Here is a 72,089-nt window from a genome sequence, read left to right on the forward strand (position 1 = left end):
ACACACACCAGTCCAGCTCACAGGGACTCGCTTGGCCAGTGCGCAGGAATTGCACATTGCATAAAGTGAATTTTAATCCCACTTCGGGACTGCCGGAAAATAATGGAACCGCCGAAATGTTGGACCCCTCTCCGTGCGTCACAATATTGTCTCCTGGTTGCTTTTATTACGACATAAGGGATGAAATTTAATACCTATCCGGGCTATTCTTCAGTTGCTGGGCACAGTAAACCGAACAGGTTATCCACGGATGGCATAAAACAGCACAACAATCCGCAATGATGACGGTAAGTTCTGATTAAAGTACCACAGCACAGTTGCCAGCCGAGACACACCAAATGAAGAGTCCGGAATGCAATGAATAATATATTTTATGATCCGAGATTTTCTCCCCTAATGCGTATGTTGTAGGTTTCTTCACACTGGTACCGTGCACTAGATTCGGAATATGTACATCTACAGCTGTAGCTAGTGGTGCTGTTAATTTGAAAAACCTCAAAATTTTATTTATATGACTGGGACTTGACATGCACTCCCCGACGATTGTGCTCCGACAGGATTCGGCAGGATTTTCTCAGACAATAAAAATCACATGCGATGCAAGCGAAATTCCGAAGGCGCAAGAAATGGACCGATGATAAATTGTGTTTCCACCCCTAATGATCGCGGTGAACCCAGCCGACAGGTTCCTTATTCACGTACGGGCGAGATGCAAGCGGAACCAGAGGGAACTCTGATTATTCGTTCCCTCCGGTCACTCTTTGGCGTATGATAAATTAACAAAATAAACATAGGTTTTTGACCAAAATCATTAAATCTTTATTTATTAGACGTGGTTCGGTTTTTCGAGGCCAAAGGGTGGAGTGGATATATTTTCTTCTAATTTTGACTTAACAAATAAAATAAATCGCTTAACCGGAGAAGTATTCAGCTGTGTGTGTGTGCGTATTTAAGAATAACGCCAGACGCAGCCAGGAACCACATGGCGTCGAAGTTTCGCTAGAACAAGTGGAATCGAATAGAAGGATGAGCGGGGTGGGAAAACTGAGACACAAAGGATGAACGAATGTTTAGGATTAATCTTCCCAGTAGATAGTTGGAGAGTCATTCTTTTTACGTGAACTTAACTGAGACCAGCCGAGCAGACTGCAATTGGTTGAGCGTTTCAAACAACAACCTGAGGAACACGCTTCTAGGTGCTACGCCGATCGGGATCAACTGAACGCTAGACTAAACATCTGGAATTGCAAAGCCATTCGTCAATAAACTTCTTGTAATACGAGATCAATACCAGCCCTAGCCCAAATATAACTTTTAGTCCCATACATAATATAAAGAGAGTGTTACACGTCAAATCGTAATCGAAGTTAGTAGCTTTCTCTCAGAATTCAATCAAACTTTCTAAACATACAGACATGATCACAAGAAACCACTTTGTATACTTAGTTTTCCCAAAGTTGATCTGATATGTCTTTTGAAAATAGATAAACTTGTTTACCGATTCCTGTCAAAGGGATATAACAGAGAAAAATAGATCCCACCAAAATCCCAAAATCCCAAATGCAAAGCCTTGGTATTACATTCCTTCTATGAAATTAAACCATCCTGTTTCGACGGACCAAGCAGTTGATTCTCAGTGAATAGAACCATTGTGTGGCTAGCGCTACGATCCCTACTGACACTAGGAATCCTTCCAAATCAGGGCTCAAACATACGACAACTGACTTGTAAAGCCAGCGCCCTGAACACTAAACTGCCTGTTAGATATTCAAATTTTATTCGATATACTGATAATATTAGACTACAACAACAGAATATTATTCTCAACATTTGCTACTTAGCCATTGTAGACTAGCTGGTGCACCTTCTTGCGAACGTTCCTCATTAAATTCCGTACAGACTGCTTGGCGACAAGTTTTGACACTTTTTTCCAATCTTTTTCCCACTGTTGAATGGTTTGGTTGTCTGCCGAGACATGTTTCCTAAGATATGCCTTCGTTAATGCCCAAAATTCCTCAATTGGTCGAAGTTGTGGGCAATTTGGTCGATTCACGTCTTTTGGGACGAATACGTTTATCCAACTAACCATTTTTTCGACCCGTTTTCGGTTTATCCTCAAAGGTGTTATCTTCACCGAACTTCCTGATTGCACTTCTCACGGCTTTTTCACTTACTCCTTCAATTTTTGCTCTCTTTTTCAGTGACAGTGCACCAGTGCGTTCTGTGCACCATTTGTACACAATTTTTCGACGTTGTTCTGCTGAAAGTCCACGCATTTTGAAACAAACTAATGAAAACAAATAAACAACTGCACAAATGGTTAGAGAACTGTGTAAACAACAGGACGCAGCCATAAAAATTGGCAGATTCTGAACCATCGCGAAATGGCAGCGGTTTTTGGTTCCGTCCATACTTTCTGGGACAGTCTTTATACGTCTGCTCAGAAGTTTTTATTGAATCGATAGGTGACGTTCACCATTCAACATAAACAACTTATGTACTGATGAGTCAAAGACAAAACGTAAAAATTAAGCTTTGAATTCGATTCACAAACGTACCATTTATGATTTGGATGGAATAGGTACTTATGTTTCCTATCACCCGTTCATAAATTGTAAGATGAACACTATTAAGGGAGTCGGCTGAAAAATCTGCCCATTTTTTTGTTTTATCGCACAAAAACAGAACAAAACGTAAAAATTATTTCAATAGTAACTGTAGATTGTAAATTTACATCTATTTCCATGCACATGTTCGGAGCAGGCAATTAAATATAGTTACCCTACCACGCTGTATGTTTCAGAATACCGATACCGATTGCAAAACTAAGCGTTAATTGAGAGATGAGTACAAATTTATGGAGTGGCCCATCTCCCTTATTTTTTACGAGGTTGCCGATTTTTCAATAATTGTTATTGTTGTACTACAAAACACACACGGGTTAAGATTTATTGTCAGTACCATAATCATGAGCCATACCTTCTCATGAAATTTCATGAGCAATATGATTGATATCATAAAAATTTTCATGAAAGATGTGTTATTGTTTATGATATCAATCGTTTTGATCATGAAATCGTGAAAAACACGATTCATGATTTCATGATTTTTAATCATGGTTCTGGCTATAGTTTTTTATCCGTGTAGTATCTACGCACATGCTCGTGAAATATTTTGTCGAAATTCGAAATTTTTATACTATTTTTAGTTACATGAATGTTTAAACGCGGTATACTTTGCATGTAGCAGAAGAAGGTACTTTAATTTCGATTTCTTTGGAAAATTTAAAAAAAATGCTCAGTAAAATTAATCATTTTAAAAAAAAAATTTCTAGATTCTATGACAGAAATAGATGTTTATCTATTTCCAAAGTTTCGTGTAATTCGAAAAAAAACTTATGTTCAGGAAGCATTACAATAAAAAGGTGTATAAATATTCAGGCAACTAAAAACAGTATAAAAATTTCGAATTTTGATGAAATATTTTACGAACATGTTCGTAGATACCAGTACTACAAAACAACAACACTTATTGAAAAATTGAGGCAACCTCTTGAAAAATGGGAGGGACACTTCAGAAGTTTTTACTCAGATGGAGTTCTAAGAATTCCATGCTGGCGGCTCCTTCTCCGATACTTTCTGGACATGAAGACATTGTCATAGAAACACGCTTGGCATACTTTGTTTTTTTTTTGCGTAGGATTACATCATTGAATTCTCAGTTCGTGCTCGCATCGCAAACGACACAGTCGAAAATTTCTTACGGTCGCGACGACAGAAACAAAGACAATACAGTGCAGTGAACAATAGAGTGTACGAAATGGGCAAATACGATTTAACAAAGCCTGAAACTTGGCCTACAAGGCCAAATTCAATTTGTATTGATTTCAAGCACTGCAAAGTTAGACCTGCAGCAACCGAAATTGAAATTTTACTCAAGGAACGAATGCATCTAAACGTTAATGATGTAAGTGAGATTCAATTCAACAAGGCGTCTAACTGTGTGTACATTATGTTCAAACGTGAAAATGATGCAATTGCATTTGCTTCGGTTAATAACGGGGTGCACAGTATTGATCATGACAATGTTAAATATAAAATCCCTGTGTACATGGTGGACAATGCCATAGAAGTACGCGTGCATGACCTTCCCCCGCAGACCAGCGAGGGGTATGTTCGGGAATGTATGTCGCAGTACGGTGAAGTTCTTTCCATCGAAAAGGAAGTATGGCGGAATTTTTTTCCGGGTATCCGGAATGGCGTGCGAGTGGTACGTATGCAACTACGTAAAGCAATTCCATCTTACATCATCTGTGATCAAGACGGGATACATCCGTGTAAAACGTTGATTACGAATGAAAATCAATTGGTTACATGTCAGTTTTGTGAACAACCTGCACACTACGGCAAACCATGCACTGAAACTGCGAAAACAAACAAAACAAAAAAAAACAAAGACAACCACCCGACAACGGAAACTAGTGAATGCAGTGCTCCTGTTTCAAAAGCACCTTCACCATCTAACCAACTATCAACGGCAATCAATGTACAAAGCGCATCTACAGCAACTGCAAATGAACCCAAGACTGCGATCAACAATGAAAACAAGGAAACGGAAACCACTCACAATTCCAACGATGTAGCAATGGATGATATGAGCAACGGACAAAATGACGGACAATCTTCGCTAGAAGGAAATGGAAGCTTCTCTCCCCCTAGAAGAAGGGTGACAACGAGATCCAACAATAAAAAAATAATTTTATGTAACAAAAACATGGGTAAATCGGCCACGTAAAGCTATACGCAAATTGGCCTGAATAAAAATTGTTATAAATAAAAAAAAATCATTGAATTCTGAATATGGAAAATAAAACCATAAGAAAAGTGGTCAGGTTTTGAATGTATAGATCAACCAATTCTATACAGATTTTCGAAATCATGGACTGTTTCGAAAAATTTCAATGCATCGGTTCCAGTATTTAGAACCAGTGTTGATGATTGCCGAAAATTTGACAGAAGCTGCTATATTGCTATCTATATTGTATACAACATTTTCAATCCGGTTGAAGATGCTACAAGAACTCGAGTCTCTCAATGCATGAACCGTGAGAGAATTTTGCTACATTTCTTCGCTCCACTTCATACTCTGAGTATTTCACCCATAAAAAAAGTTTACAGTGAGATAATGATCGTTGCTGTGTGGAATTTTTCAAAAGAGAATCGCAAGTTGACAATTATCGCAGAAAATCGAATCGATGATTCAACTTGATGATTCTCATACTAGGTTGCAATATTTCAAAACCCTTGTGTGGAGCATTCACAGACATTTCATAGACACAACTTATAAAAAGGTTATATGCACATAGTTAGAATAAGCGGCAATAGTAAAATGATTCTATCGCAATTATCAACTGTCTGTATAGAATCGGATCGCGAAACGAGAATAAGCGACCGTTTGTTGCTTCAGAGAGGCAGCGTGCTAACCTTTGATTCTCAGAAATGACATCGAGAGAAATTCGCTCTCACACTAGTGTCGATTCTATGTTAAATGAACCATGCCGGGTTTTTGTTGTTGCGATGATATCCGTCTCTCATTGATGGCACTGATTCAATCGTGTGAAGAGTTGCCAGTGAGCGTTCTTTGATACGATAAAAGCCATCCTTGGTTAGAACTATATATCTTAAATAATTTCTTGTCGAACTATCAAATAATCACGACCAACATTTAATTTCCCTGTTTTCAGTTCAGTGTGGACATCAGCAAGTGGGCCTGCTGTGGATGTATTTGATACGCCGTTCATCTCCCCCGAGAGATACTTTAATCGAAATTCTGTTACCATAATTCCGTGATCAGCAGCAATCATCACCAACAAAGGAAACGGTCACATAAGCACAAAAAATGTGTGTGGAATACAAAATACTACTATTGCCTAAATATTCATAGCAGATCTTGGCAGTGATTTTTTAAATAGTTGTGTAGATCCACGTTAGCAGTCAAACAACTCCGTAGGGCTTGTAGTTTTTTTTTTAATTCCAGTGATTCCTCAACTGGTCCCTAAAGTCCACCGCGGCAATATCTTCTAAGGACTAGCACGTTTCGCTTTTTCATCCGGGTTCGCGGTGCAATGCATACGGCGCTGGTCTTACAAGCCAGTTGTCGTATGTTCGAGCCCCGACCTGAACAGATTCATAATGTCAGTAGGATCGTAGAACTAGTCGTGCAATGATTCTGTACGCTAAAAATTTGGAAACAAAAAAGCTAACTGTTGTAATGCCAACACTTGGCTACGTTTCGCTCTCGCAGTGGCAGGATTGTCTCTCGAGCAAACGGTTTTGCCGAATTTTTGTTAGATAGATATACTATAATAATATGGGCGACTCGCGATATTAGTATAGTTTTTGAATAAAAAATATTAAAAAAACCTATTCTTAATCCACCTAGTGGTATTATACTGCCTTTCTCTTTCATCGACACAGTCTCATTGAATATGTTTTGCCCTTTTATTCAGTTAATTTCTGACACTAATTCGGTTCTTTTTGGACACATTTTTTTGATTGATTTGGTTTGTTACGCGTTTTTGGTTTGCTTCAGCGTTTATGTTGCAAACATTTGAACAAGATCATAAGATCTGAAATAATTATAAAGATTGAAAAAATAATATTTTGTCGATTACGTCACTTGTACGATTATATCTCCGAAACTTGAAATGTCAGCTAAATAATCTTTGAAATCGACTCTCGGCCTAATTTTAGTCTTAAGCCCTTAATTTTAATCTCAAACGAGCCTTACTTTGCTGTAATCGATTCAGTCACCATAAGTAAATTGAGGGGAAAGAAAAGTGCATTTAGTTGGTTACGTCATTTATACCTATATATCTCCCGAACCAGAAATCACAGCCATTTGAAGTTCGAGCTTGACCAATGACCGAATATTAGCTTTCAAACCAGCCAAAGTTAGTTAATATCCAAAAAAATTGAGTGGTAAAAAATAAGGTACGTTTTGTTGGTTACGTCACTTTTATTATTGTATATCCAGAATCATAAGTGACAGCCGTTTGGGCTTCGAACTTGATCAATGATATAAAAGTAGCTTCAAAACGAGCTTAAGTTTAGTAAATGCTCGAGAGAATTGAACGTATAGAATGAATCTTCGAAAGTTGTACACACATAGACATTTACCGATCACGTCGAATGGTATATAACCCTATGGGTATCCGAGGAAGTCGGTTTTCCAGAAATTCTATTCACTTATTCTTCTATAGAGAAAATCAAATATCTGAAGTTCTCTATTGATGATTGTAAAACTTTCGATTTAAAAAAAACTGTATAATCGAAGTCGGTTCGTACGGCAACCAAATAACATGATGTACAAACTCTACTAGTTTTTATTCAAATTTGCAGGTTTTATACGATTTTGACATACTCTAAAAAACGGTTTAAATTTTTGTTGAATCCGAATCTATTCAGTAATTTTTGGTCGGATCATAAGATCTTTCATTTGACCCTTAGATTAGGAATATCGGCTCTGCAATCTCTGAGAAAAGTGAGTAAGATCCATTTTTGAGCATACGAATATTATCTCCCGTCGTTAATCGAAAACTGGGAACCAGGATTTCTCACAATCGGTTTGTTTAGCTGCTTACTGCTAATAGTTATCGATTTGTGTAGTTTTGAGTCCAATTTAGAAAATTTTTACGTGTTTTGTTTCGTCGGTGTAAGTGACGGTGTACAATATTCAACACACCATATAACTCCGGAACCAGAAGTCAGATCCGGACGAAAATTGGGAGTTTTATTTGAGACTCCAAGACTATTTCATTTCATTAAGTTTATAAAAATCGGTTACGCCATCGCTGCGAAAATTCAGGAACTTTATATGGGATAATTATACCTTTAATTTGAATCTAAGTTTGTGAGAATCGTTTTAGTCGTTTCTGAGAAAAGTTAGTGTACTTATATTCATTTTTTTGCACATATAACCCTGTAATTCTGGAACCGGAAGTCGGATTCGAATAAAATTCTCGTTTGATTCTCGAAAAAAAAAAAATTCTCGTTAATTCTCGATTGAAACATGTAGAACGAGATAGTCGAACAGTAATAATTCGACAAGAACAAAGGGTCTTCAATCAATCACTATAATGAAAGTAACTCTCATGGTCGGTCATAATTCGCATCGTTATCCTGCCACAACCTCAATAAAAGAGACCGAAGAATACCATGAAATGGAAAGTCATAAAACGATCCGCCAACGGATCCTCAATTCAAACGCTTCGTTAGAGTCCCGCTTCCTTCACCGCTTGGCATCCTCCTAGTGAGACTGATGCTGCTTCGCCGTGCCGATCGGAAAGGACTAACCGGTCGGCAGGTTGCACATTGTTTGTTTTTGGGTGAAAAGGGTCAGCCATTTCCAGTCCAGTAAGGTTAATCGGTAGAGGCTTAACCTGGTTTGTCTGAATGCGGCGTCTGAGCGCCAACTGACGAATTGAAACAAAAAATAAAACTTTAATGAATTGGGCAAAACCTTGTACCGGGGAGGCGTCTTGGATGTCAGATGTCAGACAGACACACAACAGTAAGGCAATCAGCCGACTTTTCGGGTCGGCATGTGATTCTCTCATGTTTCAATTTATCGAAAGGAGGTGTTGTGATGAAAAGCAGGCGGTTCGGCTCGACTCAGTTCGGTCAGGGATCCACTCTCCAGCAGAGACTGATCTAGTTTACGATTAGAAAAAGGTAGGATATGTTAAACAAACAGCAGGGTTGAATTAAATGTTTTCCGAAAACAGCTGGCTGGATGGGATTCATTTGGCGGATATCTGTAATGATTATTAATTTTTCGAGTTCGTTATATTTTTCTACGGACTAGAACGAGTGTGAAAGCCATAAAACGAAGGGCTGCAGTCTTATTCAAATAAACCCCTTTGCGTGGGATTGTTTTTCCGCACCGTCGGGAGGAATATTCGTTTCTCGCAGGCAACTGACTCAGTAGGGTTGAATGTTAATGGATTGTTTTGTTTTGAATATGTGAAGCAATTAGGAAAAGTCAAACATTGTGATTTGTTTCTGAAGTTTAGTGGGAAACTTCCAGCAGTTATTTTTTTTATTCAACTCATAGCAATATCGAGTTTCTTTTTTTTTCTCTTCTATTGGAAAAAGAAAGCAAAAGATGAACGGTTCTAAGCAATAGGGTTGACACCTAAATCTCATCTGGCAGTGTTGAACCTAGAGGACTTTAATGATTCATATCGTTTCATTCGTTGCTACACTTTCTCTGGTGCAGTTTTTTTTTCAAACTTGCTCATGATGGATTCACAAGTTTAATCGTTTCCCTCAAAATTTTACTTTGCAATTGGCTTTATCCTTATTAGATTCACTTATCTTCTTCAGGAATGGTGCAGTATGGTACACAGAAAAAATATAAATTCTACTGGTAACTAAATTCAACGTACGATGCAATTGATAAAAATTCAACTTGTACTATGACTGAAAAATAACCTTCGAAATGACTTTATGTCACATTCGAATTAATTTTACAAACTCCGACTGACATGTGCGGCTGTATGAATTTCTATGTACCATTATATCTGTCTATGTACTCCTTTGGCTCAGTCAATTACCGGACAAGCCATGTGATCTAATGATGTTCGATTCAAACCGCGGTTGGAACCGATAATTTGGTTTTCATCCCATTGAATTCATGCCGAATAATTTTCAAACCACATTATTTCATGTATTCTTGAATGTCAATTTATGTACAGCTAAAAAGATGTGAAATCCCAGCTTTCTACTTGTTTTACATGTGTAGTTATTCCATCGAGTAACATTTATTTTCCCGTATTAAAATAGCTTGCCAATTAAGCCGGTTACTGTGAGATTGAGTCAAATTTAGAAGAGTTTTTACGTTTTTTGCTTTCTCATATAGAAAGGTTATACAATGACTGACCTTTGAAAAAAAGACCCGAAGGGCTGAGTGTTATATACCATTCGAATCAATTCGTTGAGTATGTATATGTGTGTATGTACCGTGTTTGTACACTAGTTTTTCTCGATGAACCTCACAAACTTATATTCAAATGAAATATATTGGAATTCCATATAAAATTCCTGAATTTCATTAGTATCCGATTTCCGGTTGCGGAATCACAGTATTAAGAGTGTTAAAAATTTCAAACAGTCATATAAAGCGATGAAACGCGAAAACATTTGTCAAAATTGGGCCTAAATCCATTGCTATCAATAAGTCTTACTATTTAACGGCTAAAGAATCGAGTTCGGAGCTTCGGAAATATTAGTCACAAACTCTGAATGGAACGCATTCAATTTTCTCAGCGATGGCTTCACTTATTTTCATAAGCTTAGGTTCAAATGAAACATCTTTTGAACTCAAACGAAGTTCCTAAATTTCAACCGGACCCAACTTCCGGTTCCAGAATTACAAAGTGACGAGTGTTAGAAATTTTAGACCGTTACTTAAAGCGGCGAAGCAAAACACATGAAACATTCTCAAAACTGGATTCAAAACTATTCCATTCGGTACTCATTATCAGTGGACGGCCAAACAAACCGATTCTATACCTAACTATACCGGTTTCCAGTTTTTCAATTCCGAAAGCACGGGAAATGGTAGTCATATACTCAAAACTTAAACTCACTTACTTTTCTCAGATATGAATTGCCCGATTTCCATTCATTCATATGAAAGATTCAAAGGCAAGATCTTAAAGTTTCATACTAAATTCCAACATTCTGTTCAAATCCGACTTTCGGATCCAGAACTACAGGGTGATAAGTGCTAACAATTTCAAGACGTCGTTAAAAGCGACGATTTTAGTTGAGCTTAGAACTATTCCAATTTCTATGAGAATTTTGATGCTGATCATGCCAATCGACTTTGGCTTCAGAGGATTCCGAAATCCGGCTACCTAAGTACCGGAAATAGTAGTCAAAATTTGTTAAAATTATCTCACTAACTTTTCCCTGCGGTGAATTATTCGATCTTCAAAAACTTATCCTTAAATTCAGTATTAGCCTAAAATTGCGTTTATTGCGTATTCGGTGCTAATGACGGGTTAAAATTTCAAACACTCTTTATCCTGTAATTCCGGTACTGAATTCTACGTGGATTTTTCTAAGAAATTATTATTTTTACCTGGAGCTGTTAGCGGAATATATTCAATAGTTGCACTATTTATGTACCATTTAATTCCACTATTTCATTGTCACGTTATTACACTTTCACAAAGTCACTACACTTTAATGAAGCATAACAAACGTTACAATACAGATACGCGCATTTCGGAATGTTATTTACATCCTTCTTCAGTGTTTTATAAAACCGATACACTGAAGGAGGATGTAAATAACATTCCGAAATACGCGTATCTGTATGGTAACGGTTGTTATGCTTCATTAAAGTGTAGTGACTTTGTGAAAGTCTAATAACGTGACAGTGAAATAGTGGAATTAAATGGTACATAAATAGTGCAACTACTAAGAAATTAGTTTCTGAGAAATTAGAGTAAGTTCAGTTAAAGTACTCGACCACTATTTCTGTATTTCCGGAACCAGGAACTTAGATCCGGTTCATCCGAAATCAATGTTTTTAATCATCAACTTACCAGGCCTGCTCAACGGAAGAACTATACCTAAATGTATCAATATTGGTCGAATGATCTAAGAAAACATCGCGTGCATTTTTTTTTATTTTTGCTTGATCTATCCCGTTACTCCGGAACTGGAAGATCGATCCTAATAAAATTCAATAGACAGCTATGGGATTGTAAGTCTGCAGCCAGCAACCTTTTTGCCTTTCTCGTATAGAAAGGCTATGTAATCGCTGTGAAAACTGACTTTAAAACCGAGGTTTCATGTACCATTCGGCTCAGTTCATCGAGATCACAAAAAGTCTGTCTGTGTGTATGTGTGTGTATGTATGTATGTATGTGTGTATGTGAAAAATTATGTCACTCAATTTTATCAGAGATCGCTGAGCCGATTTTCAAAAACTTAGATTCAAATGAAAGGTCTTAAGGTCCCATATAAAGTTCTTGAGTTTCGTTTGGATCCGACTTTTAGTTCCAGAATTACAGGGTATTATACACAAAAAAGGAAAAAAAATAGTCACACACATTTCTCAGAAATGGCTCAACCAATTTTCACAATCTTAGATTCAAATGAAAGGCCTTCTGGCCTCATACAATTTCCTTGAATTACATTTGGATCCAACTTCCGGTTCCGGAATTACAAGGAAATATGTGCAAACTTATTAAAAATGCGCATTCAATTTTCTCGGAAATTTCTTAACCGATTTTCACAAACTAAGAAGCAAATAAAAAGTCTTCAAATTCTTTAAAAAATCCCCGAAAAAATGATCCAGATCGGTCTTCCGGTTCCGGTATTACAGTGTGATTAGTGAGAATTTCTATAGTGAGTATTTTTTCAGAAGCGATAACGAAACGCAGATCTTGTTAGTTAATAAATATACATAAAACTACTTTGGGACTACGTTCGTCAAATGATGAGAGAACTAAGTCCTCCAAGTTCCTATCTCGTGCCGCCCCGAGCGTCTATGATGACATTTGGTCAATAGAACGGCGTCGACTGGGTGCTATCCTTTCTGCGTCAGTAGCAGAATGAGAGGGTGCGAAATGGCTTGTAGTTTGAAGCACATCCTGAAGTGCAATAGTTATCATATCATACAATATTATTATTATTAATATAGAAATATTATATTTCCTGCAGTACTGCGACGAAAGAAGAGTTATGCTCTGCATAACTCAACTATTATTTATTTCGTCTTATAATATATATTTGTTATGTTATATTATGTTGTATGGTACTATACTGCATTGCATTATGTCATATTATATTATATAATACCAATATATTATATTATATTATATAATATTTTAAGTATATGTATTGTGTTATATTGTATTATATTATGTTGTGTTATATCATATTATATTATTTTATATTATGTTATATCACAGAGAACAGATATCCAATAGACATTCATGCGTACAAAGTCGTCAGCAATGGTGATTTTTAACGGATTTTCACTTGTATGCTTTTCATAGCTTTTTAAAAAAGTTTGTACTAGCTTGGATGTCTGTTCTCTGCAGTTATATTATATTATATTATATTATGTTATATTATATCATATTATATTATATTATATTATATTATATTATATTATATTATATTATATTATATTATATTATATTATATTATATTATATTATATTATATTATATTATATTATATTATATTATATTATATTATATTATATTATATTATATTATATTATATTATATTATATTATATTATATTATATTATATTATATTATATTATATTATATTATATTATATTATATTATATTATATTATATTATATTATATTATATTATATTATATTATACTATATTATATTATATTATATTATATTATATTATATTATATTACATTCTATTGTATTATGCCTAATTATATCGACAACGAGGAGGGGCAGGGAGTCTATCAGGGTATCTTTGGATGAGGGAGTGGATTGCCAACCTGAGTCACGTGGAGGAAGCTTTGTGTTTCTCCCTGAAGGTCTGAAATGAGTTAGACGTACCTTTCTAACAAACAAACCATCAGGTGGGTTTAAGCTGGTACAGCGAAATTTTTTATTATATGGCTGGATGTTCTTGCTGGAAGGCGCCGGGTCCTCAAAACCCATTTTGGCCTCCTTAACAGCAGTTATATGCAAGCTATCTGATAATCAAATTCGGATCTACTCTAAGTCTACCCGCATACACTGGTAATGCCTTGAATAGATGGTGGCTTCTGACATACATACATACCTTATGATCAAAAAAGAACCAGAATTTTATTAAAAACGCAAAATTTCTATTTTTAATAAATTTCTTTATTATCGCCTTCAAAGTACTCTCCTCCTGCGGTAATACATGCATGCCAACGCTTTATTCATATCCATATGTATGGCCTTTAGTTCACGCAGCGAATTCTGTTTTATGGTCTCTATGGTCTAAAAACGCGTTTCCCACAATGGCAATTTGAGTCTGGGGAAGAGAAAAAAGTCGCACGGGGCCATATCTGGAGAGTACGGTGCTTGGTTGACGATATTGGTAGAGTTTTTGGCCAAAAACTGCGACAAAACCAACGCTGTTTTTGAATGAAATTCAGCTTTTTTGGCACCAGCCGAGAAGTGACGCGTTTCAAACCCAAAACATCAGTTAAAATGTGTTCGGCTGATCCATAAGAGATGCCCAACAACACAGCAATCTCTCTAATCGGTACAGAACGATTTTGCAACACGATTTGCTTCGCCGATTCAATGTTTTCTTCAGTAACAGATGTTGGGATCTCATCTCATCCAGATCATGATCCAAGCTTGTACGACCACCTGTGTGCGTTTATACCACTCGCATGCCTGTGTTTTTCCAAGACACGATTCACCAAAGGCCATTTCTAACATTTTCAACGATTCGGAACACATAAATCCATTTGCAACACAAAATTTGATGCACGCACGTTGTTCTAAATTTTCATCCATTATAAAAATCGCCACACGAACATTTTTCAACTTCTTTGTATAGACGCCAAAAAAAACTAATCGTACGATATGCGTCAAAATTAGACAGAATGTGTATAAACGTGTTGCCAACGTTGAGAGAATAAAAGTTTGCCGATTGGACAAGCGCGGGAATTTTAAAATGAAAATTCCGGTTCTTTTTTGATCATAGGGTATAAAACTACTTTGGGACTACTAGTCCTCGGTTTCCGCCTCCGAAAGCACCGATAATAGTGAAGAAAATCTCCAAAAACGGAACTCACTTCGATTTCTCAAAAAAGGTTAAACCGACTCTCACGAATCATGATTAAAGTTCTTATTGTCTTTAAATATACTGTGCAACTTCATCCGACGTCCGGTTTCGAAATTATAGGGCGATGAGTGTCAAAACATTCGATTCGTCATTCCAAATGACGATGCAAAGTTGGTACGTGCAGCTTTGCTCCGTTCGCAGCGTGCTAAAATGAATGGTAATTATTTTATTCAATTTGTACCTACTTGTTAGTGTTATTACAAGATCATGATAACGATGCTTATCTATAAAAGTACACTTATTGCCTTTCCCATATAGAAAGTTTATGTAATCTCTTGAAAATTTGAATAGTGAAACTTGGCCCAGAAGGCTAAGTGTTCTATATCATTCGGCACAGTTCATCAAGCTGATCAATGTACGTGTCTGTGCGTGTATGTGTGTGAGTATGTGTCAAATAATGTCAATTATAAAATAAAAAATCTCATAGTCCCATAGGTTGCTATTGAATTTCACACCGTCATTTAGAGCGACGATGCGAAAAAGGGTAAATTTCTTTTAGATTTGGCCTTAAATTGATTCGGTTTGTAGGCTGTATTAGTTACTTACTAAACGAACTGACTTCGGCTATACTGGTTCCAAGTTTCCGGTTCCAGAAGTACCGGAAATAGTAGTCAAAAAGTTTAAAACGTGACTACCTCAATTTTCTCAGAGATGATTTGATCGATTTCCATAAACAGGCTTAAATAAAAGTTCCTATAGTCTCATAGGTTGCTGTTTAATTTCATCCGGGTCCGACTTCCGGTTCCAGTACTATAGGGTAAAGTGTGTTTAATCATTTAGTGCGACGATGCGAAATAAAGAAAAATTCTTATTGACTTTACAAAACTGTTTACAAATTAAAAAAGTTATGTTAGTATATGCCCACAGAAAGTTTCTTGTATTTTTCAAGATTAAAAAAAAATTCTTCACAGAATCTTCTAGTGATATTTTTGAAAATATTAGTAATATGAAAAAGACATCATTATACAACTAGGTGGATTAAAAAGGTTTTTTCATTTGTGTTGCACAATTTTTCTTGTTTAACCGAATCGGAAATTCGATCCTTATGAAATTCAGTAGCAGACTATGAGACCAAGAGACTTTTCATTTGAATTTAGGTTTGTGAAAATCGGTCCATCCATCTCAGAGAAAATCGAGAGCATGTTTCAATTTCATAAACGCTTACAGGCACACATAGACATTTTCCGATATCAATGAACTGAGTTGAGTGGTGACAATCTGCCTTTTTCTATCTTGCTATCTTGAAGAAACCCTGTGCATTTGTCATGATTTTATGGCATGTCAATATTGTTTATTACGACAGAGCCCTTTCCACACTCTTACATGCCGGTAAGTAATTATGCCCAGGGTCTTTCTGGTTGGATCTTTTTTATCCCTAACCAATTTTTTGAATTTCAACCAGTGAAAAAGTTATAAAACCTGTTTCATTTTTGCCTTTCTCATATAGAAAGGTTATGCAATCACTGTGAAAACCGACTTATTTTGAAGAATACCACAGTATTATATATGATAGTATAATTGATATGAGAAAGGCATCATTTCACCACTAGGTGGATTAAAACAGGTTTTTTAGTACTGTTTTAGTAAAATCTCGAGGAGTTTGAAATTATCACAACCACAGCGGAAGTCAATAATTAAATTTCATCAGACAGAGAAAAGATATAAACTTGTGAATACACTACGAGAGTAGCAAATTCACATTTTATTACAATGTCGCACATGACTGCTTTTGTTTTTACGTTTTGTATCAAGTCTCAAGTAGAGATGAGTTTATATTTACTTATCGGTTTATGTTGAACCGCTCTGTGGCGTGGCACTGAGTCGAAAACGAAACGTGAAAACAAAAATAAATCAGTGAAGATTTGAAAATCATTCATACTGTGATACTTGAAAGCCAAATTTATTCTGTATATTGTTAGTATGGTTCAAGCAAATTTTAATTTTTATAAGGATATGATTTTCGAACACATATAAAAATAATGCTTATCGTTCTTGAGGTGTTCTATTGAAAATAAGTTTCGCAAATTGATTGAAATATTTTGTCAATATTTGGAAAAGTAGGATCACAAATTATGTAAAGCTTCCTTTTAAAAGGGATAACAGATTCCAGAATTCGAAAACTATACTGATAAGCTGATTACTTACCATCAAAGATCAAATAATGAGGAGCAATTAGTATTTAGCTAGGTCGCTAACCTATGGCAGGGGGTTGGCAACCAACGGCTCGCGATTCACATGCGGTTCTTTTGATGTGAAACTGGGGCTTTTTAGTTCTATACTCAAATATTGTTAGTTTTATATAAAGTACTAAGAATGGATCTAAATCGATGAGTGAGGATAAGACACCATTTCTATCTATTCAAAGACTAACCAGCCTCCGGCTGAAAGTCTCATAAAATCAGAAAACTAACTAACCACTTCTTTCTCTCAACCATGTGTGTTCACTTTTCACCGAACCGCGTTGTTGATGTCGTCATTTCCGGTCGAAAAAATGAAGGTCAACGCGCCCTTTTGTAGAATTTCTAATAGAAATGGAGACTCAATTTTACAAACCCCTTCTTCATAATAAAGTGCAATGGCTTTCCGTATGTAATGGGGGTCAAAAATGCATTTATTTCAAAATAAGAAGAATTTAAAAATTAATCAAAAGTATCGTCCATCGCTGGTTACTACTTTTTCCATCCATCTCGAAAAAATGTCTCGACTTTTGAGGTGATCCAAGTATGAAGCCAATTTTCTAGTTCAGTGAAACAAATAAATATATGACCTACCAAATCGGGCTGCATCCACCGAAACAACCAGTAATCGGAAGGAGCAATGTCAGGAGAATAGGATGGGTGCGGCAAAATGTCCCCCTTGAGCGTTTCCAAATATTTTTGCTCGACTTTTGCGACATGAGGCGTTGTCATGCAGAGAAATAACTCTATCATGTTTTTGCTTTTATTCCGGCCGAGACACTGAAAGGAGATTTTTCACTTGCAATCAGCTGACCCTGGTCTATTCCAGTGTGTCAAGATACCACTAGGTCACATGTTACATGTTCGATTTCTGTGTGACTCATTCATTGCCACTCTCAATTTAACCCATTTAACTTTATCAAGGTTTCTACAATGTTGCTTATGTCAGTAATGGTACAGTGTTGCACTGTTTCAGGATTACGTTATGTAATCCTTTCCGCTCTACAACGGATAATCTCTTGTGCTATGAAAATTTACAGCTGAGTTGATACTTAGAAGGCCTAGTCGCTTTTCCGACACTGTTGTCGACTTAACTACCGCCGACATTTTTCCATCTCCTGCATCGTAGTAGGAAGGGTGTTGTTTATGCTGGCTAATCCTATTTCCAGTGCTCCGTTGCTTCCGTTTTTCTTACTTGCCGCCAAGGTTCGTGTCAACAATGGCCGACTTTTCTTCCCGTTCTAGTGCTACGTGCAATAGTTAGATGGTCCCTCGATTTTCACAACTTAACTCACAAGAGTAGGAGAAACAATGTGGACCCAAAACAATGGAACCTTCAAACAGTGCCGTTCGGAGAAAAATCCCTCTGTTCTGTTGACGTTGCGATTCCGGTGCTTGCTTCCTTTTTGTGATACACAAAAGACAAAAATCTCTAGATTTTATTTATCCTTCTATTATTCAGCTTGAGAAGTGCGTGCATTTGGCACAATGAGGATCACAGACTTAATACCATGGGAGATTTCGCGAGGGTGCGTCCATTAGGAATTGTGTGTCCAGTCCGCGCTTAATAAGGCATCCAAGCGTTTGGAATGAATTTAAATCTCATTGTATTTGTATTAATTAGAGCGACTATTCTTGTAACCTCATAAACACACCATTAATCACACATGACTAACGAGCGCAGGAGTGCATCTCGTTACATCGAGTTGTGGCACCTGTTCCGATTGCATAATTAAACGCTTAATTAAGATCCTACTTAAGGCACTGTTAATGTACTCGGAAAAGAAAGTCAAAGAGATCGATTATCTCGTCGTCAATCTTCTTCATGCGCCTACACCGACCGCTTGGTGTGGGGAATCAACCAAGGAGACAAAACATCAACTCATCGTTACAGTCCCATCGCCTTGTTCCGCAGGAGTGCTCGAAGATGGCATCTTTCCTGCACCTACGTACGGACTGATATATCTGCCGGTATTTTTGGACCAGCGATGCCAGGTTAAAAAAAATATCAAATTACTCTTGCCTCCAACTACTTTCGACAGCCATCAGCGAGAGCGTATTCGGGAGGTTTCGAAAAAAAATGCTTCCAAATTAGAAACTTGACTTCACTCATCTGTCAGTCTGCCATGACAACGTTGGATGTCGCGATGCTGCTACTGCTGCTGTTGGCGATAGAGATTGCGATGATGATTACGATGGTGCTCAACGTTCTTTTTTTTTTTTGGTTGTGGGCTTTCTCGGAAAATGTGACATATGAAAACGAACCAACCACATCAGTACTACATATTGTTTCGCTTTTCAGAATTTTTGATATTCGCTCCAGTTTTAACATATGAAAGCTTTTGTTTTTAGTAACATCTGTCAAAGCCGCGGGAATTATGTTCTTGTTTGAGTTGATAGCATGCTTGTATTCTGACTACTGGCATAGTTAACACAGCGTTGAAATTGAAATATGCCATTATTACTACGACTTCAAAGAAATCATGAAGCAGTTTTTTTCATTTGCACTTCAAAATTACAAAAGCCTCATATTCCAATTTGCTTTGGTTCCTTATCTGAAGCTGTCGACATAAATTGCTATTGTATGAAGTAATGGACGCAATAGGAGTCAGAACTAAGTCTCAAAAGGGTCAATTATTAAATTGAAACTTCAATTGTCTTTATGAAATGATAAAGAAGTTTCATGTAAGAAAAATTATGACAAGCAAGAATGTCTCGAACTGGGACATTGTATGGTCTACCTTGGGTGCGCAAAAAAAATTATTAGTTAAGATCTGACATAACAATACTCCACGCATGTCCGAACGACATGATCAATATCGCGATAGCCTTCACCACAAGCACAATGATTAGTCTCGGAAAGTCCAATTCGAAAGAGATGTGAATCTAACGTGTAGTGATTGGACATGAGTCTGGACATCACACGAATGAAGCTGGCAAGTGTTCTTTGGCGAGACGCGCTATAGAATTCGTTGAAAACAATCGGTCTCTCATAAATTTCACCCTCAATAGCACCACGTTTGGCAAAACCATCGGCTCTTTCATGGCCTGGAATGGAGCAATGAGCCTGCTGCTAACTTTGCTATATAAACAGATGCAGGTTCTTGAAGCCTGAATGAAGCTTACTTGTAAATAGTTTTGGAATTTCCATCGAGCGTTGGTGTTCCGGGATTCCACGCACTTCGCGCTGCATGGATGTGTCGAAAAATAAAGTTGAGTCAGGGACATTTAGGAGGCTGACATGGATAGAAATATCTCTTGAAGGGTTGATTTCCTGTGACATATGAATAAAATATACTGTCATAAATCTTGTTTGAGATTGAAGCTCTACTAGTTATTCGAAGTTACTAATAACCAGGGGATTCAGTACCTCACATCTTATTAGCAGTCGCGGTGAAAGCTTCCAAAAACGGTGCATTTGAAATCAAGCCACCACCCGAGGTATTTGAATGTCAAAACCTGTTGGATCATTCTTCCCATCATATGAAGCTGAAGCTGCGCGGGATCATGCTGTCATGAAAAGACGACCAGCTCTGTTTTCTCCACAGAGAATTCGATACCCACATGAACAGCCCAAACGGACAAGTTATCCAAGGTATCTTGCAATGGTTTTTGCAGATCAATAGCTTGGGGTCCAGTAACTGAAACCACGCCATCATCTGCCAATTGTCTTAGTGTAAATGTAATTACTAGACAGCTGTCAATGTCGTTTACATAGAAATTATACAGGAGCGGATTGAAGCATGAACCTTTGCGGGAGACCCTTGTAGCGAATTCTGATTGTTGCCAAATCGCCATGTGAAAAATACATGTACTTTTCTGACAATAGCTTGTGCAAAAAATTATTTATAACCGCTGGAAATCCATGTTGGTGAAGCTTGTCTGAAAGAACATCAATGGAAACTGAATCAAACGCCCCCTCTAATGTCTACAAATACAGATTCCATTTGTTGTTTTTGAGCGAAGGCAATTTGGATGTCAGACGAAAGTAATGCAAGGCTCATTCGTACCTTTATTTCTACGGAAGCCAAACTGAGTGTCTGCCAACAAACCGTTCGTTTCGACCCAAGTGTCGAGACGTCGAAGAATAATGTTTTCGAAAAATTTTCTGATGAAGGACAACATTGCAATTGGTCTATATGAGTTGTGATTGGAAGCTGGTTTCCCCGGCTTTTGAATGGTGATAACTATCACTTGCCTCCAATCAGGTGGAACAATATTTTGCTCAAGAAACTTGTTGAACATTTCCATCAAACGTCTTTTGCGAGATCGGGCAGATTCTTCACCAAGTTGAATTTAATTCTGTCCAACCCAGGAGCGTTATTGTTACAATATATGAGTGCTATGGAAAATTTCGTCATTGAAAAGGGGCTATCAATGAAACTATTATTTGGAGAAGACTCCCAAATAATGCTCTGCCTAGGAACAGAATCTGGGCAAACTTTCTTCACAAAATCAAATATCCATCGGTTCGAGTATTCCTCACTCTCATTTCCTTCGTTACGATTCCTCATTCGTCTGGCCGTATTCCAAAGAGCGTTCATTGAGGTTTCTCTTGACAAACCTTCGACAAAATGTATGTTAAACTAGCTGACTCGTCAAACTTCGTCTCGCCCAAAAATTATTTGTTCGTATTTATGTATTCGAACAGCAGAATTGTCGACTAAGTGGTTAACGTTTCTCTCCATTATTTTTCTGATTAACCTACAATCACAGAAATATCACCAAAAATGAATGTGAAAATGTGAAATACTTCTGTTAAGCAAAAATTGAGCAAAGGTACAGATTATCATCTCATCATTTGTATCAAAGAACGGAACAGAGATCTCTCTCTAATGGCTTCGACATAAAGGATATAAGGTGCCACGTTTTCTCTTCTTTCTTGCTTTCGCTAATCGATGAAAAAGCTTACTAACAAGAGTTTTGTATTGACCAACTTAACAATATGTTGAAGAGTTTCTTTTCTAGAGTTCTTCATTTAGTGTAGTAGGATATATTTACAATTTGTATTTAGCCAAAGTAACCAAAATTTCGTAAAAAAAGATTTGGCTTAAGAAGATTAACATACAAAGTATTCTGAACAGTCCGTTTTTAGGGAATCACTCATACTTGAATGTTCACCCAACACAACAGAACTAACTTTGAACAGTTCCTTGTAAAGCTTTCAAGTAGCGACAAAGTTTTCTCAGAAATGCGTTCAAGTTGCCAAAAAGTGCCACGCGTACTCTACAACTCTATTAAAGTGGATATTTTTCTGGTACTGTGTAACTTTTTGTTGCTTGGTGAGACGACAGTTAAATTTTAATTTGATATTGATCTTACAAATTTGAACATTCTTCACCGAATAATGCATAGAAAATGTCTGTCTCAATCCATTATGGTAATCATCTTGAACATTGATCTAATCAGAAAATCAAGGAAAATCTCTTAGTTTGATCTAGCGCTTCTACAGCACAATCTTTTCATTGATTAATTCAAAAATTTTTAGATTTGTTAAACTTACACTCACAATGACCAATATTATTCATCTGACTCCATTACACACAATCCATCAACTGGTGATCGATATCAGAACTTAATAATATATCTCCAGAACTTAATAATATATAGAATAGTATACATTCCGCCAGTCATTTAAGTCGTTTTCGTTTAATTTTAAATTTAACCCAGTTTCCTCTCTAACTGCTGTCGAACCGTTTGTTTGAAGCTAGTTTTGAACCTATTTTCAACATTGTTGAACTGATTCGATTTCAAACCTAGTTTTTACATCAGGTTTGTTCAGATCCTCGTTGCTAGGTAAGAAACCAACACAGTTTCGTTAAAAAGTGTTTCAGTTTTCTTAAGCGAAAACGACATTAGTAAGCAATAATGTTGACACTCAATTAGGCACGTGGCTCGGAATGACGAATACCATGCATCTAGTATGCATGCGAAAACTTCACACAAAACAACTCGTTACGCGACAAAAGATTCTTATATTCTTTCTTTCGACAGCCAAGCTCTTATGCAACTAGTTGCGCGCAAACATCAATCGTAGATCTAGCAATCATTGGCGACCTTTTCAACGAAAAATACTATTCTCCATAAAAAACAACTTTATGGATTTTTCCAATGTTTCCGGGAAATTTACCAAAATTTTTTGATGTGCGAACCCGGCGGGGGTAGAAACTAATCAAGCAAAAAAAGAATAATGTAAATCTATCCATCCGTTCTTACGTGATGCGATTACAAAGAGTGACTTCTGCATTTTTTTAAATATACTAGCTGACGTCGTGAGCAGAGTTGCCAAATGTTAATGTTTCTTTCCATTATTTTACTGATTACTTGGCTTACAATAAACGAATTACGACAAATTCATATCCAACACAATAACTTCGTCCCGAAGAAGAAATATCATCAAGAATTATGGTGGATATGTTCAATGCTTTTGCTACGCAAAAACTAAACAAATGCACCGTTTGCCATCTCATCCTTCGAGTCAGTGTATTGAACAGAGATTGTAGATCTCTCTCAAACTAAAGATGTGACATGTGGGATGATGGATTGGGTTGAATCATATCTGACTGGTCGCAGTATGACCGTGAGAATTGGCGACTGCGTTACTCCATCATTCATCGTGAGCTCTGGTGTTCCTCAGGGAAGCCATCTAGGAACATTCATATTTCTGTTATATCTAAATGATCTGAATTTCGCATTGCAATGCATGAAGCTATCATTCGCCGACGATTTCAAACTGTTTCATCTTATCAAATATCTGAAAGACTCAAACTTCTTGCAGTCACAGTTGGATGTATTTTCTAACTGGTGCAACGTCAACAGAATGGTTATTAACGCCTTCAAATGCTTCGTTATCTCCTTCTCTCGTAAACGAACCACGATCATGTATGATTACACTATTTCGCTAGCTGTACTAAAGCGGGAGACATCAATTAGGAATCTAGGAGTGCTATTGGATTCAAAACTTTGTTTCAAAGATCACATAGAATATACCCTCTCTAAAGCATTAAAGATGCTAGGATTCATCTTTCGCATCTCAAAAAATTTCAATAACATATACTGCCTGAAATCGTTATATTGCGCTCTAGTTCGCGAGTATGCTGTTGTTGTTTGGGCACCATATTATCAAACAGATAAGCTACGCATTGAAACTGTTCAGTACAAGTTCATTCGTTTTGCTTTGCGTCGCCTGCCCTGGAGAGATCCATTTAATCTTCCAAGCTACGAAAATCGTTGTAGACATACACTTCGATTTGCTATCTGTCCGCCGTGATACATAAAAAGCTTTTTTCGTCGCGGACCTCATCCAATCTCGAATTGATAGTGCAGATCTCCTACAACAGCTAAGTTTTGACATTCTTCGGCGTAATTTGCGGTTTAATCCCTTTCTCAGAATTCCTCGTGCTAGAACTAACTATGGGTTCATTGAACCGTTTTCGAGTATATGTCGCGTATTCAATACTTGCTCTGATGGATTTAATTTCAATTTATCTCGTAACGCCATTAAAACCCGTTTTCTCCAAATATTTTCCCGGTAGTTTTATTAGGATAATTAGTCAATATGAATAGTTGTTAGTTAGCTTTGTAGTTTAAATAAGGGTAATTTAAGATTTCGTTATGTATCATTTGGTCAAATGTTATTTGTTGATACAAAAGATTAGAAGGTTTTATGCCTGCTGGAGAAGGAGAACCAAAATCTCAGCTCCAGCAGGCTTTTCCCTTGCTCCCAAATAAACAAATAAATTAATTAACAGATGGATGAAAAAGAGATGACCAAGATAATTACTTTAAATTGACCCCCCAAATTTCCAAAAGCAGCCCTCGGGGATTGTTGTTTATCATTGAATATTAAGACTTATTTGTACTGAAGACGTTTAAAATTTAATAGCAAATCCTTAGGGATTATCGAAAGTAATAAACTAATTTTGGACGGTTGTCCATAACCTACTTCACCGCTAGTGATATTACTTAGTCGTGTTTGATGAATGTTCGTAGCAGGATAATGACAGGATCAATTTTCGATTAACGAATTAGCGATAAAAGGAAAAATACTTGGACATTCGAAAGTCCAAATTACCCTTTTATTAAATATTGTGTCCATTAACTTTGACATGAACGCTATATTCGTTCAAGAATTGTATCAAAAGGCCTCTCATTCGTCGAGCCACCACATCGGTTTGCTTAGTATTCAGTCTTGAGAATTAATATTCTGTTCTAGCGGAGTGAACATGAGGAGTGATTATACCAGTATTCTTCTTATCGTTAAAGCCAATGTATAAAACAGCAGATCTCACAACTAATGGTTCTTACATGCCACGATTTCTCCTTCAGATATGATATTCACGATTCGCATATGGTAATTCGTCAAGTAATCCAAAGTTCGGAAAATGAAATGATTTGGCTTAATCAGCTTACAAATGTCATGAATACCATCCGTTTTGAAGTAAACCACTCTTGAAAACTCACTCGAATCAGCTCAACAAACGTCAGCATGCTAAATGCAAGGAAAATATTTTCATCTGAACTCATTATTTCAACAGCAGAATCCTATCATTGATACGTAAAAAAATCGTTACATAATTTGATTTGTTCAACTCACGCCCACGATGGCCAACATAATTCATCTAACTACATCTACTGGTAAATGACATTAGAACTTGTGTTTCTGTTTACGGTATAGCTAAAACAGTCATTTGGCAAGTAATGATTTTGATACCCTATTAAGCACGTGTTTCCAAATGACGAATCAATCATGCATGTAAAATCTCCACCCAAATCTACTCGTTGCGCGCCAAACGATTTTCCAAAGATCTAGTATTCTTTTCTTCAACGGCGAAATACTGAGCATCTCCTTGCGCGCCAAACATCAATTGTAGATCTAGCAATCATTGGCGACTTTTGCAGTGGAAAATTCCATTGTCCATACAAAATAACTTTATTGGTTTTTCCCACTTTTCCGGTAAGTTTTCCTAATTTTTTTGATGTACGAACCCGGTGTGGGTAAAAACTGATCAAACAAAAAAAAAGCATCTCAATCCGTCCATCCGTTCTTACGTGATGCGATTACAAAGAATGATCTCTGCATTTTTATATATATAGATTGCTAAGTAAGAAACCAACAGATTATATATATAGATAATATGTAGTTAACAAATTATCTGATGTACGTACAAATCGATTGGAAGAAAATATCCTATAGCTACTTGACCAAAGCTGTAGCAGCTCACTTCTGTCGCACCGATGATATCGCACCTTACTAAACCCTGCCACACCATGCCGATTCGATTATGCGGTGAATGCAGCGCACGTATACAAAAAATCAAAAAAAATTTGTTATGAATTCGACCTACTTTGGGGCGCCTTTTCAGAATTTACCCTGTACCAGAATGAGCAGAACTTTATCGCGAATATCTCTTGATGCACTTAACCCATCAACATAATTTTTTCTTCAAGCCACGAAAATATGATCAGGAATTTGTGATTGAATTTTCAACAGCGTCAGATAACCATGAATGACAGAAAAACAAAGTTTTCGGAAACTTTTAGAAAAAATGAGAACAATTCTTCGCACTTGGACGACGGTTTTGAGATAGTCAGGCACATATCAGTTCCGATTATCTACTGGACGAGTATAAAAGGTAAACTTTGATTGAAAATCGTTCATTTCTTCTAGTGCTTCAGACGGAACTGGCTGTCGAGGTGTGTTTCTTCCACCAACATCAATAAGAACAAACCAAAGATAAAGCGTGAAACGCTCAGGCCGTGCTCTCATTTGGATTTCGATCATCGGAAGGAGAATTTAGTTTCAGGAACTTAGATCCAGAATACAGGTTCAGAATTCAGAACGTGCATGTTGGAACTAGTTTAATTCTGAGCCTAATTTCATAATTCATAATAATTAACATAGTTTATTGACGCTCATGGAATTCGGAACAATTGTTAAACGTGCGTTGAAATATTTCAGGAGCGTTGACAAACGCGTGCTTCGCAATACCCAACGTGTATGGAAACACCTTGCTGGAAGTTATACTTTTCATCATAGGATTTTAATTATTTGCTGATCCACGAATTTGTCAACGGATTCAGACTCTACGATGTTTTATTGTATTATTATATATTTTCTCGATTCTTTCAACGTCCACAACATTTAAAAAATTGTTTTCAAAAAAAGTGTTTTATTAGTATTATTCAATAAGTTTAGGTTTATTGTATTATCAATGCCACATGATCGATTCGATTTGCTCGTTGGGCTCCTCTTCTTCTTGTTCGAGTTGGATTAGATTCAAGAACAATTTTCACTGGGCTGTAGTCCGACAGCCTTTCTGACATGCCCAGAACGGATTTAGAATCTACGATAATTTATTGTATTTCGATATATTTTCCCCGATTTTTTAAACATCCGGAACATTGATAAAATCAAGAGTTTTGAATTATTGTGTACGAAAAATATGAAAACAATCTCGTTTTGGTAGTTTTATAAATTAAGTTTAAATTTAGTGTATTACCTACGATCTATGAAAGTTTTATTCAATTATGTTTATTTGTTAAAGAATGGTATGATTTTTGTTTTCAACTTTGTTTTTTTTTCTAGATAGTCATTTTAATTATTAAATAGAACCAAATTATCAGCACTTGAACAAAAAGGGAGATTCAACGAATTCTGACCCAATAGCTAAGGACTTATACTGAAAGATAGTTCATAGTGTTCAGTCACATTGAATGAAAATGAAGTATCTATAATTATCTTCATAACATAACTTTGAACTGAATCCATTTGTGAGTTACCGTTTCGCTCATTAATGGAAATACTAGTATGCACACGACTCCGTCGACAAATAAATCTATTTTTATGCGTACAATATTGAAGTAATGCTTTCGAATCAAGTTATATGTGACAAATCTATCAACAAATCACCGAGGTACAAGTCCTTCAAGTTAAGTACAAATGTATCGCCGAACTTTCTAAATTGTCTGTTAGTTACCGGAGAATCAAAATCAACAGGTAATTAATACTCAATATACCCAAGCAAACACGGTGTGCAGCAGATAGAAAATGGTATCGACACACCGCATATGATGCATTATCCTTCAGGCTAATAGATTGTCATTTGTCATCCACTCAGCAATCAAACAACTTGCCTCGCTGACGGTTCGATGCAGACTGCAGAAAAAAATAGTCGGGCCATATATTTATAGATTCCCTTTGGTACGATAGTACGGTTGAGAGGATGACATCATTATGGCATCTCTGATTAGCTCGTGGAAACATTTGTCAATTCCAATCGATATATCAATACCATACTATTGAAAAACATAAAAACAACGTCGCCTTATGTTTCAAATGTTTAAGTTTCCGAATCTATTGGTAGTTAAATTTCCTAAATCCATCAACAAATGACTGAGTTACGCATAATTTGATTTTCTTCTTTTTCTCAAAGGTTTACGGCGAAAACCTAGGAATTTTATAGTTTGAAATAGATTTTTAAAACCACGTACTCATTTTGCAGGTACTTTCTTCAGTTCGTTCTTCGAATAAAAGTAATTAAAATAGTCAAGTTTAGCTTGTAAAACTATGGCGAGTGATATGACAGCGTACTGCGCTGATGTAAAAGACTGTCACAACGAGTCGCTTTAATCGCTCTTTTGAGATGCGCAGTTAGAGTGCAATTCTTCTTATTATTACTCTGTTTGATTGGAAAGGTTATAATGACCATACATCCAGCGATTTCGTTCATGGTCACATGGACTTTACTGTTTTTGACTAGCGATTGTATCTCGTGGTGTCGCACCGTCGAGCAATTTCAGCTCGAAAAAACTTCCTTCACTTCCCGCGAATTACACGAATTTCTAACTATCCGTGAATCAACGTGCTGACACGTTGAGAGCTTCACCGGAAGTCCAAAGAGTGCGGTTAAAAATGTATTCAAGAAAAATTAAATATCTAACACTTAAGTATTATTTCCACTGAAAACTACTTACGTCTATACTTTCTGGAACGAAAGTAACTTTTAATAATAGTTAGAAAAAATTTTGAAAGTGACATAAAAAACTTTTATTTCGTCGGCACAACATGGGGACATACGAAGTGAAGGGTAAGACGATTGTCTTAAACGCTGCTTACGATTTGATTGCCATGGCATACGGGTAGACTTACAGTACATCCGAATTTGATTGTCAGATAGCTTTCAAATAACCGCTGTTAAGAAGGCCAACATGGGTTTTGATGACCCGACGCCTTCCAGCAGGAACAATTTCGCTATACCAGCTTAACACCGTCTGACGGTTTGTTTGATAGAAGGGCGCGTCTTACTCATTTCAGACCTTCAGGGAGAAACATAAAGCTTCTCAATCGTAATAATATTAACAACAACAATAATAATAATAATAATAATAATAATAATAATAATAATAATAATAATAATAAAAATAAAAATAATAATAATAATAATAATAATAATAATAATAATAATAATAATAATAATAATAATAATAATAATAATAATAATAATAATAATAATAATAATAATAATAATAATAATAATAATAATAATAATAATAATAATAATAATAATAATAATAATAATAATAATAATAATAATAATAATAATAATAATAATAATAATAGTAATAATAATAATAATAATAATAATAATATATAATAAATAATGTTATAAACAACAGAATTATATGCTGTAATATACTATGATAAACATTGCCCTATAGGATGGGCTTTAACTTATAAGTCATTTCGCACCCTCTCATTCTGGTACTAACGCAGGAGGCGATAGCACCCAGTCGCTCTATTGACCAAATGTCGTCATGGACACACGAGGAGGCACGAGAAATGAACTTGTGAGGACTTAGTTATCTCACTATTTAACGATCTCGATTGCCAACTCCACACATAGAGTCAGAAAGTGAGATTAAAATATATTAGACATGAACCAAAACAATCTGAATAAAGTAAAGATTTCGTGCGTTCGATTAAGAATTGATTTTAAAGAGTGCATAAATTTTTGATGGGTTGAGTCGGACTTCGAAAGTCATTTCGCAATTTATATATAAACAAACTAAGCAGTCTTAGAGCTGAGTTTTGACTTCGAATTTGACATTCTGTTTAATCAGCATTCCGGTGTATTTTAGTTTTTGTGTTTGACAGATAAGTACTCAGACTCACGATAACCAGATTATGAGCTCAGCACCTCATTTTCATAGCCACCGGTTCAGACCACTTTACACGCAACGTATTCAGACTTTAAATTACATGACTATTTAACCAAACAACCAAGCATCAAAACAAAACTAAATATTATCTCTCTCACTCCCCATCCACCTCTAATCATATTACCAGCTTACAATATAGAATAACTAACGCAATGACCACATTGTACGAACATCCTCGATTGCACACATCCTGTAGAGCTCATTTTTGCCACATAAAAACCGAACTATACAACCCCGACAGTTTCCACATCTGTACGAGCATGATGATGATTGTGATTCTGTGAGCCAATGGTAATTTGATCTCAATGTTTATTTTGCGCCGATATGTTTCTTGAGTTCCCGCCTGCCGAACGCCGAACGCCGACCGTCGCTCCCAGGAGCAAATGTAGCACAGCTCGTTGCGGAGTCCTTCAGCGTTCGTGTAGTGAGTGCACTTTGCAAACTGCTGAATTGTGAATGTGAATTGTGGGTTGAGATGAAACGAACCTCGAGCTCAACATTCTGCCAACCAGCTTCAATCGGTTAGAGATGGGAACAAGTTGGTACCTCGATATGGGCACACAATACAATCGGGAGATGTGTTCAGTTTTTGCACTCGAAGGGATAAAATTCCGGATCGTTTCGTTATCACAACATTATAATGAGAAAAAGCAAATAGAGCAGCGTGATATAGTTTACAATTGGAACGTGGTTCAATTTTTGCAATCTGCTGGCAGCAGAGTCCACTCGTGGAAGGAAAGGGTGGCAAACGGCCCATGTTTAACCATTATTTTTTGCAAAATGCAACACAGCAACAACCCGCCATCAGTGCTGATTGTGAATCTCCGCCTTGGCTCGTTCTTCCGTCCTTCCGTCCGTCGGTGCCATCCCACCCTTTTATGGTGTACCTTACCTTCAGATGTCGAAGCCTCCCTCCCCGGGTGCGAACTCGGGGACAATTGTCCTCGCACCATTTAGCTGTAGTACTACGTACGTTCGCTCAGTCAGCTCTCTTCGCGCATATCCAATTACAAATAACATCGCTCGGAACAATAAGTTTTAATTTAGAGACGTGTTCTTGTCTGACGCCTGCAGAAGAAAAAAAGTGGTCGGAGAACAGGTTTGCCTATGCGATTTGTATGCTGTCGATACACCATGCTGGCCCTACTGTGATATGACAGGTTATGTGGGATGATTTAAAATGGGGTGAATTTTGAATCGACCCACAGAACACGGTAGGAGGCACTTTTCCAACGATTGTAATGATTGGACTTAATCAAATTTTCCGAGTTTCGGTACTGATGAATGCTCTTTCGTAATACTTTACCGTTCATTTACATCGATAATTTTGAGTTGGGAAATAATTGAAAAACACTCATTGAATAATACAGCGAGGCGCTCAATAGTACGTATAGAATTATTTTAATTAGGTTCATTAGAATAAGTGGTACATACAAGATGGTAGCTCTATTACGAGCAGGCAGAACTATGCAGCTATAATAGGTAAACATTCTTCTTAAAAAAAACGAATATGTTATTTAGTTTGTTTGTATATGTTTAAACTTATTAACATTAAAAATAAAACAAATTTATGTACAATATTTACGTATGCTCTAATTCGTTCAGAGCATTTTAAATTGAGCTATTGCGAGGGTTACTCGATAAGCTTGAAGAAATCGCAACGCTTACTTCAATATTTTACCTATGACTTTAAGTGACATCTGTCGCCCTTCGACCAGCTTTTCTTTTCACAAATACTTTTTGGTGGGAAGGCTCGCTTCAACCACAAAGATTTCATTATTGAAGAGGCTATCTCAACTCTACGGGGTTTGAAGGTCATCTACGAAGAATAAAACTTTCAGCAGGTCAATACTGCTTATATCAGCATATATGAAAATTTTGCATGTTGAGTTTAAAAATAATGAAGTTTTGGTTTTTTTTTTCATTTCTTGTATTATACAGCAATAAATGACATTGAATATTTGTAATAACGCTGAGTTTGGTCTGAATCGCGCAGAAGTTTCTATTAGGTGAGTTTCTGGCACGTTTGGTGAATTTAAAATTTCTGCACACAACCAACATCGATGGCTCCATACCACTTCATTGCCGGCGTCGAGTTAGGGCATGATACCAGATTCCACCAAACTGCACTTTCACTTTCATGAAACCAGAGAAAAGAAGCAATAGATGCTCACTTGATTTTCTCAAATGACCAAAAAATGAACCTTAAGTTGCTATTTAATTTTATCCGTCATTTTGAGCACCGTCATTTAGAGCGACGATACGAAAAAGGGAAAAATTTGACTCATAATTGTTTATATATTTAAAAGGCTATGTTTGTTTATTCCCAAATAAACATTCTAGTTTTTATTCAAAAGTTTAAAAAAAATCTTTTAGAAGGGTACTCTAGCAATATTTAAAAAAAATATGAGTAACGCCAACGGAAACTCCAGACCGGGGATCTGCTTGGCGCCTACCTTAGTGTACACATCGTTGTCCATTACCATGCTTTTCGGCTGCAGAAACTGATCCGGGATTCGACCATCAGGCTTGAATTTTCTGCGCCCACGCCCATATCTTGCTTGGAAATTCACCACGATAATCATTTTATAGATTATAATGAAATTTTACACATGTTAACATTGCACTCTGACCTAGTTTTATTCGAAATTGCATCAATTTTTATCAATGTAATTTATTTTGTTTAGATTATAGAGGTTTTAAATTTAAGGTCATTCGCGTCTTTGGGACAGAAAAACTTTCTAACCCTATGTGCGGGGTTGGGAATCGAACCCTGGTGGGCTACGTGAAAGGCATCGACTTACCCATCTCGCTATATTCGTCCCCTATCAATGCACTATGGCTCGAAACGGGAAATTAGCGTGACAAAAATGTTTTCACTATTAAATATTAGTTTTTTATAGTTGGTGTCTTCACAAAAGTTCTTTGTAATCAAATAGTGCTCCTTTTCATAAAAAAAGTTACTAGGCTGGTCCTCAATTCAATTGAATTCTGATATCTAACTTTCTTAATTGAACTCAAAAATTATTTCATTGTACAATAAAGTTGAAGGAAATTTTATTGCGAGCAACTTTGTTGAAAATAGCACCTCTCTAGTTCTTCATTTAATCGAGCTACATAAATTTTCCCAAGTAAAAGTAGGGTGGCTTCTGAAAAATCACTTTTTTTATTCTAACTTTTTTGTGAAACGTTCCACCGAAAAGTTGTCTGTAGAAGAGTTATTCAACCAATCAATGCGCATAATTTTGCTCAACCAAGCTTTCTCATATGAGCTACCAGTAAAAAGTTATAATTGTTTTTTCATCAAAAACTAGTCAAGCTTCAAATATCGATATTCATTAGATGCCAGATCGGTAATATGTATCCTATGAGGTTCCTGAAAGGTCATATTATAAGTAAAAATTTAAGAGTAAATTGGAAGGGTGTTATTTTTTTAACTTATTTAAATTAGTTTTAAAAATATCTTCAAAAAACTCAAAAACATTGCATAACTCTTAAACGCCTAAACGTATCATCATACTTTTTCAGCAAAATAATAGTACCAAATTAGTTCTACAAATGTTCTATACATTGTTCTTTCGAGAAATGGGACACACAAAAACTACAGCCGAAAATAGATTTTTTTGTAAATCAAATCCTGAAACCCAAGAAAATCATTAGTTTGTTAAAATGAGTAGAATGTATTTATTCGAATTAAAACTCATTGTGCGTCGTTTTCCGGCTTTTACAGGCTATTCGGTACACAAGTGGATGAAAAAGAAGGGCCAGTGTCATAGGCGTCTTGGCACGATGAGGATAAAAATATTTGCATTTTACTAACTTGCACCAGCTTGTTGGAACGGTTGTCCAGATCATGAAAATTTCTGTTCATAAATTAATCATGGCCAACTAGTTCGAAAAAAACATATTACAAAGTGTCTCTAATCCTCAGTTGCTCAAACTCAATTGAAGTAGTTATTTTGGTAATAAATTAATTAAAATTGTTCTGCAATCTATTTTCGGCTGTAGTTTTTGTTTGTCTCATTTCTCGAAAGGACAATGGAACATTTGTAGAACTAATTTGATACTATTATTTTGCTGAAGAAAGTATATTGATACGTGAGGGCGTTTGAGAGTTATGCAATGTTTTTGAGTTTTTTGAAGATATTTTTAAAACTAATTTAAATAAGTTTAAAAAATAACACCCTTCCAATTTTCTCTTAAATTTTTACTTATTTTAAGACCTTTCAGGAACCACATAGGATACGAATTTTTATCGATCTGGCATTTAATGAATATTAGGTGGACTAATTTTTGACAAAAAAATAGTCATAACTTTTCACTGGTAGCTCATATGAAAAAGTTTGGTTCAGCAAAATTGTGCACAATAATTAGTTTAACAACTCTTCTGAATACAACTTTTCCATAGAACGTTTCACAAAAAAGTTATAACAAAAAAAGTGATTTTTCAGGAGCCAAACTACTTTTACTGGGGGAAATTTATGTAATTCGATCAAATGAAAAGCTAGAGAGGTGCGTTTTTAATCAAAGTTGCTGAAAATAAAACTTCCTTCAACTTTATTGTACAATGAAATCAATTTTGAGTTCAATTAAGAAAGTTAGATTTCAGATTTCAATCTAAATGAGGACCAAATGTTGTTTTCAACCAACATAAATGGTTAAATCGGTTTCTGCAATTTGCAGTTATATGGCGCTCTGTCACCGAAAACAAGTTCACACCGTAATGTCTACTAGCCACTAGATGGCACACTACTACCGAAAAAAATTTCAATATATATTTCAATGCCAATAGAGAAATTGACAGGTATAAATACGACGTTGTATTGGAGAAAAAGACATAAACGAAACGTAAACTTTTTCTTGAAAATGTTTCTTCTAAATCGCTGTTTTCTTCATTCGACTTCGCGAAATCGACTCTAATACTGAAAACTTTGAGTACTCGGAACTCAAAAACCAAATACAAGAAGGTTTTTGGATACAAAAAACATCATTTGACATATACAATTAGAGTGCAACATTCGAAACTCACTTCACTGTTCCGCGTAAAAACATTATTACGGACAATCGCTTCAAATGCGCACAAACTCTGAATAAATACACTTTCCATCAAGAGTTTACGTCATTTTTACATATCATTATAGAAATTTATATATGGATATATCGTAACACATGCAAAAAAAAATGAAAACAATTTGCAAGCAGTTTCAACAAGACTGTCCTTTCTAGCTTTTTAATGGGTTGTTTTGCTTTTACACTTCTCATGAGTTTTTGGTTAATAAACTTGTTAATTAAACCAATTTTATTTTTGTTTTCTTTTTGCTGTCTTTCTGCAATGATGGTGATAGATAAATAGAAATAAATCTTCTGATTTTAACAACAAAATTAGTTGTCAATGAGAATTCGTGTTGGATTGAAATATTGCTGGTTTGTGTCCAGGATATTCGCCAACTAAACATTCTTTAAAAATAAGAGTTTTTTCAGCAAAGTAAATTCTCAATTTTAACTAATTTCATTGTTATTTTTAAAATTTTGTAGTTAAAATCAACTAATTCAAAAACAGTAATACAAATTAGACGCAAAGCTAATTTCGGTCGTTCCGTGAACAAATAAATTTACTGATATTAGCTATTTTAGCATACATATACAGATTAAGTATTTTATATGTGGTTAATTTTAAAGTACGGGCCCTGTAAAATTAACCACATATAAATTAGTTAATCTGTATATGTATGCTAAAATAGCTAATATCAGTAAATTTATTTGTTCTGTATATGATATCTTACCATACGTTCCTAACCATCTTTGGGTTCAAGAATGTAATCATTCTCCTACCAATATCCACTATGAACGAATTAGTTATGTTCGGTTTAATAATTTCACCACAAAAATACAGTTAGCAGTGATTCCACCATATTCAGAGCAGGATCAAATCTACGCAAATAATTCACTTTGGCTGGCTCATCAGGATCGGTGTACATTGTTTTACACAACGGATCATAGTAATGAATACACACGGAACGACCGAAATTAGCTCTGCGCCTAATTCGTATGACTGTTTTTGAATTAGTTGATATTAACAACAAAATTTCCAAAATAACTATAAAATTAGTTAAAATTGAGAATTTACTTTGCTGAAAAAACTCTTATTTTTAGAGAATGTGTTTAGTTGGTGAATATCCTGGACACAAACCAGCAATATTTCAATCCAACACGAAATTCTCATTGACAACTAATTTTGTTATTAAAATCAGAAAATTTGTTTCTATTTATCTATCACCATCATTACTGAAGGACAGCACAAAGCAAACAAAACTGAAATGGGTATTATTAACAAGTTTATTAGCCAAAAACTCATGAGAAGTGTCAAAGCAAAACAATCCATTAAAAAGCTAAAAAGGACAGTCTTATTGAAACTGCTTGAAAATTGTTTTGATGTTTTTCGCATGTGTTCGATATATCTTTATTTAAATTTCTAAACCGATATGTAAAAATGTCGTAAACTGCTAGTGGAAATCGTATTTATTCAGAATTCTAATTCAATTGAACTGATTTGGATAGATGATGACTATAAATACATTGATTTTGGGTATAGTGGATCTGCGTATCCGGTTCCAAACTAGAAATCACTCCAATTTCTCAAAAACGGCAGGACTGATTATCATATCTTCATTATCATTCGTCAGATTCAAATGAAAGGTATTATTTTTTTTCCAGATCCGACAACCGGAAATCTTCCAAATTTGGTTTAAAATTGGTTCAAATTTTTAGGCTGTGTTAGTTGCTAATCAGAAGAAACGATTTCTGCTATGCCGGTTCCCAGTTTCCGGTTCCGGTTCTGGTAGATTTTCAAAAATTTGGACTCAAATGAAAGATTTTATGGTCTCATAGAAAGCTTTTGTTCGGAAGCGATTTCCGGCTCCGGAACAACAGGTTGAAATGTGTTTTAAATTTACAAAGTCATGTAGTGCCAAATGGAAAGAAAACGAAGAATCGACTCATAACTTTTTTTAAATTGGAAAGTTTAAGCTAGTGTATGCTCAAACAAACATTTTTGTTTTTATTCAATATTCAAATAAAAGTTTATGAAAGAATTCCTTAGTGATATTTATTGAAACATGAGTGACATGAGAAAGACATTATTACACCACTAGGTTGATTAAAACAGGGTTCTTACCATTTATATATATTCGGATTATTTGAGGTATTCGGTTTTAATAAAAACAAACTATTGATCTGAAAAGCTTTTGTTGTGAATACAACTTTTCAAAATTTACCCTCTGAGAGAGCGATAAGTATTTGATCGTGAATATCCCTTGTTGTATCTGACGTATCATCATAATTTTGACAACATGTCATCGGAAATGTGATCATAATTTTAAGAAAAAATTTTCAGTTTTGTGACATAATCTCAAATAATTAAATATTCCGAAACTTTTTTGAAATGTTTTGTATCAACGAGTATCGAAGAGGAAAACACATGACACGTGTTTGCCTTTCTCGTATTTTGAAACCTCATAGCTCAGTGATCTGTAGAAGGATTTATATAATATAACTACCAAAAGATTCGAAATTTTTTAACTTAAACATATGTTGCAACAACACAGAAGTGTATCAATAGTACACTATTGAAAAATCTGTTTGATTTGACCCATTTCATCTGCTATCTGCTGCTTCATCTATATAAAAGATGAAGATTTCACTGAGCAACACTCGAATTGAGATATACGAGGGAGAGAAACAACGAAACACACACACACACACCAAAAGCCTGTCAGTGGAACTCGTCAGTCGTCATGGAAGCGCTGCTCGGAGACCTCACGTTTTTGGAATGAAGCGAGCCGAAGAACAGTCCCAGCCGGGTACACAGCAAAACCACACCGAAAGCCTACCAGTGGAAACCATCAGCTGTCATGCAAAAATTGATTCCGCGCGAAATGGATTATTGCATTTTTGGAATCCAATTGGAAATCACAAAGAATTCCTAGTCAAATCTCGGACAAGTTTACCGATTGTACACGCCTAGAGCCATCTCAGTTCTGTCTAAATGCAGATCCTATTGCTCGTGACTATTCAAAACACTTTTCAATTCCACAGATCATTCAGAATTAATGGAAATTGCTATATTTTCTACCAAAAGCATCAGATTCATCAAGATGGAAGTTGAAAAGGTTTGCGCCGTAACTAACACATTCAGTTAAGACGACAAGGCAATTCTAAAATGAAAGTATTGATGATGAATATCTTCCTGATAGTATGGGTGTCGTTTCGAAATATGCCGTGCGAAACAGAGTTGCCACATATACAGATTAATCTATATTTTATTTCTCCTGAAAAATACATATTTAAATGTTGCGAAAGGATAGAATTTCTTAACACCACTGGATATTCACATATGTTAAAAAAGTGCTTGGGGTGTGCGGGATTCAAAATCTGGTTTTGATTGGAAGCCGACATGGTATGTTCATGCTAAATTTTTCTATTCTATCCGGCATACTTTGAACATAATTATTGATTTTAACAGTTTGTTTACTTATCTTGAACATACTTTTGATATTGTTATTATTATTATTATTATTATTATTATTATTATTATTATTATTACTATTATTATTATTATTATTATTATTATTATTATTATTATTATTATTATTATTATTATTATTATTATTATTATTATTATTATTATTATTATTATTATTATTACTATTATTATTATTATTATTATTATTATTATTTTAGCTATTACTCTTCAAAATACTATTGCATAACCAAGATCGTCGATACATTTCGGAACAGGTCATTGCAATTGTCTTTTACTAAAATATCGTGAAGAATCTTCGTACATGAAAGATTTTAAAATAAATAAACTACAAATTTGTTGTTCCTATCCTATATTAGCCAATTAAAAGGAATTTGTTTGAAGTTTAGAATATACAGTTTCGGAGTAGTAGCTGTTTAAAGTAACTAATCGGAACTTTATTGCATGTGCGTTATTTTGAATTCTAATAGTGAAAAAGAGGAAAGCTTGCACAATGAACACAACGATCAACTAACTGATAATCGGAAGTGTGAAGTAAACGTATCAGGTTTTTTTTCGTATTCGCGACATCCAGTTATGTCCCTGGAATTACCCACCAGCCTTTTTTATCTGGGCATCTTTGGTAAAGCACTGGAAACTTAGACGTATGTTTGAATATTTTTCCACAAATTTTGCAAATAGTCCGTCCTGTTTGAATAAATTTATTAGCATAATGAGTACTTTTTCATTCAAGCGTATGTAAGAAATCGATATAAGTTTCATTCGGTGTTTCCGGTTCTTTTGACTTGTAGTTTCGATATTTCCGAAATCGTAAATCGGTATAGTCGGATTGAGTTTTTCAAAAGCCGGAATCACAACATTTGTACGATTGTTAATCATAATAAATGTAGTAAATGGGCATAATGTCGTTGGCAAAACACGGACTTTTCACACAGATTACCTTAATCCGATTCCCTGCCCAGCACATTGGTTCAGAAAGTTTTTCTGATACGAGATCCAAATGATCAAAAGATAGCAATCGCTTTTATCGAAAAATATTACCAATGAATTGAAAAATTGGAATAAGATCTTAAACTGGAATAGTTTAATTTATACCGAATTTAAAACAGAACGGAAAATATAGTCTGGTTTTGAGCTACAGGGCCAAAATTAATTCCTGGAATATGTACAATTTTAATTACAATATTTTCAGTCACCCCTCGGCATGAATTTTTACTTCTCCGACAAGCTCAAACTTTATATTTTGCTGTCGTTATTGTCGAGCTTGTACGAGAGTAAACTGAATCTTTTGTTTGGGCCTATTAAAACAGTTATTCTCATGTGTTCGAATTGAAAATTTATCTAAATATTCGATCGATAGCCATTTACTATAAGCTATTATTATCAGAGCTTCTATCTGTTGGGGTGTGTCTCACATTGAATGTTTATTGGCTATTAAGTCGATAAATTTCCTTGATTCAAAACCAAGTTGATGAAATAAACTTACTTCACATTCCACTCCACTCTTCAGTTTTTGTTTATTTTATCCACAATTTCAACACTAGAAACACCCTGCCGCAATGCACTGACGAATCTCCAATGTCCAAGACCATCCCGGGTTCTCGCCGGATGAGCGGACGGTGAAAATGGCCAGGAAGCAATATCGTCATTTAAATCCTGTACTTAGTCCCCTGTTGCTGCCTCACCCACACACCTAGCTGCCAAATCAAACCAGGCACCATGGGATCAAACCAGTCACTAGTCAGTTACTGGTGTTAGTGGTGGGTTCTATCCCAGTTGCAACACCGTCAATGTTCCGGGGTCACACATTCCAACTTTCCATCAGGTCTGAGCTGTACAGGTCATAAATTGAATGGTAAAGACAGGCAACCATGACAGCACCGGGATCGGAAGCAGGCGTATGCCCATTCGAGGAGGGTGGATTTGACCAGTGAACAGGAACTTTGTCGTTCCGATCGGTTGCATTGTCTGCGTGTGGCACTTGGCTTAGTCCGAACAAGGTGCGGTACGGAGACGGGTTAAGTGCGTGATTAAATGTTTTGACCGGTAATTGTCACCCCTTTTTCGGTAGTACTCGGTGTCCCCAGGTTGGTATAGAATTGAAGGAATACAATTATGTAACATTTGTGCTACACAAGCTGCATTCATCGTTATCGACCTCGATGGAATTCAAAACTCCTTATTTTCGAACCATTCGTGCAATCTAGTTTAAAATGGCACCGACTGTTGCATCTATTGTTAATAAAATGATTAAGTTGAGTAATTTGAGTTGATTAGATTTGCAACACAACATAATCTAAGCCTTTAATTCAATTTATTATTCGTTAAATTCATCACAAAAATCTATATTTGAGATCGCTAATCAGCCAATTTCTTTTTTATCGTCTGACATATATTGGGAAGCTGTCAGTCGCTAAGCTACCACCAGGGGAAGTTAATTTCACTCCGGCTGAGTGAGCTCATTTGATTACGTCTGCCACTCCACGACCATTCGAATGTCCTTCCGCAAATGTTTACCAACCAAACATATTTTATTCTTCTCACGAATCCGCCCATCACACTCACCGGATCCGCAAGACGAGTCGGGCTTCCACTGAAATCGCAATCCAAACACACAAAAGCCAAAACGGCAATACGATATTTTGAAGCGGAGAAAATTTTTCCAAACCAAATACACACCCACAAGCTCGCTGGAACCCTTTGTTGGGGAAATAAAAGTTTTCCCTTTCAAACGTCAGTCAAAAAATGTTATTGTTATAATTTACAAATATTTACGTTCTCCGCCCGGTACTTCGAGCGTAGGCGGGGATCGTACTAGTGAAGCAAGAAGTAACCGTTCTGCGGGGAGCACATTTACCCTGTCGAAAACTCCAATTCTATATAATAGCGAAACGTGGGGAAAATTTGGTGTTCTTCGGACTGCGTGTCAGGTTATTAATTCAATATCATATTTAGAGAGATGCACCACGGTTTTGTTTGACCTTTGAAAATATTGCGGCCAATTGATCACCAAATTCCAAGTAATTTCATTTCTAAACATCTCAAAAATTATTACGTTCTGAAGACGGGTCATTATGCACGAATTGATTGCTCTTGAATTGTGGATTAATTGTGCAATAAAAACTCTTTGATATCATGAATTTGAAGGTTTCAAAATACTTATAAATTGTTTTATCCGGTCCAACAATTTGAAGAGAGTGCATGCAAAAAAGGTATTCGCCCTTTTCTTAAATATGCCTTGAGTCGACTTGGTCTCTATTTTCGTTTCAACTAATTCAAAATATTAAAGGCATATTTTTGATGTCCGAACCCAAAATAACGCGCAAGCAGCAGTTGCGAAGTGTAGGGAAAAGTCAAAGCAGTTCGAATGCAAGTGGGTTAATTGCATTCAAAAGTGATATCGATGATTTTCCTTGATCGTGATGAAAAATGACAAAATGATTCTCGCAGTGTTTTCGAAAGATCCAACTTTGATCCTAGGTAAGGTTGCTATGCAAATCCATATGAACTCGAAGGTCGATTTATTTGATTTGGTTAAAGTTTGGCGCAAGCACTCTTCATTACCAAATAAGACCATTTTCACCATCAGTTTGCCATTTTCGTTCTACCCTGAATAATTTCAAAACCTATATCTCATGAATGGATTTTTAGATTTGATGTTTACGGCAGTGATTTAGGTAAATATTGGGATTAAATGGAGAAAATTAATACACTTCATAAAAACGTCGTATTTTTATTTTGTTCTGAAAATAAAATCTAGAATCTGTACAATGATGAGTAGAACTTAGTCTTGAATATCTCTTGCTGCACTTAACCCAACAACATATTTTTTTCTCCGTGCTATCATAACTATGATCAGCAATTTATGATAAAATGTTCAGTGGTATGAAAGAACCACAAATAACTCAAAATTATAGTTTTCTAAAATGTTCGGTATCAACAATGCAGGTTTTGAAACAGAGAGCGGCAATGTATTCTCGCGTAACCAACTGAGTAGGTAGAAAAAACGCGTCTTATTCATTCTGGCATGCGAAGTTGAATTTTAATATGAGTAAATTAATTATCAAAGAACATAGAATCTTTTGTTATTTTCTTCCTTCGAAATTATTGTAATTCGTACTGTGTGTATTTCTGCATGCTAAGAATTTTGTACTCTCTTTTACCTACTCTAATAATCTGTGCGAAGCGTTATAATTATGAATTTCATATATTCTGAAGTGTGAAGAAACGTGTTTGTTTTATTTGTATTCATGATATTCAGTTATGTCCCTGACATTACCCACCCACGTTTTTCATTTGTGCCTTTCTCATTAAAAAAAAGTCTATGCAATCACTGCGCAAACCAAGTGTGGTATACCATTCGGATCAGTTCGTCGAGATCAGCAAATATTTCTGTGTGTGTGACAAATATTGTCACTCAATTTTCTCGAAGATGACAAAAACCGATTTTTATAGAATTCGATTCAATTTAAAGGTTTTATGGTCCCATACAAAGTTTCTGATTTTCATTTGGTTCCGAATCCGGTTCCGCAACTACAAAGTGATGCACCGAAAACCCCCATTTAGGGTAAAGTCTTATATCACGCCCTATCAAAGCAAAACGCCCCCCCCCCTCCCCTTAATTTTCAAAAATTGAGTAATTTTCAAAGCATAACTTTAATTGGCAACCCTGCCGCTTAGTATAATGTTTCTACTATTCACGTTTGACAGTTGTCATTTGTCGTGGAATATAAATAAACGAGAAAGTTCCTCAAGCTGTTTACCGCTGTAAAAATCGTGTTAACCCCGTTAAGCATTTCATCATTTTTAAATAACATACGTTCGATTGGTATGTTGAACATTTCGTGTAACAGTTTTAAAGTTTCTGTTCATTGACTAAAAAGGTAAGAAAACAATATCGTATCTTCAGAAAATTTACTTTTTATTAACAGTGCTTCTGCGGAAAAAAACACCCCATTTTTGATTCGGCTGTATGCCCTATATGTATTTTGACGTTTCTATTTCGCATTTTTTTTTTAAATTTTTGGTGATTTTCGTCATTTAGATGCCACGAAACACAACCCGGAAAAATACTCGCCGTTCATGGACTGTAGAACAGATGACACTTGCCATCAATTCGGTGCACTGTGGAATGTCCAGGACACAAGCAGCAAAAATTCACGGAATTCCGACACGTACTCTTAGGAGATATTTAGAAACAAACTCAGACAGCACAGGGAATTTAGAGCAAGTGGAGTTAAAATCATTGGGAAGTTTCAAAACAGTATTCACCTCACAGCAGGAGCAGTAGTTAGCCACATACGCCACTGAAATGGGAGAGTGCTTCTTCGGATTAAATGGTAGAGAAATACGCAGTTTAGCGTTTCAGATGGCAGAGAAAAATGGAATTCAGCACCCATTCATCAAGCACCTGAAGCTTGCCGGTACTGAATGGTTAAGAAGTTTTCTTCGTCGTCATCCAACTCTTTCTTTTCGGGCTTCGGAAAACACATCCCTTGCCCGAGCAAGAGGATTCAACCGAAAAAGTATCGCACAGTTCTATATTAATTGGGAGCGTATATACGGAGAGCAAACTTTTTCACCTAGTCAAATCTGGAATGTTGACGAAACAGGTGTTAGTACGATATGTTGTAAAATACTATATTTATTACTGTATATTTATTAGTGCTGTTATTTTGTTTAAGATTCAATCACGAAACTCGAGAGTTCTTGCTAACAAATGTCAACGTCAAGTTGGTAAAATGGTATCAGTAGAACGGGGTGTCAACACCATAGTAACGATATCTATTTCAGTACAGGGCCAATATTTACCATCTTTCTTTATATTTCCGCGACAACGAGTGAATGACTTTCTAAAATTAGGAGCACCTCCGCAATCAGATTTCACGTGTAATTTGAATGGATGGAGTTCTATGGATACATTTGCACTTTGGTTTGACCATTTCGTGTCTTTTGTTCGACCTACATCTGAACGCCCCATTCTACTTATTCTGGACGGTCACTCGAGTCATACTAAAAATTTGTATGTACTCGAAAAGGCTAAATCAAACCATGTTCGTGTCCTGTCTATTCCACCACATACTTCCCATAAGCTACAACCACTGGATGTTTCGTTCATGGGTCCACTGAAGACATACTATTCGAAAGCAGTAACAGACTACATAAAACGAAACAACGGAACTGGTATCACGGTTTATAATGTTGCGTCATTATTCAACGAAGCGTTCACTGCCGCTGCTACTGTAGCAACAGCTCGAAATGGGTTTCGAAAAACTGGCATATACCCGTTTAATAAACATACTTTTGTATAAAATGATTTTGCACCATCAGATTTTTTAATCCAGGCATAGGATCGAGCAAACGATACCGTTCTTGATGTGCATTCAAATCCAGCGAGATCTACTGAATGTTCAGTTGTAAACCCATACGATGGCAGTGTGGATCAGGATCTTGCTTCTCCGTACCGGAAACTGCTTAAGCAAGCACATGCATTAAAAGATATACAAAATATAAACAAAAAAACTCGCCGTAATCCTAAAGCTAAGAAAAACAACAATCAAGAAGATATTCTTTGCCATACTTGTGGTTCACAATTCACATTTTCATTGAATGGATCGGGATGGAAGAAATTCATTTATTGCTTGGAATGGTTCCATGTTGAGTGTCAAGATGAAAAAGTAGACTCAGTGAAATGTTTTCCATGTTAATCGGCCTAATAAATTCGTTACTTGCTTTATGATAAATTAAATCCTAATAAAATGAAAACTTGAAAAGAAAATAATTTCATTATGGTCTGAGGTTCCATGCGATGTTTTGTTCTTAAGTTTAAATGAAATAAATACCAAATTTGAATTAGTTCAATTTAATTTTTATAGGTAAATTCTATCCGAAATTCAGGAAATTGTGAATTTTGTTGTGGCATGTATATAGAAATGGAAGGATCACAGGCATTCTTAATAAGTTCTGAAAAGGGGTTGCCAATCGTAAAAAGAATATTGTTCTTAATGCTTAGAATCTGTCAGCAATAAACCAATATATAGGGCTATTGTACCAATAGTCATCTCATTAGTAGAGTCGCCATGTTATTTTAATGATTACTCAACTCTGCTTCGGCTCTAAGAAGCAATATCGCCAAAAACAATGTTTGACTGAAAGAATCAAAGAATTCTGCATATATTTCACATTGACATTTTATGCGGTTTTAATGGGGCATTTTGTATAATTGTTGTGGGGCATAATTCCTGTTTGTTATGGGGCATAATGTCTGTTTGTTGTGGGGCTTTTTATACAGTCGCTGGGGCATTTTGACGACGGTCCATGAAAAATTTCCAAAAATGATGCTTTTAAAAAATGTGTTTTTAAGATCTTATTTTCATTGTGTTTACAAATGACATAAAGCCACAGGATTATTCACATTAGTGTGACAAATTATCATATTTTTTACAGAAAATAGATCGAGAAGAACAGAAATTCAGGGATTTTTGCTTAAGGGGGGCATATTATAACATTTTCCCCTACTAACTAAACGAGGGTTTGTAAATCGAGTTAGCTGGTAAAAAAAAGTTATTTGGGAAAAAGGTTTCGTGTAATGAATATTGATATTTCCGGAATGGATGTGAATAGTAGATCCAACAAAATAATGTTTGGGGTCGTTCCGAAATCCAAAATGGCGACTTCCGGTTTATTGATATTCTTTAAAAACCCTTACAATATTGATAAATTCCGAACTGGTTTGATGAGAAGATACCGGAAAACGAAGATTGAAGGGGTTCTGAAATTCAAGATTGCGACTATATTGAAATTCAGTGAAAAACCATATCCGAATCTAAGATGGCGACTTTCGGTTTATTAATATTCCTTGAATATGGGTAATTTCGGAAAGAATTGGGTATTTTTGGAACGGATATGATATCCGAAAACGATATTTGAGTTCCTTCCGAAATCTAATATGGTGACTCTCGGTTTATCGAAATTCCTTGAACCCCCTTACAATATTATTTCAACGGATTCGATTAGTAGGAACAGGAAAATTATGTTTGTTGTCGTCAAATCCAAGATGACGACTCCCGGTTTATTGATTTTATTTGAATACTCTTTCATTTGGGATACTTTCGGAACGCAATTGATGATTAGATATCGAAAAACGATGTTTGAGATGGTTCCGAAATTGAAGATTTCAATTTCAGGTTTATTGATGTTTCTTGAAACTCATTACAATATGAATTTTTTCGAAACTTGTTTTATAATGTTTCTTTGAAACCCTTACAGTATGGATATTTCCGGAACTGATGTGAAAAGTAGGTCCAAGCAAACAATGTTGGGAGTCATTTCAAAATCCAAGATGACGACTTTCGGTTAATTAATGTCGTTTTCGCTTAATGCCAAACCTAACCCAGTATTCACTCAAACTGCTGTCAAACCGTTTATTTGAAGCCAGTTTTGGACCTAGTTTCAACGTTGTTGAACTGAAAATCGAGTCAGTTTCGAACCTGTTTTTTATATCAGGTTTCCTCAAACCCCCGTTGCTAAGTGCGAAATAAACACAGTTTCGTGAAAAGTGTTTGTTTGATGAAACTACTCTGGGTCAGTTTCAGCTTTCTCAAGCGAAAACGACATAATATTCATTAGCAAACCCTTACCGTAACGAAATCTACTCCTTAAACCGTTCCGAAATATGCATATTGTAAGGAGTTCCAAGACATAACAATAAACCGGATACCATCATCTATTATTTCGCAAAGGCCCAAAACAATATATTCTTGCATCTGCTCATCGAATCCGTTCCGTTCGCATTCACATTGTAAGAGCTATAAAAAATATTATTAAACCGGATGCCATCTTGAGTTTCAGAACCATCTCGAACAATATTTTTGGGCACCTTCTGATCAAATCCGTTTCGAAAACACCCGTATTGTAAACGGTTTCAAGGGATATCAATAGACCGGAAGTTATCATCTTGGATAAGAGTTTTCAATGAATATCTATAAGCCGGAATTCGACATCTTTGAGTTCAAAAATACCTCAAACATCATTTTCCAAAATCTACTCTTCAAACTCGCTCCAAAAATACTCATATTATAGTGGTATCCATGGAGTATCAATGAGCCGGAAATCTCTTCTTACTAAGTAAAAAAAGTTTACGTTATTTGGGATTTGGTTTTTAAAAAATGATTCCTTTATTTGAGATTTGGTTTGTAAACAGAGTTACTTAAAAGGAAGTAACATAGAAAGAGCAGAAATGCTCAAAAAGTTCCTGAATTTCATTCGGATCCGACTTCTGGTTCCGGAGTAACATGGTGTATGCGTTAAGAAATGGAAACAATTTCACCCACTTTTCCCGAAGATGGCTCATTCCACTATCTATAATTCAACTCAAGGATTCCCAAATCAAACTTCCGGTTGCGGAGATACGGGGGGTTTATTGTGAAGATGTCAAATTCAAGAATGTTTTGCCTTCCACCTATAGAAAGGCTACGCATAAACTTTGAAAACCGATTTTTCAACCAAGGTATTATCATTTATACACCATTCGACTCAAATGACTCACACTTGTTTTACCCTCTCAGATGCACCTGAGAAAGGTTATCAGAGATCATAACAATATCCCGATTTTTATTCAGATCCAACTTTTGGGTCCGGAAATAAGGTGCACAGAGTATTTTTTTTTTCTTAACCTCTTAATGATCAAGGGAAATATGTTTCCCTTCTATAAAAATCGTTAAAGATTCTTCAATTACTATTAAATCGATGTATTTTTTTACTGAATGTAAAAGAAAACTTATTTCCAATGCGACAAATGTGTTTCTGAACGAATAAGTAAAAAGAACTATCAATCTTTATTGCACTAAAAAAATTGTGCAAAATGACGTATAGAAAATAGAACACACAATAAATGTGTTATGTGCAACGTTCACAAGTACATGAAATCGTTTCGTAGAATGCCATAACTCTATTATTCTGATAATTAAATCAATTAAAGCATTAAATTAAATTACGATATAATAAACCAAACTCTTCTTTTATTTATTTCTATGAATCATAGGGAAAAATATTTCCCATGAAATTATAGGAAACTTATGCACCCTGCTATGTTTTCCTAGTGATATTCTCCTAGTTTACACCCCCAATAGCTAAAGTATTGTCTTGTACTGACATATTTCGTCCTGCACATTTTATGGTCGTGAAAGGGCTAAAGGTAATTAGAGTATTGGATATGATATGAGATTAGTAGCGAATTTTTTGAAATGGCTAATAAATAATTCCTTTAATTTGCAGATCAAGATAGTCTAGAGTCAAATAAACTCATATCAAATTTAAATAGAATTAAAATCAAACCAACAGGACTTATACGGCCGTTCTATGCATAATTGTCCCATATGCATAGGCAATCTCATAGAACATGCGCAGAACGGCAGTATAGTCCCATATAAACATGCAGGTCCAACTTCTGGTTCTAACATTACGAGGTGATAAGTTTTCAAAATGTCAAACCATCATAGAAAAACGAAAAATCTCACCTCACTTTCTCATATATGATTAAATCAAATTTCACTAACTTAAATTCAAATCTGGTATATAAATGAAGAAAGAAGTATTCAAAACTAGGTTCTGTACTTTTTTAATTTGAAGTATTTGAATATTGCTGTATTATATAGCAGATACTGAATAATATAGAAAAAGGCTTTACAGCATTGGATTAAAAAGGGTTTTTCATCTTGATTTTCCCAGCCCTGATCATAATACTATACGGAACTCATTTCTGCCTTTCGGAAGTGCCAAATTAAGGATGTATGTGTATATGTAAAAAATTTTTGAAAAAATTTAATAACTTTGGAACTTTGAAACTTCGGAAATTCGCGAAGAAAAAAAAGCAAAACTGAAGAATTTTGCTGTACTTTTTGTATGCCAAATGTCTCATAAATACATGAAACGTTTAAATAAGGTGTAATAAAAAAAAATTAATATATAATTTTAAAAGTGTCAGAGAGATGACTCAAAACAAAATCAGGATAACACCAGATATCGACGTTTCACGGGAAAAATTTAGATTCTAGAAATGAGCAAAGAGTGTCATGATTTGGGGAAAATAATATATTTTCATGTTATGATAATACACCACGATTAAAACTTCTCGGATCATGATTCATTTGAACTGATTTCGCTGAAATTTAAACGTAACGCACTTGACGTTGTTGGGTATAATTTCAGGCGTGTTTCTGCTACGATGGAATTTTCACAACATAAATTCAGGCGTTATGTGTGATTTTTGCAACGATGGTATTTTTGCAACATAAATTCAGTGAAAAACACGACGAACTTCTTTTAATCAGAATCATTAACAATTAAAATATTATGTTTTTGACAAACGACGATGCCCAAAATAACGTGTTTACTTAAGTTCATTGTTTCAGTTTCGATTTTGTGTTTCAAAATTTAAACACTTAAACGAACTGCATGAAAAAACACGTGTGAATCAATCCTCTTAAAAAGAAACTCTATGTCTAATTCTTGCAAATACCGCGGATCGATTTTTTCTTTTATGTTTTCAAAACATCGTTTGCAATATCGTCTTATTTAAAATATTTAGGTTAATCAATACAGTTTGTGTTGTTATATCTATGAACCAAACTAATCAAAGTGGTTCAACAAAATATTTTTCTGATATTCGTTAGATGGTGTTCCAAATTCGCAATCTAATTTGTTTTTTGGTTTATGCTGACTCTCGGAATATTATCCTTGCAACAACGGTCACATCAAATATGTAAGATTACATTCGAACAAAATGTAACATTGATATTTGTCAAATGAAAAGTGTAGCCGTGCTTAGTCTCTTATGATGTCAATTTTCGGTTTCTTATCTTTGTTTTCATGTTATGTTTAATTCTCTATCAGCCGGTGCGTAAAACAACACGATTATTAAATGAACATGCTTCAGGATCAAGTAAACATTTTCAGTAGATCTTGCTTTTCAATGTCTGCTTTTTGCTTTACCATTAATCTATTTAGCAGTCGATCACATCACTTGAGGCAGAGGGTTCAAAGCGATATCCGGGTAGAAAATTGGAGTTACGAACATTGAAAGAATTACATTCCTCAAGTAATGCATTTTCGAACCATGATTAATTTTCATGGGAGAGGATTTATTACTCATGGTTTCATGAGGAGTTAAAATGGTTGGTTTCATGATTTTCGAATAATGACAGCAGTAATGGATTTCTTTCCGTGTAAGAAAACCGAATAACAACGGAAATCTGCGTAACATCGGAAATCCGCATAAAAAACGCGTAGCTTCGGGAACCCGCGTAAAAAGAACCGTGTAACTTCGGAAATCCGCGTGAAAAAACCGCATAAAAAACAGTTTACCCCGCTTCACAAAAAAAAAACATTTTTTCTCCCGACTCCTAGGTGAAAATACTCGGAAACGAAATACATAATGCATTATAGAAGTGCAAAAAAGAGCTGTATGAAATACTACGAAACATTTTTTTTACAATTGAAAATTTCGAACGATTATGAAAATAATACTTCTGAAAGAAAATTGATAGAAACGCATGGTGGAGTGTTTGAAAACAAAATTCCAGTTTTTTTTTTGATAGATGACAACCTACACAAAAAAGATCAAAAATACTCCGCTTCGCTCCCCGTTGCCCGATACGAATTCATCAATCATCTCGATATCCTCTTCTTCTGTAAATATATATGATATGAGGTGCAATGTTTCTTCTTTAGAGCCTCATGCTCCCAAGAATTTAGTTTTCAACGCATTTATAGCCCATACAATCCGTTTAGTTTCGGTTTTCAGTCCTAGGTATAGTTCCATCATCTTCTCAAAGTTACGTATCGCAATATCAACGTCGTCAGTGTAATCAAAAGGTGTAATTTTTTCTCCTTGTCATTGAAGGTACAAAACCCACTAGCAATGGTAAGGATCTGTATGGACAGATTTTTTTCCTCCCGATTTTATGACTCCAATCGCATATAATTGTCAAGCTGCTACGTGTGAATGAAGAGTAATACGAATTTGTAGAAGATAGTGATGATTATCTTAAATACATTTTCCGGCTCTGCGGCGACATCCAGATTGACATTGATTTCATTACAATGACGTCTTTTTATTAGCCTATAATTCTTATCACTGCAGTATAAAATAACCATTAGCATGCTGCTACACCGACTATAGCGGCTTAATTAAATTAACACATTCGCCGACCAAGTTTTCCTACGCGGATTCCTAGTCCCGTATGCGGGTGCTATTCCGAGCCAACAGAATAAGTAAAAATTCAACCAAACAGCTAGCAGTTCTAGTCAACTCAATTGCCACACTCCATGAAAGCGCCCATTATCGAATGGAAGTACAGAAACCCTCCGTCGCACCGAGATTGTAACAAACCTTCACTGACTTAGAGGAAACAGGACCCTGAAGTGGAGGAGCCTCGCACGGTTGGTCGAGGTGTCGTGCAAGTGCCGGAACGTGCGCTTTCAAATTGCCGTACTTTACTTTTATGATTATTGCCTTTCGTTGTTTTCCGATTGCTGCTTATTATCACTATTTATTTAAGGCCAACGCGGTAAGCAGAACGTCGATGGTGCTATGAAGCGCATGGAAGGATACTGTTCTCGTACAAATTCTCCTAGATTTAACGTTCTGCTTGGCGTATAGAAGTGACCATAAGGTGCATTACCGTGTGGACCGTGATACAATTACATTACGTGTTCTACGGATAGTTTAAATAATATCTTCAGTTTGATGCCAGAAACCCAGAAGAACTATTCATTTTTATTTGTGAGAGATACAAACCAAACATTACTGATATGAAATTTCTTGGATCGTCGTTTCATAACAGCGTGGTTCAATTTTAACTTTGTACTAACTACATTAACAAATATTCCGAGATCGTTTATATGATTCTAGCCTCCAGAACTCGGAATACAAGATTAATTGCGCCTGTGTGATTGTTGCAAAAAGCCAAGTGAATCGTTTCTTAATCCAAATCATACCCAATCTACAAAAATATCAAAACAGAATTAACTGCAATCTGAGTTAGAAAGTTTTTCTATGACTTTCGAATTTTCCCTGAAAATAAAACGAATACAAATTCTCCGCTTTCCAAATATGCAAACTATTCTAACAAGTAATTAAAAAGTTTATTGTTCCCGGTAACCACTCGCAAAGCAGTATTTATTACTGGCGATAAAAATTTCCTCTTCAATAAAGTCCGAATCAAAATTCTCTCTCTCGCATTATGCAGTACCAATGGTAAACTCCTGTTCGGCTAAGGCCCGGGTGCTGTTTTCTGTCGGAAAAATTCGTTTCACTCTCCGTTCCGTTTCCGTTCGCCAGAACAAAGGAAAGCAGCAGACAGTTTAGCCGAAAGTGGGACGCCCAAGGGCGTACAATTTTTGCTTTGTTTTAACCACTCACTGAAAATTTCACCCGCTCCCCTACCGTGCTACTACTGGAGGTCGTTTTTACAATCGTTGTAATTAAATTGGCTCCCAAATCGAGTTGGCACAGTAAAAGCGCTCCCGGAAGACTTTAACCCACGGTCAACCGACCGTCAGCGGAACGGACGGCCCAACAAGACTCGGAAGGGTCGCATTTTTCCATCAATTGGGGAGAACTTTTTCTCGCTCTCTCTCTCTCTCTCGCTCTAGTTTTTCACCACGTCCCCAAATTTCCTCTAGGAGCTAGGTTGTTTTTGATCTTCAATGATTTGCCTGGAGTCAGCACCTTTCCCCGACCTCGATGATTGGTTAGAATTTCGACATTCGGGTCAGAGTAAGGAAACAGGTACGGGAACGAGTTGGAATGCAGCCTGGCGCAAAAAGGCCCAAACTTTACCGCATCACTCGAGCATGAAATTAACTCCAAACTATGACGAACAATCAGTGAGCATTGAAGTGGTTCACTGCACTTCGATGTGTTTGCGACGCACTGCGGCCGGCGGCGGTTGATTGCGGTTTGCGATCAAATGCCAAAGACTTTCGATTCAGGGTAGGCTTGTTTCAGACTGATAATGAAAGTTTGGAACTGAATTTATCCGAGAGACTTATGGGCTTAAAAGAAGATCAGAATAAATCGCATTCGATCACAAAAACTGAAGAAAAAACTTTCTAAAAATTCAATTTTAAATTTAAGATTATTCGCAAGCTTCTAAATAAGTCAAAATTTTACTTTCAGTTACTGTAACTTAATGTAAGTGACTGAATCAAATGAAAATCTATTACATGCACAGTGGGAAAAAAGTATCAGAAACTCGACTTTATTAATTTCAATAATTTCATAGAAATCTATATAAATATTTTTACAGTTGCTGTCCTTATGCAAAAATTGTCGTCGAATCGACTAATGATAATTAGAATAGCCGTAAAGTTTACTATCATGCCCCTTTTGCCCCAATTTCTCGTTTTTAGAAAAACTGGCTGTTAAACTCTGAAAACAAAAACTAAATTTGACTAATTCCTGATATGTTCATAAGGTTCATTGCCGTTTCAACCTTCCGAGCGAACGGACGTGATTTGGATTTACTGCGAAAGCATTGAAAACCAGTTGTGTGTGTGATAAAGTGGTCGGACGATATTGTGTGATAGACAATAGTGCTTTTTCCTCTGAAAGGTTTTTTTTCGCATTATATACATAATAGAACAGTGCCTTATTGCGAGCGGTCGATCGAAACGGTACCGTTAGCCGATTATTGTTTCGCCGATCAAGGCCAAGTGTGAGGATTATAAACAAGCGGCCATTGTGTGAGGATTATAAATAAGTGTGCCTTTTCCTCTCGGAGGTTTTTTGCACACCATCAAAGCGGCGATACGCCGATCGACGAAGTCCAGCTTGGTGTCCCCCGTTGGATCTTAGTTAAGTACCTTTACGTCGTTTATTTTTATTTCTTTATTTGACCATTATATTTCCCCCCGAATCATTTGTTTTTGCGCGGAAGTAGTTCCGCTATGCCTATTTTAAATCCTGCCCCCCCCGCTCCCGATGTTCAAATGGAGACCTCCCTTGTCAGTAAAAAGTCCCGCATAAAGAGCTATCCTGATGGGCTCGCACTACCGGCCGGGCCTTACGCGGTCTATTTCCGGACCAAATCAAAGGAAAAAAAACTGAATATTTTAAAAATATCGCGGGACCTGAATTCGCGATATAATACCATAAAAAGTATAGATAGAATACGGCCAGACAAGCTCAGGGTCCTGTTTACCAGCTCAAAACAGGCTAATGAGCTTGTTCAAAAGGATCCTTTTACGCTGGAGTACCGCGTCTACGTGCCAGCTCGTGAAGTCGAAATCGACGGTGTGGTAACCGATTCGAGTTTGACTTGCGAGGATATTCTTAAGTACGGGGCGGGTTGTTTTAAAGACCCCTAAGAATGTCAAGATACTGGATTGCAAGCGATTGCATTCAGTATCGATCGCCGGGGATGGAACAAAGTCTTATCCCCAATCAGACTCTTATCGTGTGACCTTCGCCGGCTCGGCATTGCCCAACTACATCCTCTTGGACCGGGTTCGTTTGCCTGTTCGTTTATTTGTACCCCGGATAATGAATTGTACCAATTGCAAACAACTGGGGCATACAGCTACTCATTGCAGCAATAAGCCACGTTGTGCTAACTGTGGGGAAGCTCATGCGGACGGCTCTTGCGGTAAGGATGCTGAAAAGTGTCTCTACTGTAAGGAGGGTCCGCATGACCTCTCTGACTGTCCCGCTTACAAACTGCGAGGAGATCGGATGAAGCGTTCCCTGAAGGAACACTCAAGCGTTCCTTTGCCGAGATGGTTAAGAGTGCCACCCCTCCTAAACAGGCAACGAATCCATATGCCTGCTTGTCAACTGACGAGAGCGATTCTGACGACCCTTTGGAAGGTCCATCTTCAGCGGTCCCTCATAGCTGTAGGAAAAGAATGAATAAATCTTCTCATAAGCTACCTAGTAAGGGTTCGAAGGTGTCTTCCGAAGGGCTTCGAAAAGTTACAGCTAACGGGAATCGGGAAAAATCACCGAAGCAAAAAGCTCCTGGTCTCGGAAAACTCAATTCCGAGATGGAATTCCCACCGCTTCCAGGGACTAAAAAATCCCCAAGCGTCCCTGAAAATCCACCAGAGAACCAACTAGGTGCTGGACTTATAAAGTTCTCTGATGTTGTGGACTGGATTTTTACAACTTTCAATATTTCAGACCCTCTTAGAAGCATTTTAATTGCTTTCATGCCAACAGTAAAAACATATTTGAAGCAGTTGACTGCAAATTGGCCCCTTCTTTCAGCGATTGTATCTTTCGATGGCTAAATCATCCACCGAGGTCACGGATCTAATCACTGTTTTACAGTGGAATTGCAGAAGTATTATCCCAAAAATAGATTCATTTAAATTTCTAGTAAACAATCTGAAATGTGACGCATTTGCATTGTGCGAAACTTGGCTAACTTCTGAAATACCCTTAAACTTTCACGATTTTAACATTATTCGTATGGATCGAGATAATCCCTATGGAGGAGTACTTTTGGGGATCAAAAAGTGCTATTCTTTCTATCGCATTAACCTCCCCTCGATACCAGGTATTGAAGTTGTCGCATGTCATGTTACAATCAAAGGTAAGGACCTTTGCATTGCTTCCATCTACATTCCCCCAAGAGCCTCGGTTGGGCATCGGTGGCTCAGTGATATCGTAGAGCTCCTTCCTGCACCGACGTTTGTTTTAGGAGACTTTAACTCACACGGTACGGGATGGGGCTGTCTTCACGATGATAACAGATCAACTATGATCCATGATATCTGCGACAACTTCAATATGACAATCTTGAATACGGGAGAAATGACACGGATTCCTGCACCACCAGCAAGACCAAGTGCGCTGGATTTATCCCTTTGCTCGACATCGCTACGGTTGGATTGCACGTGGGAGGTAATTCCTGATCCCCACGGTAGTGATCATCTACCGATCGTAATATCAATCACCAGCGGCTCAAAACCATCGAAGACAATCAATGTTTCGTATGACCTCACACGAAATATTGATTGGAATAGCTATGCGACCTCGATATCTGAGAAACTTGAAAGAACTCAACAACTTCCTCCGGAGGAAGAGTACACGTTTTTGGCTGGCTTGATTCTCGACACCGCGACTCAAGCTCAGACGAAACGTGTACCCGGCGCGAAAACTAACATCCGTCCTCCCAACCCGTGGTGGGACAAAGAGTGCACAAATTTAAACGCGGAGAGAGCCTCCGCGTACAAAATATTCAGAAAAAATGGAACACCTGATAATTACCGGAATTACGCGGCGTTAGACGTTAAAATTAAAAACTTGATTAGAGCTAAGAAACGCGGTTACTGGCGTCGGTTTATAGACGGCTTAACGAAAGAAACATCTATGAGTACTCTTTGGAACACAGCCCGACGAATGCGCAATCATAACACCACGAATGAAAGCGAGGAATATTCCAACCGCTGGATATTCGATTTCGCTAAAAAAGTATGCCCAGACTCTGTTCCGGAACAGAAGATCACCCGCGCCGCGACACCAAATACAAACGAAACACCGTTTTCGATGGTAGAGCTCTCACTTGCACTCTTGTCATGTAACAATAAAGCCCCGGGATTAGACAGAATAAAATTCAACTTGTTGAAAAATCTGCCAGACCCCGCCAAAAGGCGCTTGTTGAGTTTATTCAATAAGTTCCTTGAGGACAACATTGTTCCACATGACTGGAGACAAGTGAAAGTGATCGCCATTAAAAAACCAGGAAAATCAGCCTCCGATCACAATTCGTATCGGCCAATTGCTATGCTTTCCTGTATCCGGAAATTGTTCGAAAAAATGATTCTGTTTCGTCTAGACAATTGGGTCGAAACTAATGGTTTACTTTCAGATACACAATTTGGTTTCCGCAGGGGCAAAGGAACGAACGATTGTCTTGCGTTGCTCTCAACAGAAATTCAAATGGCATTTGCTCGTAAAGAACAGATGGCGTCAGTTTTCCTAGACATTAAGGGGGCTTTTGACTCAGTTTCTATAAATATCCTATCTGAGAAGCTGCATCAGCATGGTCTTTCGCCAGTTTTGAACAACTTTTTACATAATCTATTGTCTGAGAAACACATGTATTTCGCGCATGGTGATTTATCGACAATACGATTCAGTTACATGGGTCTTCCTCAGGGCTCATGCTTAAGCCCCCTTCTATACAATTTTTACGTAAACGACATCGATAAATGTATCAACACATCTTGCACGCTAAGACAACTTGCCGACGACAGCGTTGTGTCTATTATAGGACCCAAAGCTGGCGATCTGCAAGGGCCGTTACAAGATACTCTTGTCAACTTATCCACATGGGCTCTTCAAATGGGTATCGAATTCTCTACGGAGAAAACTGAGCTGGTTGTATTTTCGAGGAAGCGAGAACCAGCACAATTACAGCTTCAACTAGGGGGTGAAACCATAGCTCAGGTCTTCACATTTAAATATCTCGGGGTCTGGTTCGACTCCAAAGGCACCTGGGGATGTCACATTAGGTATCTGAAAAGAAAATGCCAACAAAGAATCAACTTTCTTCGTACAATAACCGGGTCGTGGTGGGGTGCCCATCCAGGAGACCTGATCAGGCTGTACCAAACAACGATATTGTCCGTGATGGAATACGGATGCTTTTGCTTCCGATCCGCGGCGAACACTCATTTCATCATGCTGGAAAGAATTCAGTATCGTTGTTTGCGTATTGCCTTGGGTTGCATGCAGTCGACTCATACGATGAGCCTCGAAGTGCTGGCGGGTGTTCTCCCATTGAAAAACCGGTTCTGGGATCTCTCATATCGTTTGCTCATTCGATGCGACATTTTGAATCCTCTGGTGATTGAAAACTTCGAAAGGTTAGTTGAGCTTAACTCTCAAACCCGTTTTATGTCCTTGTATTTTGATAACATGGCTCAGAATATTAATCCTTCTTCGTTTGTTTCCAACCGTGCTCATTTCTTGGATACTTCTGATTCTACTGTGTTTTTCGACACATCCATGAGAGAAGAAATTCGTGGAATTCCGGCTCACGTGTGCCCTCAAGTGGCCCCAAATATTTTTTATAATAAATTTAGAACAGTCAACTGTGAAAAGGTGTTTTACACTGACGGATCAAACATCAACGAGTCCACAGGCTTCGGCATCTTCAATCAAAACATCACCGCTTCTTACAAACTCAGTGATCCGGCTTCAGTTTACGTCGCAGAATTAGCTGCTATTCAGTACACCCTCGAGATCATTGAAACGTTGCCCAAAGACCATTACTTCATTGTCACGGACAGTCTAAGCTCAATAGAAGCTCTCCGGGCAATGAAGCCAGGAAAGTATCCCCCATATTTCCTGGGGAAAATACGGGAACATTTGAGTACTTTATCTGAATGGTCTTATTTAATAACGTTAGTCTGGGTCCCTTCGCATTGTTCCATTCCGGGCAATGAAAAGGCAGACTCATTGGCTAAAGTGGGCGCATTAGAAGGTGATATTTATGAAAGACCAATCTGCTTCAATGAATTTTTCAGTATCTCTCGTCAGAAAACTCTCGAAAGTTGGCAAACTTCATGGAGCAATGACGAACTGGGACGATGGCTACACTCCATTATCCCTAAGGTATCGACGAAACCTCGGTTCAAGGGGATGAACGTGAGTCGTGATTTCATTCGCGTTATGTCACGACTCATGTCAAATCACTATACATTCAACGCACATCTCCGGCGTATCGGGATCGTGGAGAACGGGCTCTGCACCTGTGGCGACGGTTATCAGGACATCGAGCATGTCGTGTGGTCGTGCGTAGAGTATCGCGACGCCAGGTCGAAGCTACTGGAATCCCTCAGGGCCCGAGGTAGACCGCCTGAGGTTCCGGTTCGGGATGTGTTGGCGAGTCGGGATAGTTCATATATGCTTCTCATATACCAGTTTCTCAAACACATTAATATACAAGTGTAATCTGTTACATCTGGCTTAGAAAGTTCCTCCTATTTATCGACGTTGTTTCAACTGTGGCTAAGAATTATTTCTCAACTGCAGGTTCGACACTAACTTCCGCCGATTATCCCGATTCCTCATCTGTCCACCATCTTCATCGGAACTAACAAGATCTTTTTGCTGTCACTAACCTTCGCTTCCCCCCTCCCCGTCTCTTCACCATCTCGATGTCAACTAATTAGATCTCTGTCGTTTTAGTCATTTCATTCCCATATCCCCTTTTTACTCCGTTTTCCGCAATATTTACTTCGCTATATTTTTTTTTCATTTTCTTCTGTAACAACACCATCATCGCCCACGGAAACTTATCAACAGCATGCGGGCCACCCGCCGGGTATTCGTAACCTGGGGGTGTTTCTCGCGGACCCACACGGACCGAAGAATGCGGCCAACATGAATATTCACCAACGCCATATGGAAGACTCTCATGAAATATTCAATTCACCGGCCGATCACCACATGAAGGCTGGATCTGCCAAAGTCAACCACTGCGACCCAAATATGACATTACTTAATGATACAACCCTAGTTTTAAGTTAGTCGTAAATTTTAAATTAGTAAAAGCCCTTGGCATCTTAGAGCTTAAGCAGTGTGCCTTAAACATTATATTCTTGAATAAAAAAAAAAATGTTCATAAGGTTTACAAATGGATTGTTGTTAATCAGAGCGACCACAAATAACTGTATTCTGTTTTACTACAAATCTTCATCTTCCATTAAAACTTACTGAAAAAGAGCTCTACTGATCGGTATTTAAGCCAATTATGGCTAACCAGGACAGTTCTATGTTTTGTATCTAACCTCATAAATTAATTAACAAAGTTTTCAAGATACCATGAATCGTGCTAAATACTCTTAAATCAACTCTTCTTAAAACTGCATCAAATATTCGCTTGTAAAGAAAATGCGTTATGTAATGCAATGAAACATATTATGAGTTATCAATACATACGCTTCAATTGTTGAAAATTTCCCTCGAAATAAAAGTAAAGTTATAAAACGCGTACGAACTTTATCGGCAGGAAAAAGACGGATAGGCTATTGTTTAAAAATAACTAACAAATATAATAGAAATACATTTATGTCTAATCTTACCAAAAAATTTGAATTGCATTTGTACAATAAATGGCGACATCGGCATATACTATTTCTTTCTACAGAATGATGGCGACGATCGGCATATACTAATAATAAAAATAAAACCAAATATTTTCAATTTATAACGCAAAATGTTGTCATGCCGCAGCTCATAACAAGAATGTTTGCAGGAATTTGTTTCAATGACTTTTGATTCACATGTTTTTCACGGAGCAAAGAATATAAAACTGTTTATAGAACACATCACTTTTTAAATTTTCAATAATGAATCAGATGAAATGAATTCAATTTTTAAAATTATTTTAATTTATGTTTGGCTATTTGATATTACCTATTTCGCTACTTTAAAAATATTTGTTACAGAAAAAAGGTAGGTGGATAATGTCAGAGACATAACCAGATTGACGTGAGCACGAATAATTTCGTCTAAATGAATGCAGATGTAATGAATTTCCCAATCCTGAAATCACCAAATCGCTTTCAATAGAATAAATACCATGCATTTTTCTGAAACGCAAGGCAGCTGAATGTTAGATTTATTTGCGCTCGTTTGGTGCGACATTCGCACTGCAGACGGTTCACCAATCTGATTATTTTCACTTTCAATTTCCATATTTCAACAAATGAATAATTCTTAAAGTTCTTCTGTAAACATTTATACTCCTTAAAACTATTACCAATGTTTGAAATGAAACTTACACTGCGAACGGGTACAAAATAATGCATTCGGATCTTTCTTGTTTTCAGAATAATTTTTGTTTAGTATAGTCCGCTTTTTTTATTATAATCAAAGTTGTCAGTAATCCACCAACAAGAGAATTTAAAAAAAAAATTTCACGCAATACGAGATGGAGCATTTATGTCCTTGAAACAGTTGTAGATCGTGTTTAAGCAAGAAAACATGTCAAAGACATTAACACTTGATAAAGCATTGGTGTCCAGATATAATACTTTGTTTAAAGGGGACCCCCAAGAATGTTTCTGGCTTACTTTGATCAATATTGTATCAAGGTTAATAAATAATATTTCAGGGTGCTACATAGTGTATGCATTGAACCCCGGGTTGGCGGTTCAATGCATACACTCAGGCAAAAAATATATGGAATTTCATAATGATTTCGTATGGTTTTTAGCCACAAGAATATCAAAAGCGAATCATAAGACCGCCTTATGAAATCACGAAAATTGGAATTCCAATACAACGCCTTATGAAATTCATACGAACTGTTTAGGAATATTGTGCGAAATTTCTATAACAAACATAACTTCTCTCATATATTGTGGAGTTCATAAGTTGTTCGTATGAAAACTATTATAGTGATAGATGAGATGTATGTTGCAGAGGTATATTGTTCATATTAATCTTATGAAATTATGATTTTGGTGATTTTTGATGCATCATAAGATTTGCCTTATGATTTTTACTACTCAATTTGCTTGAGTGTAGGGCGCTGGTCTTACAAATCAGTTGTCGTATGTTCGAGCCCCGACCTGGAAGGATTCGTAGTATCAGTAGAACCGTAGCACTAGCCATGCAATGGTTCTGTACACTCTGAATCGGCTGCGAAGTCTGTCGAAACAGAAGGTCAAATTCCACTACAGGAATGTAATACCAAGGCTTAAGTACATATATACTGGGGAATGATAGAACATGCGTTTTTCAAAGAGTGCTTCCATATAAATTTAAGCAAATTCAAGTTTTGACTAATAATTTTTGTAACAGCGTTTTGATCACACTTCCAAATTTTGTTGAAATTGGTTCCACATATTCCCTCATTTCCGAGCTATTGAAACTTGAATATGTAGTATTTTGTAATTAAATTGTTCAAAACCTGTTTACTTTGTTATCATAAAATTATGCAATTTTTGCCAAAAATATTTATTTTGATAATTAAAGTATAATTGTAAAGCATTCGAAAAAAGTCATTCATTGAAAAAAATTAAAGGGTTGTATGCAAGACACGACCGAGCACGATTACATTAAAAACGAAATAATTCTGAGGTATCCATAACAAAAACAAAAATAAAGATGATGGTGGATGCACTAAACAGCGGGATCCCTTCTATAAGATTCTTAGTCTGGATCTCTTCTATATGATTCTAAATCAATTTCTAACTATGCAATTAGGTTACACGATTATTGTTTAGCTCACAAATAGGGCTTAAGGAATTATGCTGAGAAACTGATAGATTTCATTGTGTTTAGGAACATTTAATGAAAAACAAGTACCTATGATTATCATCATAATACAACTTTATACTGAATCTATTTGCGCGCCACCACGTTGTTCGTATGTAAATGGAGATTTCAGTATGCACACTACCCGTTGACACATTCGAACATTTTTAAACTTTTTCTAATCAAGTTAAACGAGAAAAATCCATCAACAAATCACCGAGATACAAGCGCTTCAAATTAGGTTCGAAAAATCTATCGCCGATAGTTCTAAGTTGGCCTGTTAGTTACCGGAGAATCAAGACGAGCCTTGGGTAAACTAAAGCAGAAATGTATTCGGGCATATATTTATAGATTTCCTTTTGTGTTATATTTCATACTGCGCAAATCGGACGAGAGTTTGACATCATTCACTGCGACTGTCATTGGCTCGTGAAAACATAGGTCAATTCAATCCAATATTTCAATGGAATGCCATTGAAATACTTAAATGACGTTAGCGCATAAGTTTAAGTTAAAAGTTTCCGATTCGATTGGTTGTTAAATTGTATCAATCCATCAACAAATGACTGAGTTCTAAGTGTTCTAAATTATGACAGAAAAAGGATACGTGGTTAGTTTTGTATTTTTTTAAATTGACACCCAGACTCTTACAGCGAAGATACAATCTAGTCATCACCTCACTGGACAAGCTACTTGTTTCATTCACAGTTAAGCATCAACTGGAATCAAGAAATGGTTTGCAGCATATATTTATAGATTCCTCTTCGAACTACGCAGAATAATGCGGTGTTTTTATGCATGACGCAAAGCCTCCTATGCTGAACAACAAAATGACTTCAATTTGGTCAGCTGGGATTGGTGGATGAAAACATAGGTCGATTCTAACCATTTTTTCAACAGTATACTATTGAAATACTGAAACGACGTTGCCATACAAGTTTAAGTCAAAAGTTTCCGATTCGATTGGTTGTTAAATTATACATTTAAATTTCGTCAAAATTATGACAAAAAAAGGTTACGCGGCTATTTTTTAAACTTTTAATTGACCCCCGGCCCCGTATAGTGAAGAGTATGGCATTTTTAATGCCAAAAGTTATGACGGAATAATTTGATTTTGGGGGTCTCTAATAAACAATGCATCATAGCTCGACACTAATGCTGTTTAAAGTGTTTATATCTTCGACATGTTCTCTTGTTCAATTATGATCTACAATTTTTCTAATATCATTCTCTATCTCGTATAGTATACAAAATATTTTTTTCAACGAACTTGTAGGTGGATTAATGACTACTTTGATTATATTAAAAGAAACGGTCTATATCGAACAAAAATTCTTCTGAAGACATGGAAGCTCCTAAATCAACCGCTGAAGCATAAATAAAAAAACGCGTGTTTTGATATGATTGGGACCACTGTGCGATGCGAGCACTGCGTGGGCTATTGACGCCGTACAAAGCCAATATGCAAAATGCCGATTTGCTAATACTAACGAAATAAAAACTGGTGAAAAATGTTCTAGGCTCCTAAAAGAACCGATTAATTCAGTTATTTTGCTCTACAATATTGATATCATTTCCCTCGATTACATTCCAGGAAGAGCAAAATATTTCTCTTCCATGTGAAACTGAAATCTGGATCTAAGTTCTGAACTTGGAACTGTAACTATATTCAGAAACTGGATTCTTGATGCAGAAACTGGATTCTCAAACTAAACTTTGTCCTTTTACCACACTTATATAAGCTTTTGCTACGAAAACAGCTTTCTGTTATAAACTTGTTACGGTGTGATGATCGGGTTGCTTTTAACGATCAAATTCGTTCAATTTATGTGCTCATACAAAATTGTGAATACACTTTTGAAATCTTTTCGATGTCAGTTGCCTCCCGTAATTTCACATTTCGATTTCCGCAACGATTGAATGAGCTTTTAAGATGATTATCATTTTAGTTCCATGGTTTCCAATTTTTCAAAAGTTGCGTTACTGAAAGCACATTAAATACCATACTAATGAACCGACTGTCATGAAGTTTTGACAGATGACATCTGAAAGAAGTCTCAACTGGACGCCGTATAGATGTTTATTAAGTGGTGCCATATGTATGTCATAGTGGGATATAAGATTCGAAATGTGATATTCCTAACTATAGGTGCAAAACAGACTATTAGCTAACTTATTCATCAAACTCAAAACGGATTGGTCTGCCCTGAGAACTGAACACCAAACACGTATTGGTTCAACAGAATATATTTTGTTTGAATGAGTTGGGCAAAATTCTAAGTAAACGAAAAAATAAACCTGTTAATAACTCCCCGCGCGGACGTCCCACGAGTGACGTAACACTCGTGACAGGTTACGTGACGAAAACCCGATTGAATCGACGCAATCGCTAATTAAATCAATCAGTGTCAGCTTCACTTGCCGGCATCATTCCTTCGTTCACAGTTATTGTCATTTAATCAGATAACAGCAACTGCACCATGAACCCCTTTTACGTTTTGTTTGTGTGGAGATTGCGCTATCGAATAAACTTGGAACATGACAAGCAAGCTAATATCAATCATCTACAGTTCCCGATGTCCTGCCGATGGTCACGCGAGAATTATCTGCGTCTTGGCCTTGGCTTCAGTGGTCCAACGCTTGGGTTGCTAGTTAATCTGAAGGAAAAATTAAACGCAATCGTGGATGGGATGGGAATTCAACGATTGCAAAACAAAACGTCACACTTGCAGCCACATTTCAAATCTCCTGTTTGTATCCCGGGGCGAGGATGAAGTCCTGTCACGTCGGTTGATAATCAATTTTTACCGAAGGGGTTCCGCCGATGGGAAGGATTCGAAGATGAAGATGGATGGGATTGAACGGAAGGCGAGCAAAAATCCGATAATGGTGTTCAATCAAGAATTAATAAAGTCACCGACTGTGTCATTTCGGTTTTACCCGACCGGCAGATGCATCCGGGGCTGGAAAAAAGGGGACCTTTAGTTTAATGCATATATTATTTGTTCAATGCCGCGCAGTAATGGGTTGCATACGTGGGACAGAATGACAGGCTGAGGTTGAGGATTCTCCGTAGGGTCGTCCCGGACCGAGGCAAATGTGAGAAGGTACGCTTGTTGGATGTCAAGTGACTTTGATGGATCACCCGGTGGTCTTTAGCCCTCCGAAGGGGTGTTGTGTTTACTGATGACTTTTGAAAGCATGAATCGAATTGGTTGCATACGTAACGTCTGATGCATTTTGTTCAGGTTCTAGTTCAATGGATTGGTTGGTTTGGGCTTTGTGTTCGAACCGAATGAAATTCTCGGTTGTTCAATCGAATGTCATTCTTTTCACATACAAGAAGCATTCTTCATTCGCAGGCGCAAAATGAAACGGCTCTCGTGTGAAAGAACTAAATCGTTTCGTTATTTCTTAACACGGATTGGTGCCATTGTGATGCGTTACAAAGATTGATGAGTGTTTAAATTAAGATTGAATCACTAGTACTCTTTAGTTAACATCTTCAACACTGAATCGTAAGTGCTACGCTTAAACGATATTAAATCTCTTTACAAAAATGCCCCTCCCTGAATTCAATTTTTCTCATTTTTTATTTCAGTTTGAATTAAAACCCTCTGGTAAAAATGTTTTTATATTCGGCAGATAGAAAAATATAAAAAAAACATTTGTACTAGTAAATGAAAGCATGACTTCGTTTTAATTAAACCACGTTGCCATGTTTGTGAATATCGATAACCGCCTTTCGATCGACTCAACTTGGAAAGGATTAAACTTGTTGAGGTTGAGTACGTTTGCTTATCGCATCGAATTCAACTTTTGTGGAGCACGCCGTACAACGAATGGATATTTACCGGATGGAACGCAAACAGACTGCCGGGAGACGGTAAAACTTCACTCGACATGACTGTACGGAACATTGTACATTCATTGCTGGAGTAGACAACCTTTGGCACGCAATCCGGAAGTAAGTTGTACTCCTTCCAGAGGGGCGTTGCGATGTCTTGCCGTTTGTTGTTTGCTACTGCTGGTGCTGCCATCGGGGCTTATTAATGCAGGAAGAAAGTTATTCAGTACACACTATACTGCTGTTGTTTGTTGGTATAGCTTTTCTAGCTATTTCGAACAACTTCCGTTCTGTTTTAATGCACTGTGCTCTTAATTAAATTCATTTCAGTAAATAAAAAAACTTCGATAAGCTTGATATTGATCGCAATTTATGGTACGATGCCAGTGTCCGGATTATTATTGATTACTGTGATACTCTTCTTTATACCAATCTTGTTTCTTGTTTCTTGTTTCTTGTTTCTTGTTTCTTGTTTCTTGTTTCTTGTTTCTTGTTTCTTGTTTCTTGTTTCTTGTTTCTTGTTTCTTGTTTCTTGTTTCTTGTTTCTTGTTTCTTGTTTCTTGTTTCTTGTTTCTTGTTTCTTGTTTCTTGTTTCTTGTTTCTTGTTTCTTGTTTCTTGTTTCTTGTTTCTTGTTTCTTGTTTCTTGTTTCTTGTTTCTTGTTTCTTGTTTCTTGTTTCTTGTTTCTTGTTTCTTGTTTCTTGTTTCTTGTTTCTTGTTTCTTGTTTCTTGTTTCTTGTTTCTTGTTTCTTGTTTCTTGTTTCTTGTTTCTTGTTTCTTGTTTCTTGTTTCTTGTTTCTTGTTTCTTGTTTCTTGTTTCTTGTTTCTTGTTTCTTGTTTCTTGTTTCTTGTTTCTTGTTTCTTGTTTCTTGTTTCTTGTTTCTTGTTTCTTGTTTCTTGTTTCTTGTTTCTTGTTTCTTGTTTCTTGTTTCTTGTTTCTTGTTTCTTGTTTCTTGTTTCTTGTTTCTTGTTTCTTGTTTCTTGTTTCTTGTTTCTTGTTTCTTGTTTCTTGTTTCTTGTTTCTTGTTTCTTGTTTCTTGTTTCTTGTTTCTTGTTTCTTGTTTCTTGTTTCTTGTTTCTTGTTTCTTGTTTCTTGTTTCTTGTTTCTTGTTTCTTGTTTCTTGTTTCTTGTTTCTTGTTTCTTGTTTCTTGTTTCTTGTTTCTTGTTTCTTGTTTCTTGTTTCTTGTTTCTTGTTTCTTGTTTCTTGTTTCTTGTTTCTTGTTTCTTGTTTCTTGTTTCTTGTTTCTTGTTTCTTGTTTCTTGTTTCTTGTTTCTTGTTTCTTGTTTCTTGTTTCTTGTTTCTTGTTTCTTGTTTCTTGTTTCTTGTTTCTTGTTTCTTGTTTCTTGTTTCTTGTTTCTTGTTTCTTGTTTCTTGTTTCTTGTTTCTTGTTTCTTGTTTCTTGTTTCTTGTTTCTTGTTTCTTGTTTCTTGTTTCTTGTTTCTTGTTTCTTGTTTCTTGTTTCTTGTTTCTTGTTTCTTGTTTCTTGTTTCTTGTTTCTTGTTTCTTGTTTCTTGTTTCTTGTTTCTTGTTTCTTGTTTCTTGTTTCTTGTTTCTTGTTTCTTGTTTCTTGTTTCTTGTTTCTTGTTTCTTGTTTCTTGTTTCTTGTTTCTTGTTTCTTGTTTCTTGTTTCTTGTTTCTTGTTTCTTGTTTCTTGTTTCTTGTTTCTTGTTTCTTGTTTCTTGTTTCTTGTTTCTTGTTTCTTGTTTCTTGTTTCTTGTTTCTTGTTTCTTGTTTCTTGTTTCTTGTTTCTTGTTTCTTGTTTCTTGTTTCTTGTTTCTTGTTTCTTGTTTCTTGTTTCTTGTTTCTTGTTTCTTGTTTCTTGTTTCTTGTTTCTTGTTTCTTGTTTCTTGTTTCTTGTTTCTTGTTTCTTGTTTCTTGTTTCTTGTTTCTTGTTTCTTGTTTCTTGTTTCTTGTTTCTTGTTTCTTGTTTCTTGTTTCTTGTTTCTTGTTTCTTGTTTCTTGTTTCTTGTTTCTTGTTTCTTGTTTCTTGTTTCTTGTTTCTTGTTTCTTGTTTCTTGTTTCTTGTTTCTTGTTTCTTGTTTCTTGTTTCTTGTTTCTTGTTTCTTGTTTCTTGTTTCTTGTTTCTTGTTTCTTGTTTCTTGTTTCTTGTTTCTTGTTTCTTGTTTCTTGTTTCTTGTTTCTTGTTTCTTGTTTCTTGTTTCTTGTTTCTTGTTTCTTGTTTCTTGTTTCTTGTTTCTTGTTTCTTGTTTCTTGTTTCTTGTTTCTTGTTTCTTGTTTCTTGTTTCTTGTTTCTTGTTTCTTGTTTCTTGTTTCTTGTTTCTTGTTTCTTGTTTCTTGTTTCTTGTTTCTTGTTTCTTGTTTCTTGTTTCTTGTTTCTTGTTTCTTGTTTCTTGTTTCTTGTTTCTTGTTTCTTGTTTCTTGTTTCTTGTTTCTTGTTTCTTGTTTCTTGTTTCTTGTTTCTTGTTTCTTGTTTCTTGTTTCTTGTTTCTTGTTTCTTGTTTCTTGTTTCTTGTTTCTTGTTTCTTGTTTCTTGTTTCTTGTTTCTTGTTTCTTGTTTCTTGTTTCTTGTTTCTTGTTTCTTGTTTCTTGTTTCTTGTTTCTTGTTTCTTGTTTCTTGTTTCTTGTTTCTTGTTTCTTGTTTCTTGTTTCTTGTTTCTTGTTTCTTGTTTCTTGTTTCTTGTTTCTTGTTTCTTGTTTCTTGTTTCTTGTTTCTTGTTTCTTGTTTCTTGTTTCTTGTTTCTTGTTTCTTGTTTCTTGTTTCTTGTTTCTTGTTTCTTGTTTCTTGTTTCTTGTTTCTTGTTTCTTGTTTCTTGTTTCTTGTTTCTTGTTTCTTGTTTCTTGTTTCTTGTTTCTTGTTTCTTGTTTCTTGTTTCTTGTTTCTTGTTTCTTGTTTCTTGTTTCTTGTTTCTTGTTTCTTGTTTCTTGTTTCTTGTTTCTTGTTTCTTGTTTCTTGTTTCTTGTTTCTTGTTTCTTGTTTCTTGTTTCTTGTTTCTTGTTTCTTGTTTCTTGTTTCTTGTTTCTTGTTTCTTGTTTCTTGTTTCTTGTTTCTTGTTTCTTGTTTCTTGTTTCTTGTTTCTTGTTTCTTGTTTCTTGTTTCTTGTTTCTTGTTTCTTGTTTCTTGTTTCTTGTTTCTTGTTTCTTGTTTCTTGTTTCTTGTTTCTTGTTTCTTGTTTCTTGTTTCTTGTTTCTTGTTTCTTGTTTCTTGTTTCTTGTTTCTTGTTTCTTGTTTCTTGTTTCTTGTTTCTTGTTTCTTGTTTCTTGTTTCTTGTTTCTTGTTTCTTGTTTCTTGTTTCTTGTTTCTTGTTTCTTGTTTCTTGTTTCTTGTTTCTTGTTTCTTGTTTCTTGTTTCTTGTTTCTTGTTTCTTGTTTCTTGTTTCTTGTTTCTTGTTTCTTGTTTCTTGTTTCTTGTTTCTTGTTTCTTGTTTCTTGTTTCTTGTTTCTTGTTTCTTGTTTCTTGTTTCTTGTTTCTTGTTTCTTGTTTCTTGTTTCTTGTTTCTTGTTTCTTGTTTCTTGTTTCTTGTTTCTTGTTTCTTGTTTCTTGTTTCTTGTTTCTTGTTTCTTGTTTCTTGTTTCTTGTTTCTTGTTTCTTGTTTTTTTGGTATTATACTATTTTGACGATTATCATCAGAAGCCGAATATAATCAGTTTGAATAGAGTTTATAAGATGTGAAGTGTGCGTTTACTAAATGAACTATTTATCCGCATAAATTCACAGCAACTCGGTTGGTATTTTAAAATTTTAATTTTTTTTGGTGTTGAGGATTGTATTATTTGTATAACAATGGAAGACGAAGTCACTCGCAAACGACCACAATTCAGTTAAAGCTGGCTCAAAATTAACCATACGATGAAAGAGTCCAAGTTTTCATGCAGATAAAGAGCACCTATTCGGTTCCTGATAACATGAGGTTTTATCAATAAATTTTTATTGTTCCTACATTAATCAATAAGTTCAACTGCTCTAATGACACGAAATAACCGTATTTTGAAATAATAAATGGTCTTTGGGAGTCATTTCATTACACCTTACTCTACCTGATTGGATTGAATATAACTGACAGGGCACCGCAATATTTTTCATCCTCCCATTTAAGAACAGGAACAGTTTTCCGCCGCCTCACACAAAAAATACCAACTCTGTTTTTGTTGGTGATGTTGCCTAATGTACTGAACCACGCTGAAAGTACGCTCGAGGGCAAGCATGTAACCGTCGTCAATTACATCAAAGGGTTTTGATGAAACATTCCTAATATTTTTCCATCGGTTGAAATCTGCCATGGCATCTCCGAATACAAACTTCCATTTTCTATTTCGTTTTTGTACTTGTCCATGGAATAAATTAAATCGATGTTTCAGGATGTTGTCTCACCATTCGAAAACGACCCGATGGTTTTTAGTAAAATAATACAGGTTTTATAAAACTCATGAAAATTTTATCATTACAAATTAAAAGAGAGCTAAACATCATTTCCTCTTTCTCGCTTCGTTGTTGCAAAATTGAAACCCTTGGAGTAGATTGTAGATTGCCTAATAAATCCTGTCACGATGCGTGAATGAGAAGGAAAAAACAAAAGCTTCTCTTTCGGAGCATTTTCCACAAAATAGATTTTCCCCTTATTACGATTGCTTCCACTGCCTGGGAGGATGGGACAATGAAAGCGAGATGCTCGGTGGATTCCCGAAACGACGCAACAGCACGTTTCTTCCTGCTAATCCGTAGGCTGAAAATTTTCCATCGAACAGCGACTCTGCTTCCGGTTCTTTTCATTTCATTTTTTTTCCGGTGCCTTGCATCATTACGGTAGTGCGAGTTTATATAAAGTAATTTTCTATTCTTTTATGGTTCGTTTTTTTTCCGTTTCGAGGCGGCGTGTGTTCGAACAGGATTTTTCTTCCTTTGAGACACGCTCCCTAATTTGTAAACTGGTTGTTTGGGTGTTTATTAAATTATTTCAAATTTACTCGGTGGAATTAAATTTTCTTCCGGACTTTGATATGTACGTTTTGTCTTTCCGATTGGTGCACCTTTTCTATAAAACGTCATGAGAAGAAACTTCGCCTCATAAAAATTATAGAGCTTCGCATAGTATAGCAAAAGAACCCAAAACCCCAGCAGAGTTCAAGAAAAACCATTTCTCGAGAGGTTAGGGTCCGTAATGACACCATGAATCCCATTC

Source organism: Malaya genurostris, chromosome 3 (genome assembly GCF_030247185.1).
Source record: "Malaya genurostris strain Urasoe2022 chromosome 3, Malgen_1.1, whole genome shotgun sequence".
In the NCBI taxonomy this organism is placed as follows: Eukaryota; Metazoa; Arthropoda; class Insecta; order Diptera; family Culicidae; genus Malaya; species Malaya genurostris.